Source organism: Chenopodium quinoa, unplaced genomic scaffold (genome assembly GCF_001683475.1).
Source record: "Chenopodium quinoa cultivar QQ74 unplaced genomic scaffold, ASM168347v1, whole genome shotgun sequence".
Lineage (NCBI taxonomy): Eukaryota > Viridiplantae > Streptophyta > Magnoliopsida > Caryophyllales > Amaranthaceae > Chenopodium > Chenopodium quinoa.
In genome coordinates this window covers 1,052,458-1,124,546 of record NW_018742381.1, presented here as the reverse complement: position 1 = coordinate 1,124,546, position 72,089 = coordinate 1,052,458, and the positions used below count along the sequence as shown (strand labels likewise).

The 72,089-nt window shown below is 34.7% G+C and overlaps 5 protein-coding genes across 5 annotated transcripts in view; 3 read left to right on the top strand and 2 right to left on the bottom strand.

Annotated features, from left to right (window-relative positions):
* LOC110698055 (WD repeat and HMG-box DNA-binding protein 1-like) overlaps positions 1–5,981 on the bottom strand; it is a 6,789-nt gene extending 808 nt beyond the window's left edge. Inside the window, exons 1-11 of the mRNA XM_021875461.1 lie at positions 4,469–5,981; positions 2,274–3,379; positions 2,013–2,189; positions 1,738–1,851; positions 1,328–1,432; positions 1,008–1,142; positions 871–926; positions 681–783; positions 482–598; positions 221–347; positions 1–106 (exon numbers count right to left, since the gene is read on the bottom strand). The exon at positions 1–106 is cut by the window's left edge and continues 25 nt beyond it. Coding sequence (XP_021731153.1) covers positions 1–106; positions 221–347; positions 482–598; positions 681–783; positions 871–926; positions 1,008–1,142; positions 1,328–1,432; positions 1,738–1,851; positions 2,013–2,189; positions 2,274–3,379; positions 4,469–4,751 — 2,429 coding nt within the window. The 5' untranslated portion in view covers positions 4,752–5,981. The remainder of the gene's footprint in view (positions 107–220; positions 348–481; positions 599–680; positions 784–870; positions 927–1,007; positions 1,143–1,327; positions 1,433–1,737; positions 1,852–2,012; positions 2,190–2,273; positions 3,380–4,468) is intronic.
* An 11,471-nt stretch (positions 5,982–17,452) lies between these two features.
* On the top strand, positions 17,453–19,765 carry LOC110697596. Its single transcript, XM_021874989.1, has 5 exons — positions 17,453–17,648; positions 17,746–17,819; positions 18,297–18,459; positions 19,040–19,089; positions 19,559–19,765. The coding sequence occupies exons 1-5, from the start codon at positions 17,549–17,551 to the stop codon at positions 19,763–19,765; spliced, it is 594 nt and encodes a 197-aa protein (XP_021730681.1). The 5' UTR covers positions 17,453–17,548.
* Positions 19,766–47,573: 27,808 nt separating this feature from the next.
* Positions 47,574–49,602, bottom strand: LOC110698045 (UDP-glycosyltransferase 89B2-like). Its single transcript, XM_021875454.1, has one exon. The coding sequence runs from the start codon at positions 49,213–49,215 to the stop codon at positions 47,731–47,733; it is 1,485 nt and encodes a 494-aa protein (XP_021731146.1). The 5' UTR covers positions 49,216–49,602; the 3' UTR covers positions 47,574–47,730.
* A 7,794-nt stretch (positions 49,603–57,396) lies between these two features.
* On the top strand, positions 57,397–58,918 carry LOC110697590 (probable serine/threonine-protein kinase WNK10). Its single transcript, XM_021874981.1, has 2 exons — positions 57,397–57,636; positions 57,767–58,918. Exons 1-2 carry the CDS (start codon positions 57,397–57,399, stop codon positions 58,916–58,918), a joined length of 1,392 nt encoding a protein of 463 aa, XP_021730673.1.
* Positions 58,919–60,297: 1,379 nt separating this feature from the next.
* On the top strand, positions 60,298–61,245 carry LOC110697584 (probable serine/threonine-protein kinase WNK4). The gene has a single exon (XM_021874967.1). The coding sequence runs from the start codon at positions 60,298–60,300 to the stop codon at positions 61,243–61,245; it is 948 nt and encodes a 315-aa protein (XP_021730659.1).
* The last annotated feature ends 10,844 nt before the right edge of the window (positions 61,246–72,089 follow it).

Here is a 72,089-nt window from a genome sequence, read left to right as displayed (position 1 = left end):
GCTAAGCTCGGAAGCTTTAAAGTGGTAACCAGCTTTATGGCTCCCCTAACTGATTTTTCCATTGACAGGAGCTTCACAAGTTCAGTAGCACGTACTAGCTTATCACCTGGAATTGAGAACAGTGACAATTAAATAATAATAATAATAATTAAATAAAGATAAAAAGATGCATACATTCAAAGGAGAGAATTTCAACTAGCATCAACTTCAGACATCATACCATTGCAACAAGATGCAATAAGCCTCAAAATACACCTATCAAGTGCTGCTTCCATATCAAAAGCTTCATCATCAAGTAGTGAGCAATCCATACCAGCAGCTTCAGTTTCTTCAATTGATTTTTGAATCTGAAACAAGCAAAAAAAAAAAAAAAAAAAACTTAGAAGTGCCTACAACTGCGGTTAAACAAATAAAAAGCTATCTCACGTAACACTAGCAAGGAATTACTTTGGATGACCAATGAAGGGGGAAATGGGCAAACCTGTGATAGTCGTGTGTTCCTGAAGATAAATTCCTTTTCAAGAGCCTCTGCTCCGAGATCAGAGGATGCAAGAGGATATGAAAGATCAAGAAGCGAGAGAACTGGTTTGGATGATACCTAAAAAATGATACAAATTACCATAAACTATAGAAAGAGGAACTAAGAGTGTCTTGAGTTGTAAGGGATAATTCAGCTTTACCTTAGGATATAAATCAGGAGACTTGCATATAATGCAAAACAACTTCTCAGCACTCAAACCAACCACCCATTGATTTTCATCTGGCTTCTTAACTTTGCTGGCACTGCCAAATCAGATTACCATTGTTAAAATTTAGGTTATGATGGACAGCAAGAACAAATAATCAAACAAAAGTCTAAAAGATATCAACCTGAATAGAGGAAGCCAATTCCCACCAAATTGATCTGAGTACACTCTCAGCATGCCCTAGACATTTATATATCATGAAATTTAGTAAACCATCACCAAAGAATTAGCACTAGAAAACCCTAGCTTTAGAGGACATACCTTCGAATCATAAGAAGCTAGGTGGCCTTCCTCACTAAATCCAATCCATGATAGGCTTGAACCAGGTGACAAAGGCAGGTGTCCTTTAAGGGGTTGGGTTCTATTGCTAATGTTAAATACTCTGAACTCTAACATCTGAAAAAGCACAGATTTTAGGAATCAGACATTGATTAATGCAGCAAGATGTCATCATACACATATGAGTTAATATATCTTGAATAAGCTGTTAGAGGAAGTACCAAATCAGCATTATAAATGATAGGTGCCATTTGGTACAGCTGTGATGCTAAGTAATAAAGCTTGGAGCATAAATAATTTACCTGATGATTCGAAGGAAGAGGTTGAGAGGAATGAGTGACAACGGCAAGTTTGTCCTTAAAGCCTGCTGCTGTCACAACTGGACCATCAAGGGAGAGAATGTGCCTCTGCAAGAATCATCAAAGCAATAAGTAAACACATAGCATTATATTTATGCTAGAACTCTAAATCAAGGTAGAACAGCTAATTCAGTTGCATATATGGAGTATATCTTTTCAGCAGCTTTTAATTTAAGCATACACTGACTTACAAAGAGTGGCACACATGTTATGTGGCTTTGAGTATTACATTTAATTTATTTGATGTTGTCTCTTCAAACATCCCTTACGCCGTGATGTTTTATGTTATTCCTGATCTATATAACCAAGTGAATTATGAAAAGATTGTTATATGATAAGTTATATAGACCAACCTGCAAGCCACCCTCTGTAAAGATGCGAAGAAAATTAGCACTAGTTGCAGCAGCCACCCACCCAGTACCAAGTGCCACAGCATTCACCTCTTCATCTTCAAATCGCATGGACCACTAATCATCAAGTACATAGATGAGCATTCAATAAAAGTTCAGAATAATCATTACAAAAAATGTTAGCATATTCAGATATTCTGAAGACTCAGTTACAAATCATGGCAATCAAAGCGAAAAAAGACTATATATGTTCATTGTTGAAGAGCTAATGGGCTAACCTCACTATTATTTGCCCAACTGCTAAATGGACGATACATAAGAGTGCTCATATTCTTGTCTCCCTTCCTTGGGTTTGCAAGAACACTTCCATTCTCATTTAGAGAAGCCATGGTAAATCCAAAATAATCAGTCATTGCTGGAACTCTTGGACCTTGACTTGTGTCATGAAAATCGATCTGCAAAGAAAGGTACAAGTTTGTGAGTCATACAGCAACAAAGACACCAGAGAAGTAAAAACAAAACATAGTTGATTGTTTAACCTCTATATGTGAGTATCCATCATGTTGCATAGTAGTTATGCTTCCAAGCATATTGTAACAGAGAAAGCTTTTGGTTCCTGGCTGCACAGGAGTTGCACCAGGCTGAAATGGCTCTTGTATTTTTGAACCATTTTGAGAAATCATGGATTTTGGCCTCCTATCACCATCCAAACGTTCCTCGCGAGCCTTAGCAGGCCTTTTATTTGACTCAAATCTTGAAGATGTATGTAATTCCTCATCAATCTCTTCTTCCAAAGTTTCTTCCATCATAGAAGATTTTCGCAATCTTTTCCTGGTCTGAGGCACTGATTCCCCAAAGTCGTCTTCACCCAAATCACTTAGACTGGCAGATGTGCTTTGCTCTTTCTCATCCTCATCAAAAAAGAGGATTCCATTGTTGTTCTTCGACTGTAAGTTGGGAACATCTTCTGTTGGAGATTTCATTGATGAAGGAATTACTGACTCCCAAACACCATATTTTCCCATGACATCAATAACAGCTAATGAATTGCCAGTTGGTTTCCATGCCATATGGCAAATCCTCTCATCAAACTTTTGTCTGTCAATGTCTTGTTTCTTTGCAAAATCCCATATCAGCACCTGGTTATCTAAACCAGATGTAGCCAGATATTTTCCATTAGGTGACCAAGACAAGAAACAAATAGGTTTCACATGATCACCTCTCAACGAAGATACCTTTTCAGCTGTATCTCTATCAAACATTACCACATCATTCTTTAGCCCTGGAACAGCTAACAGTTCGCCATCAGGACTCCAGCTAAGTCCATTCGTAATGGACATGTCTGAACCTGTATCAGGAGCTACTCCTTTCAGAGTATGTAGCATATTTCCTGATAGAAGTTCCCAAAATACTACCGTCCCCTTTGTATCAAGAGAAGCAAGGTATTCATTATTAGGATCAAAAGCCAAGCTGATGACAGGTCCTTTATGCCCTTTAAGAACTCTTGCAATTGTAGCATCAACTGTATTGATGAGTTTGATTCCTTCATCATCACCAGCAGCTGCCAGCAAGCTTCCTGATTTGTTAAAAGCAAGGGTGCGAATAGGCAACGTGAATCTGGTAATATTGTTCTGAAACTCCCCACCTGACATTAGAATAAAACTCAGATTAGGCAAGTAATTAAATATTTAATTTCCATACAAATGGCTCACATTCTGAATTAAGAAGCTTGATGCTTTACATACAGCTTAAATAATTCAATAATAGTAGTTCTCGAGCTATTTAAGAGTTAAAAGCCCTGACAAATTAAGCAAACTTGGAAGCAACACCTGTTACAATCAGACCACATTACATCTTTATGATCAATTACTCGAGACCCCTATATTGAATATCATAAGGCTTCAGTTTTAGTTTTTAATCATGTCCTCTTCCACACGAACATTCAAACTAATCATTTTCACCTTTTCAAACCACTATAGTCTTAGTATTGTCACGAATTTCAGTTTATTATATACCATGGCAATGTGTTACTTGCATTCTTACACCTATGGATGAACATACAGTGAGACAAAAAGCTTCTTGGTTTTACTTTGAACTTAATGCAAGTATGCAAAAACTTGTAACCTCAATCGAATGCAGTCATGTCCAACTAGTTGAACATCATTGCATTATAGACCCTTCAAAGTCCATCACTTATTATCATAAACAGAAAATAACTAATCTTCTGCACATGTCCTGCTCCATTAAGCAACAGCAAACTTTACCAATATAAATCAGATCTTAGTCAATGTCAATTCGATATATTCACAATACATCATCACAAACAGCTGCAATGTAAGAATTGCAACATGCACTCTAACAGATGAATCTGAAATAGCTCACAAATTTGGGAATAGTGTTTGAAACACAAATTACCAACTTATACCATTATCAAATTTTAATCATAAACATCAGATTTATGTTACATATATACTCAACATAGATAATAATCTTCCTAATTTTATCTACTAATAAAAAAATCAACCCAAAACCGAGCTTACAACAAATTGCAAATCAGCATACACATAAACAATGTTAAGTACCAAAAAAAAAAAAAAAAAAAAAAAAAAAAAAAAAAAAAAAAAACCAGATAAATTGAGCCCAGAATAAAGTAAATAAAACACACCCAGATGCAAAAACATACTGAAATGAAGAGTTGAAGAATAGAAAGGTAAAGAGGAGAGAGAAAACAAACTTGGGAATTTGTACAATTTGACGGTGCGATCGATAGATCCAGAGGCAAGGCAGGTGGAGTTAGGGCTAAGAGCTAAAGCGGTGACGCCGTCTCGATGGTGACGGAGATTCTTCATCGGGTTCGAAAGGAGGAGAGATTCATAGATAGAAATGGATGAATCTGATGAGGAAGAAGTAACAATGTGGGTAGAATACATGTCCCACAAAACTGAGCAAAATGAAGGTTTGCCATTGTTATTGGTATTTTTGTGGGATTCTCTAAGCTTAACTGGTTTCACCTTCATCTTGGATTTTCTCTCTCTCTAAAACTCTCTGAATCTGGTTTTCTGAAGTGGGGATTGATTGAATTGGGGAGTGATATGGTTAGGGTTTATGGGGTTGATTTTGGGGGATAAAAGGTTGAATTTTGGGGGTGATTTTCGCGGGAATTTTTGGGAGTTTTGGAATTGGTTTCCCGGGTTTTTTTCTTTTTTAAAAAAAAAAAAATTTGGAATTAGGAGAACATTTTTTTTCTATAACGGTGAAGTGCCAAAGCCCAAAAAGTACTGGACTGTAAGAGCACATATGTTCAATATTGTTGTTTTTTTTGTCTCCGTTCATTTTCGCTGGATTTGTGATAAATTTAGTGTTGATAAATTATTATCTTGTCTCGTTTGTATTTGGGTGGATTTGTTATACTTCCTCTGCCCACTATTATGTGCAACAAAAGGAGGAGTGTGCGAAATTCAATGCAAAATTTCTTAAACATGATTATTAAAAAGTAAGAGAGTGGATAATAATCCAATATAAAAAAAGTATCACAATTAAACAGAGGAGAAGCACCACCACTCGCGAACGCAGAACCACCACCCACAAGGCCACAGGCCCCTACCACGCCACCCAACGAACCCACGCCACCTCACGAACCACCAACACCACGCCCACGTACGCTACCCTCACAAAACCACCACCGAAACACACTACCCCACGAACCCAGACCCCAAAACCCACCACCCCACGAACCCAAACCACCGAAACCCACAAACCAACAAATCTAGACCACGAAACCCACAAACCCATATCTAGAATTGAATCACTAAAGGGTAGTCTTTTTCTTTAATTCGTGAGAATATGTTGAACAAGGAGAGAGAAAGATAATAGGAAGATAAATAAGATGATGATGGAGGAGGAGAAAGTACGTAATTGAGGAGATGTAGATGATGAGTGGAAAATTTTGAGGATTTTTTTTAAAATTATATGAGATTAATTATTATGTATGATTAGTTTTTAATTAATTTTATTTAAGTATGTAATTGAGGTTATTACTTTTTATGTAAGGGTATTTTCGTCATTCTGCTGGAATAAAGTTACTAAATATGGAAGAAAAACATTTGTTGTACAAAATAGGAAGCATCCATTTATAGTATATATTACACATAATAGTGGGTGGAGGAAGTAAATTTTATGGTTTGATTGAGTTTATATCATAGGCATATTGTTAAAAGTTCAAATTTCTTATATGCAATATTTAGCCTATAAAGAAAAGGATAAATTGATAAAAATAATCCCAACTTTTGTATGTTCGCTCAAAATAATCCCAACTATACAATCTAGTGACTATATGACTAAAGACTTATTTATAAATGCCTTTTAATAAACATCAAAATATTAATCAAACAACAAACTAAAATCTACAGTAAAACTATTGACACAACATTCATATATGTAAATATATAAATTACAAATTAAATAATATATCATCTTTATATCCAATAAAATAATTTCAATGGAAATAAATACTACTTAGATCATTAAAGGCAATAAAAATCAATAATTAGGCAACACTAACCTATATTATTAGTAGTACATTTTCTGTTTATGGATTGATGCTCTACATGATATCGTCGCTCTTTGTTATTATATAAAAATGTGTTTGAAAGCTAACCAATAATTCTAGTTTGATCATTGTTTGTTTATTACCTTAAAATTTTATTTGTCGATGATAGCTATTTATCCAAAAAAAAAAAAAAAAAAAAAAAAAAAAAAAAAAAACATACACACACACAAAAGAATATGTCACTTGTCACTATGTCCGACGTATTTTTTAAAATGCAACTTATTTATGAATGTCAAATGTGATAAAATTATTATCTCAATAAAGTGTTTCAGCAAAAGATAATAACTTTTTTGTATTTACTAAGATATTAACTTGTAATAACAAAAAATTGATTGATATTTTACATTTTCGAATTAGACATATAATATAGTTGTTGAACACAACATTTATTTTATGGTCATATCTAATACTCCATTAGTCTAATAAACAAAACAAAAAGGAATTTGAAAAAAAAAATAATAATAAATTAAAGTGATGTTCTAAAGTAATTTTTTTTAATATCAATTACTTCGATATGAGTCAATTTTATTATTATTTTTTCGGTAAAACTCAATAATTCTTGTTTAAAAGATAATTAAAAAAGAGTTGGAAACCTATTTTAGGTAAATGTGCATGGAAAATTTTAAACCACAATAAAAAGGAATACATTTTATATAGAGATAATACATAAGTTTGGAATAATATTATCGTAGTTTTATTATTAAAATTTTCCAAAAATAATTTTTTTTTGCTAAAAGGAGAGGGGGAGTTTTGGAAGGAAAAAACAGCATCAGGATGTGACACATGTCATTCCCGGTGTCTGTTTAAGTATTAAGTTATTGATTAACCATTATTGAAACATCATAAAATCATCACACACACCCAAAACAATAATTAATCAAAGCTAATTAAATTTTGAAATAAGTATTTTTGTTTTTTTTTTGTTCGAACCACACGCACAAGGAGGGGGAAGGGAGGACGACTGTCGTCGCCTCCCCACGGCTGCTGCTACCGGCAAGTGTTGGTGGTGGCAGCTGGCCACCTTGCGGTGGTTGTGTGTGTGTTGTGAATTGTGAGCAAGGGAGATAAAATAAGAGGAGAGAGAAAGTTTACCTGTCGTATTCTCCACCTTGGATAAAGTCTAAATTTGCTCATAGATGGGTATTTATACTCCCTTTTAAAACTGTCCTAACTTAACTTTTCCTTTTTGCCCTTAATGAGTCCCACGTTTATTCAAAATAGTCATTTGACTTTATTTAAAATTATTTTATAATTCAAATATGGCCCAAAGTTTCTATATAATAACATAAAATATTTTCAAAACCATATAAATAAATCATTATTGTATTTTCAATTAAAATACACATTTTTAAATATTAAAATGCTATAAATAATTCATTTTAAATTATTTAAATACGTCATAAAATAATAATTTAAATTGAGATACGTATAAAAACACAGGGTATTACAGAGAACCTCAATTGAAGAGGCATCTTCAATACAACAGCTATCAAATGACTTGGATGAAACACTAGTTGTTTACATTTATTTGACTTTATGATTTGCACGCTATTGCAATACCCATTAGTAGTGAGAGTAAATAATTAGCAATGGCCAAGCTTAAAATATTCACTCAAATTCACAAGAGATTAAGTTACAAAATTCATTTCCTTTTTCCTTTTATAAGCATAATCCCTTCAAAATTGGAGAGATTCGGAGAGAAAATAGAGCTCACGTCCCCTTTCCTTTCTTTTCCCTTCCCTCCTTATATGCTATCCAAACAAAGCATAACACATTGTTTGGATGGGAGGAAATGAAGAGAAAGGGAGGGGACAAATCACCTTGTTTGGATAGTGGATCGAGGGAAAGAAGGGGATAGAAAGAGATGGATTCATTTTCCCTCTTTTAATAAACACAATCCCTCCAAAATTGAAGAGATTTGAAGGGAAGATGAAGCTCCAATTTCCCCCTCCCTTTCTTTCCCCTTCTCTTCCTCCTATTTCCTTCCCCTTTTAAATTGTTTTCCAAAAATGCTATAAAGTGTAGAATAAATGACATGATAGAGGTATATGAGCAAGATTAATCGAAAGCCACTTCTCTGAGAAGTAGTTTGTAGCAGTATCATTTCCTTTTCTTCTGCCTCTAAATCTTGAAAAGAAGGGAATAATGGAGTTTGTTGAAGAATGGAGTTTCCTTGGCTGGAATCAGAAGACTTTTACATAATGATTTTTTTTTCGATTATTGTGGAATGTGTTGTGTTTTTCTGGCTTGGTGATATGTTGATAAATGGTCTTTCTGATATCTTATTGAAATCACTCACCTGTCTATCTTTCAGTGTAAGCATAATTAAAGATGGTGCAAAGCCTTAAAAATTCCTTATTCATTGGGTGAATGATGATAATATCTTATATTTTTAAGATTTCAAAATGTTTGAGACAGTCTACAGAAGAGTAAAAAGTCCAGCTTGGTTACCAAATTGAAGGATTTGAAAGTGAAGCATTAAAGCACAAGGAATTGGATGACAAGATGTAAAACGATATTTTCATAAAGAATTCAGAAAGGCCGGATGAGTATGAAATCAACAGAGCTGGACAGCTAGGAAATCTCTTCTGCAGATTGAGAAAGAAGCAGTCACAAAATAGTCTAAGGTTAAAAATACTGAATTGAATACATTATCATTATATACAATGAAGCCGAGCTTGCCCCGGTTATTCTTAGTGTTTGTTTATCACATAGTATTTTCGTAAATAAATCAATAACTTTATCCAATCACCATTTATTATGAAGCCCCCATTAATACAAAAGATTGATTTATTAACGAAAATGCCATGAAATAAATAATTTTTGTTTGTGTTTTTCGGTGAGAGTAACTTGTATTTTCTCCAATGAAGCCAATCTAACCAATGTCCTACCCAGAAGTAGTGTGTATATTGGAACACGGAAAGACAGATACAACACAAACCTAGATTAAGAATTGATTGATATTTCTCGGCTTCCCCAACTCTGGCAATCTGGCATTGATTCACCTTTTTATTAACTTCCAACTCTTCTTAATGCAATTTACCCAATAGATCATAATGAACGATTTTACTCAATTACTCCCTCTATTCCTTTATTTTTGCCCCATTGTCATTTGTTGGGTTAAATTTTATAAACTTTGACCGTAAACTATCATTAAAAATAATATAGTCATGAGTGATCTTGTTAGATTCGGCTAATTGCATATTTTATTATATCATATTTTTATAATTTTTACGTGTATGGAAATGAAAATATATACGTTTTAAGAAGCGTCTTGGAGACCGTGAAAAGTCAAATTAGGCAAAAAAAAAATAAGGACAGCCACAAAGAAGGAGTATCAAATTTAATTCTTCTTGGTTAACAATATAAATAGCAGGGTTCTAGCATCGTTATAATAGTAATAATCAATCCAACTTAAAAGAACCCTAAATTCACTCTACTGGCAATTAAATTAACGATAACAATTAAAAACATATTATTCTCAGTAGCTGTTTCCCAATAAACTAATGGCGCATCAGGAATTTGGGTATGGGGTACGGAACTACGTTTGTCAAAGAATAATTTACTATAAAACACAAAATTTGACATACTAATTTGAATTGTAGTATTATTTATAGTAGTTAAATAGGCGCGCAATCCCCTAATTTGCCGGAGTAAACTGATCGAATTTGTCTAAAAGGATGTTTTTAGCAATTACTCCATTAAGCGTCTTTAGTTTCCCTTTTCGCCAAACTCATTCAAGTATAGAACAAAAGTAAAGGTTAGACAAGAACAGGGGTGGTTTTGGGGTGGCCAGGTGGTTTTGGTCTGGCAGGCCAGGGCGAGGAAGGGGGTGGCCGTAGTGGTCATTCAGGGGACAGGGCTGGTGTTGGGGATTTTATTTATTTATTTATTTTTTCATTTTTTTAAAAACTTATTTTATTTTTTAGACCAATCTAAGCTTGACAGATGTTAAGTAATTTGTTATAATAGGTCGTTGATTTTTGTTGATCGGTCATTGCCCGTTAAAAGAAAACACTCCAAAAGTTGGTATTATTAAAAAATAATCAAAAGCTAGAATTATTTATAGTAGTAAATGGTCCAGAGTTTTTTTTTTTTTTTTTTTTTTCTTTAAACGCTTTCATTTGCCTACTCAATATTCTCCTTTTGTTTTTTGTGTGAACCTTTTGGACATTAAAATGCGAAAAGATAGTACAAATGTCTCATAAAAGAACTGTCAATTTCTGATCGGAATTGTTAAATCCGACTGTTTCGAACCGATTCGAAAAGCAACTGGACCGTTAAAAACCCATTTTTTGAAAACCAAAAACCGACCCAACCCAATTTGTTCCAACCCAAAACTAAACTGAATCGAATTTGTGCAAACCGTTAATGACTTGACTAGTTATCAAGTCAAACCATATAGCAGAAAACCGAAAGCAACCCGAATCAATATGTCCAAACCCGATAGTAACCCAACCCATTTTAAACCGAAAACTGTTTAAACCCGGAAAAAATCCGATTAACCTGAACTGTTCCAACCCGTAACTTGTTGTGATCGAACCGTTTATAACCTGTAGCCCGTTAGGATCGAACCGTTTACAACCCATAACCCGTTGAGACCGAACTATATTTACAAACCGTAATTCATTATGACTGGGCCGTTTACAACTCGTAACCTAATATGTTTATGATTTGATATGTTTCAACCCACTATTCGATAAACCCAACTTATTTAAGACTTAACTTGATTATAACCTAACCTGTTCCTACCCACTATCTGATTAACCAAACTCGATAATGATCCGACTCAATTTTAACTTGATATGATTTGAAGTGAAACACACTTCATATTGGTTAAAACTGTTTCCAAACAAACCCAATTCAATCCAAACCGATTATGACCTTAACCAATAATGACCTGATCCGACCCGATTTCACCCGAAACCCGTTTTCAAACTTAACCAGTTTAACCCAAACTGATTATGACCCAAACCGATTACACCCTGACCCGATTAGAACACGAACTATTTTGAACCAAAACCCGCTTTAAACTGGCTAAACCCATTTTTTAACCGACCCAGTTTAACCCTAACTGATTATGACCCGAACTAATTACAACCTGATCCGATTAGGACCCAACCCGAATAGAAACCGCCATAAAAAAACTAAACCGAACTGACCCAATAATTTTCAAAACCGACTCGCTAATTATATCAACCCGTTATAAACTGATTCATTATAACCCGAAACCGATAAACTCAACCCAAAACTGAACCGTTTACCCGAATTGACACACCTAATCATAAACCAATTTACTTGCCTTAGCCTCTTACAACTTGTTGGTATCTAAGTTTATGATGGTATAATCTATGGTCCTTATCAAAAAAAAATATTTATATATACCCTATGGTGTACTATGGATTTAGTGTATATACGTGTCTATCTTGGAAACTTATCATCCACATGCAGTAAAATTTAAGTAGTATTTTTAATTCAGGGTTAAATTTATTAGTAATTAGTATAATCATTTGACAATTAGTGTTAGAAATAAGACAAATAGAAACCGACTAATTTTGAACAGTTGTTTACACAATTCTCTAAAAGTATCCACTGCTTTCATGTTGGATTGCTCGTCCTCGTGTTCTTAGCTAACCTAATTTAGTTAATGCTAATTTAGTTAGTAACTGCAACTAAATTAGTACCCGGTTTTGATTATGCTTCTTTATAGTTTTGTACATATATAATATTTTATACAGTAATATTGACTTTTGACAATATTAGATTATGATTTTGTTATTCATTAGAGTTTTAGTTCTTGCATTGGTCTCCTCATCTGATATTTGCTGAAATTAAAGACGGAGTATAAATTTTTTATTTATTTTTTTTTTTTTTTTTGTAAGTATGATAAAATTTTAAGACTTTGACCACATGAATACAAATATTAAACCAAAAACCGGATTTACTACTACTTGTAGTAGTTTAATTTTGTTGCTCATAAAACTGCTGCTACTACTAATGATCTTGTATATGAAAAATTAGTTAAAGAACCGAGATAGTGGCAAATTATGAAAATTTCACTATACACCCGGGTGTACCATGAGCATGGTACACCCGGTCATAATACAAAGGTTATTAAAAAAAGGCGGAAAAAATATTGCATATAAATTAAAGTACATAAGCAAAAAAAAAAAAAAAAAAAAAAAAAATAAAAATAAAAATAAAAATAAAAAATTAATCAAAACGATTCCCTCCTTGATTTAAGGGATTGATTTGTTATTTATATTCCATGATTCATGAAATTGATTTATTATTTGCATTTTATATATTATTAGAATACTTTTGGTGAATAGAACTTCTTTTTTTTTGTTAAGAGAGGGAAATTGAATTTATATAGAGAGAGAAACCATGGTAAATTTTGAATTTTAAAGTGATTCAATGTTATAATAGAGTTGATTTTATCGTTTCAATATAATCTCTTAATGATGTAATTGATTAATTCATTGTTGAGAGAAAAGTTTTTTTTTTTTTTAATTTCTTTTTCCTGTTTTCGTGTTATTTCCCGAGGTTGAAGATGATGTTCTTCGTAGTATGATAATGTTCTTTTACAATTTCTTGGATATATGTTCTTCAATTCATACGTTAATATATGTAGATTAAAAATGTTCTTTGCTGGGTTTCAATAATACAAATCATGTTCTTTTAACTTAGATAATATGTTCTTCTATATTAATATGCGTTTGCTTTAAACCTTATATTATTTTGGGTATTATGTTTTTATCATTGTGCTCTCTTGTTTTATTTATATCCCTTATGGTTTTTTGGTAACGGTGAAAAAATATGTTTAATTTTTGTACATATTTAAAAAAAAAAATTGAAATAAAGTATGTTGAAAATGAAATTTTAAATTTTGAATTTTAAAATTCGAAAATGAAAGATTGAATTATTTTTGGTAAAAAATAATCTTAGATAGAGAAATTCTGGAAAACTCAATCTTTTGAAATGATTTGGCATTAAATGTGTGGTAAAAATCAATTAGTAACTATCTATTACCTTTTTTTAAAATTAGTTTCTCAGAACTTATCATGTTCTTTATACTTCAATGATGTATTCTTTTATAATTTAATGATATTTTTTACATTTATAAGCTAGGTTCTTTCCACTTTAATTCGGGTATACCATGTGCATGATACATCCGAAAGCGTGAACCAACCATTAGGCAAATTGACCAAACTAAGGTTTCAATTCTAATTTATGCTTATGCTTTTCATGTTTATTTTAATTTATTACATTACATGTTTTTTGCTGCCGCATCTTCCCCCTCCTTTCGCCAGAGAGGCAAATCCCCAAGTTTGTTTTTATTACGAGTACTTTATTTTTTCAGATATTCCTTTTTGTTTACGGCATACTTGTATGTAATTAATTACTTTAAATACGTATGTAGCAAATTAATTAGCAATTTAAATATCATTATGATAATTTGAGTATTTGAGACTATTGATACTTGGATAGTACTATAAGGTCTTGTAACCACATACGAGCTCATTGCTTTGGGTTTATCTATAACTAATTTATTGGTAATAGGTTGAATTGATACGACAAAAAGAAATGATTTGTGGCATGAACGATAAATTTTTACATGTGTCCATAGTAAATATATATACTTGCTAAAGACATGTGTCCATAGTAAATATATATACTTGTTAAAGACATATATATGTGATGAGTGATTTCCTGAAAAAAAAAAAATAAAAAAAATTAACACTTTGTATGTATATGTGATGAATGTGAAGTACTGTACTAAAATGTCGGTAAAGGTGTGTGTGTTAACTAGCTACAAACTTAATCTTGGAATGCATTATATATTATTGAATTTTTAATTTTTCATAAAATATCTAAAAATAAGGTGTTTAAAACACGAACTTGATATAGCCTTAAAGAATATATGTCAACAATTATTAATTAGGTCACACTTTCCTAAGCAAGTAACACACTACACACATTATGTTCTTGCATGATATCAAAATTCCTCTTGTGACATTATTGATTAGTTCCAACTAAGCAAATCATGTGCATACATGATATACCTAATTGTTAAGATATATTAGAATATATGATTTGATATATTAGAATATATATGATATTTTGAGATATTATATGGTTGGCATATCACAGTGCAGAATTCCTTCAAAAATATTTTGGGAATGACTCAGGTTATCCAATTAGAGTCACACTTGGAAGGGTATGTCTTTTCATTTTATGGTTGACAACATTAAGAAAAGGATTTCGGGAAAGAATGCGATTTAATTTGCCTATCACAGTTACAGAAGATAGTTCTTATCAACTCATTCCTAATATTCAGTGCGACCTTTGTGGGTCTCAGGAGGAGGATTTACAACACTAGTTCAGATTTTGCATTTCTGCTCAAGATGCTTGGAGGGGTGGAATTTTACAAATCCACTCACAATCTAATGCAGATTAATCTTTTGAAGATTGGATCTTGTATTATATATATCCGGCTTTTCATATGCCAGGATGGTTACCATGGTCATAGACACACCTTTTTATTGCAACTCTTTGGGGGTTGTGGATATCAAGGTATAATAGGGCCTTTAACGTCCCAGGTACGGTCGGTATTTCTATACCAGCCATTATTTGCGAGGGTCTTCACCAGCAGCGCATTTTTTCTATAGGGAAAGATAATATGCTGAGATCCTTACATCCACCAGAACAGATTGCTAACAAGCTATTTTACAAGACTCGGGTGAAGGGTTGAGGCCCACGGTTATTCTAGTCGATGGTTCTTGGAATAGGCACACTCATAGATCAAGGATGGGGTGGTGCCCGGAGTTTGGGGAGTACGGGGAACAGGGGTCTTTGGGTGGACTTCCCACGGGTTGGCACAATCAGCATTACACGCGGAAATGAATGCTTGCTTGGAGGGGCTTCAGTGGGCTGTCAAACGGATGATACGTGATGTTATTATTTATAACCGATTCAGCTTCTTTGGTTTACTCACTCAGGGACTTAAAGGGTTAGGATATTACTCTTAGATGGATGGTGGATCGTATCCGTCAGCTTAGTGGGGACTTTGATTGGTGCAGCGTTCACAAAGTGCAGCGAGACGTGGTCCAGAAGGCCCACAACCTCGCCACAATTGCAAACTCTAGTCTACTTCTTTTAATTATTTTATGTAGTGTGTTGTTTAAGCTTATGTCAAAAAAAAAAAAAAAAAAAAAAAGTTTTATTTGATCTTAGCCTAGATTATTTCCTAATGCCATCACAATATTTTACACTAATAAGTATATACATACTAAATTATAGAATTTGCCATGAAATATATTCATTACATATTTAATTACAATTTATTACCTACATAGATTGTACTTCTTAGACCTTATTAGAATTCATTTAAGTTATAAATTGAACTTGGTGACCCTTATATATAATTAATCTTGTTAGAACTTATTTTTCCTAATTAAAATACATGAAAATAAGGTGAACAAAATTGAGACTTATTACATACAAATATTCTAATATGCACTTCTCTAACGTGCTTTTTTTTAAGGTAGATAGTTAGATACCTCTAATGTATAATAATTAAACAAAATAATCACTTAATTATATAAGGGTGAATCATGGACCAATGATTATATGCCAAGATGATAATTGTCTCTTCCTTGAACACTAATCACAATATGCCAGGCGAGAATATTCAGCATTAATCAGATTTTAAACTGACCATTTTGCCAGATAATATATCAGGTTTTGTGCATGTATAATGTTATTTGTGATTTATGAATAAAGATTAAAGAGTCATATATATGCCAAACCTAATCTGATTTTTTTAGGTACTGTTCTCATTTCGGTAAATTGGTTTATAAATTTAGTAGATCTCTTTCACCAATAACTTTTTCTAAACTCGATCACTTGTAATTGTTGGTGTCACATGCTTTGAAGCATGTGGACATGTTACCCTTAGTCAAACTGTAAATGTTTTGGTAAATTAGTCAAATAACAGTGTTAAGTAAAGATGGTAAAAGAAGCAATTCCAAAGTTATTATTAGTACAACCTATAAGTGGGCTTCTAGTTTCACACTTTAAAAGTAAAACCCTTTTTACCATATGGTTTGATCTTCGAACTTAATTCATGCTTTCAAGTTTCCATACACTTTATGTTCACAAAGTCTGAACTTGTAGTTAGGCTTCTTTAATTAAGAAATAACAAATATTTGAGCTTGTAAGGGGTGATTTTTTAATCTCTCGTTGTAAGTATATTGTGCATTTCTTCAATAAAAAAAATTAAATTAAAATAAAATAAATGTATATTGAGCATGAATCTAGACACTTATAAACACGTTATATGTATAATTTTAAGTCTTTATTCAAACTAACAATGTCTTAATATTCATAGTACGGATTTTAACATAGAGGTTGGTAGAAGGGGAATAACATGGAACATGAAAAATGACAATTCAAAGTATGGACAACTCGAAGATATAACAAAGTATATTTACGAGACACGTTAGTTTAACATGTTACCATTATCAGTATGACAGTATCTCATTTTAAATTTAATAAATTCACGTTTTCTGAAATCACATATTACTTTAAAATACGTACAATTCCGCGCTCTAAATAATTTGTTGACCAATACAGGAGTATAGTTATATAGAATGTGAATGGAACTACAAAAGTGTACATCTATGGTCAAAGCTTGGCTACCCAAAAACATACCCTACGAACTCTTTCACCTCGGAGCATGCATGACGGCAAGCAAACAAGTGCAAAAGTGAAAACCACCCCGTATCTTCCGTTCCACGCTGTTATTAACCTTTTTTAAACCCCATTTTATTAATTCTAATTTCACCACCATTAGACAAAGCTTTGATTTCTGAGCTATACATGCATAAATTACTGATACGTGTTAAGCATATAATAACCATATAATTATTTTATAGTAACTTAGTAACAACTAGTTTATATAATTTATCAACTGAAACTGACCAATTATCCTTGGAATTGCAGCTTTGACTTACATTTTTTCTGTTTGATCGATCACTTTAAATAGTTTAATCATCCTATATGTATAAATTAAAGCCCTAAATACATAACTTCTTTCACTTGAAAGCTTATTACTTCCTCTTTCTTGTGTATTTTTCCCTATCAAATTTAAGCAAGAAAGAACAACTATTAACTCAAAGTAGAATACGTACAAGACAAATAATGGTTCCCATAAGGTTAAGTAGCTTTATATTTATGCTCATGTTTACTTTGCTTGAAGCTAGAGACTCCATTTTTAAGCACCGCCCTCTTTATCATCAAGGTATGTAGTTACACTTAATTTCTTTGTTTTGTCGAGGATCTTCGATCTTTAACTTCAAATTAAGATATTAATCATCAATTTATATTACATATTGCAGGGGTTTTGGAGGCGAAAATCACAAGAAATGAAATTATAGAAGCTAAAGGGATTCATCAAAACATAGTTGCCAAGGTAGAAATTTACCTCTCTATATATGTATACCCGTAATTAATAAATCTCCTATATCATCACATCATGAAGTAGTCATAGTTAACATCCGAGATTTGTGAATTGTTCAAATCATACTCCCACAAAAATCTCCCAAAACCCTTTTTCCAACCTCTCTAAATAAACCCCGTCAACTAAGAATATTTACACAAAATGCCACTGAAATATAACACTATAACGACTATATTGACAAAATTAATCAAGATTTCTTGTTTTTTCACTTGAATTTTTTGCAAGTAAGCTCTCTTAAATTAATAGCCAATTCTACATTTCTAAACCTCCCCTCTTTTTTTAAAAAAAAATTAAGAAAAAAATTAAACATTAGAAAACCCTCCTCACAAGAGGAAATCTATTGTTTTAGTATTACCTAATTTATGTCATTTGTAATTAGTGAAAACATCGTTTCATATATTTTGAACTACAATTATGTACAACTTCCAGGAAATCAAGCCCATACCTACTATTCCAGAGGAAGAAGGCAAGAAAATGATGTTAAATGGAAGGAAATTGGCGTCGAAAGATGAGTTCAAGAAAGAGAAGCCAAACACGAAAGAAAAGGAGCTAGCTAAGATGCAAATGGATAGTAGGAGTTCAAAGACCTCAGGTGCAACATCTTCATGGAAATCATGTAACAATAGAGGGAAGAAGAGAAGAAAAATGGGTGTAATATGTAATAAAAGTGTTAGAAGTATTCCTAAGAAGAAGATTAAAATTCCTGCTGGTTTTGTAGCACTAAGTGCTGATTATCACTATCCAAATTCCCATCCACCTAGACATAATTGAGATTATTATTACTATCATTAAGAAGTTGGCAAAAATATATATTTGCTACTTCAAGTTTTGTCCAAAAAAACAAATATTTCATAGGCTTTGGTAGAAAAAATGTTAGTTAGAGCAGATTCTCATACAAATTGTATTTATTCAATTACAATATAGAGATTCATTAATGTTTAAAGATAAATTTCATTTTTTTTTTCTCATATATATATATATATATATGATATTGGAGCAAATATTATAATTACTACTTGCAAAATTTCATTATTTCGAGTGTTATGACTTGTGTTTGCTTATTCTTAATCCATTTGTTACTTATTCGCTTGAAATTTACATGCAAACTAAGGTAAGTAAGAAATGAAGAAATGTTTAATGGATCAATTAAATTTCTCATTGTTTTGGTGCAGGAAGGAACAGCAGTCCATCTAGAATGCAGAGCTCAAAACCAAAACTTGAGGTACATAACTTTCCTCTTTTTTGTTAATATATGTGGACTTTCACAATTATTAATGGTCACGTAACCAGGCCATAGATTCTATTATACACCCGATTATACTTGGAAAGAGCGCATGGTACACCCCTAACCTATTTTTTTGCTCATTTCAACTAATGCCAAAGTATATTGGGTGTACCACGTGTGTAGAATGGACACTATATGATAAGTTGATAATGCAGAAGTCATTTTCCCATGATTTTTAAGGCTTAAGTATAGTACAATTACAAGGTTACTATAAATAGTTTCCATTAAACATTTGAACCTTTTTTTTTTTTTTTATTTATTTATTTATTTTTTTTTTTTTTTTTTTTTTGTAGAACTCAATCAACCTAGTGCAAATAATTAAGTTTCATAAATTTTATTACTGCTTTCTGCATAAAGATGAACAAGAAAAATTAATAAATATTCTTGCATATTTGGGTTGAAACAGGACAAAAAAACCAAGGAGGTAACAGATGAGCAGACAAGCAATGCCAGAAAACAGAAAGGGAAAAGTGTAGGAACAACAAATGAAAGCTTCCAGAAGCTAAAATCCCATGAACTTGAAGCTGCTAATGAGAAGTGGACGACTTTGATGAACAGAGACTACCCCGGAAACGGTGGTGGTCGCCGTAACCCTCCCACCAACAATCGTTAGTTTCTGAGTTTTGCTACTGAGAATAGAAAAAATGGGACTAGGGACTAGGAAGTATATGAAGATATACGTATATGTACCATAATTTTTCAGTTTTATTTTTATCTAGGCAGTTTTGAGTTTAATGTCTGCCTTTTTGGCTCAAATTTTGTTCTTCTTGTATAAGTATGGTCTGGAAAATTGAAAGTGACACACACACAATGGAGAGTGTTTAAGGTTGAATGTTATATCACTTATATGCTATGTTATACTAGTATAGTAGTATGTATGCTCTTTACAACGTACTTCCTCCGTTCAGATAATACATTTCTATTATCACGTTTGTTACATTTAGTCCCTCCGTAGATAGTTGCTTACTAGGTAGTTCTTTCTTTGCTTTGTTTTCTCTTTCTTGGTTGGTGCTATTGCCTCTTATGAATTATAAAATAAAATAAAATCATGTTTATTAATGCATAAATTCAACCGTAATATCTTAAATTATCTTAAGTCCCGTGCCATGCACGGTTTTACTTTATAGTGAATTATACTAAAACAATTATGTACCAAAAAAAAAAGAAGTATATTTTTAAAGGAAACAAAATAACTAGAATTTTAATTTATACCCATGCTAAAGACGTCAAAATTATTGATGCAAAAGACTTAACAAATAAAATGAAATGAAATAATTTATGGACTATAAGGTTTTATACTACTCCTTATAAAAAATCAAAATTTTTGATTAGTACCCATATGATATACACACATACTCGGATATCTACCCTTCGTCCATAATTTGTTAACATACTTTGTTCGACACAATGTTTTATGCAAATTTATTTTATTTTATTTTATTTTGTGATAATTAAAACCCTTTTTTTTTAATTATTTAGAGTTATTGAATTGTCAGAGATTTTTACACAATATATGAATAGTATATAAAAGTATTTATTAATATAATAACTTTTGTTTAAGTAATTTTTATAATGTTATTGCAAACATTATTATGTTGAAGTAGGGAAGGAAAAATTGTATTCTAGACAAATTATATATATATTTTTTATTGATTAGCTAAGATTGTGTATATATTACATTATTATAAATTTCTTAGTTGAAAATAGTTTTGCACAAAATTTTTGACACATGATATTAATAATAGGAAGAGTAGAAAGTAAAGAATATACATTTATATATGTTATTTAAATATTTTCTTCTCTAATTGAAATATACTTTATTGCCAAAAATATAAAAGTTGGAGAAAAAAAAAAGAATGATTAAACATAGTCATTGACTAAAAATTCTATTCTAATAATATAGTACATTCCCGTTGTCAAAAAAATATAAAAAAATATATAGTACCTTAAATATGGAAAGAAAATATTATATTTATTGAGGTTTGATAAAAAAAAAAACAAAAAAGAAAGAAAAATAAGCGGAAAAATATTTAATAAAGCGATGACACGTGTTATTCCAGATTCGCCTTTAGTATATAGTTATAGGTTCCCATTGTCAAAAAAAAAAAAAAAAATATATATAGTACCTTAAATATGAAAAGAAAATATTATAGTTATTGAGGTTTTACCAAAAGAAAAATCAAAAAAAGAATGAAAAAATAGGTGGAAAATATTTAATAAGTCGATATCATGTGTTATTCCAGATTCACCTTTAATATATAATTATTATAGATTATTAATAAGTAAAAATAATAAATAATATCTTCTAAAGAGGTCATCTAGCGCTTGGCCCCTGGTATAAGTAGGGGTGTCAACGGGGCGGGGCGGGGCGGATTTTGGCATTCCCATCCCCATCCCCGCCTCACATTTTCATCCCCATCCCCATCCCCATCCCCATGTCGGGTCTGAAAATAATCCCCGTCCCCGCCCCGGCGGGTCCAACTCTAAAACCACCCCCGCCCCATCCCCGTCCCCGCCCCATACCCGCCAAACCCCCACCCCATACCCGCCAAACCCCCGCCTCATCCCCGCCAATTCCCCGCCCCATCAGTGTTCTAGCAAATTAATCACCTCCATATAGATCAAAGCAAACCACTAATTAAAACCCAAAAAGGGCTACAAATCCTAATTCATGCAGTCTTTAAACAGCATTAAACCATTAATCATTCTTATCTTTGTAATTGTACATTATTCAGTCAAAATCATATTTTCCAGGACCAATTAATGACTCTTTTAGCTAAATTGAAAACTAATGAAAAGTACTAATAATGCGAATACTTTTTCTGAATCAAAATTTGACCAGCACATACGAATTGAAACAAGAAACTCAGCTTACAATCACAACAACACCACACAAATGCAACAATTAGGAGTGTTTCAAGAATGAACCAAACCAAATTACAAATTAAAGTCACACCGAACAGAAATCAACGGCGACAAATGTTCTAATTTATAGCAAAGTACTAATGTAAAATTGTTAGAATGGTAATTGAAAAAAAAAAGTTCAATAATTGCATTAGATTGAAAGTATCATACAAATATAACACGAAACCCTAGCTCAATCAAATGAAATATTGAAAACCGCAATCGAACAAATCATAAATAAAAGACGAATCACATACTTTCAATTGAAAACCCAATTAAGAAATTCTTAATTGAACATATTGAATTAAGAAAATTCTTATATAATAATGCGAAAACGTTTACCTAAATTGAATGAGTTGCAGCCTTGCAAGATCGAGGTTGAAGAAGAAGGATCGAAGATATTTGATTGCAGACGAGGACCACGAGGTTGAAGAAGAAGGATCGAAGAGAGGGGTTTGAGACAGTGAGGCAGTGAGAGGAGAGAGTGAGGCTAGGGTTTTTGTTTTGAGAATGAGTGAATGACTGAATGAGGGTGGGTATTGGGTAAGTGGGTTACTGGGTTAGATTTCATTAGGTGTAGTAATTTTTTTTTTTTTTAATCGTATTATGCTATGGCTAGTCGGGTCTTATGCGGGTATGGGGTGGGTATAAAGCGGGTATGGGTCGGGTATGGAGTGGGTCAGGCGGGGCGGGGCGGGTACGGGGTGGGTCAGGCGGGGCAGGGCGGGGCGGGTATGGGGCGGGTCTGGGCGGGGCGGGTATTACATAACAACCATCCCCGCCCCATCACCCATGGCGGGTATGGATTTTAGACCCATCCCCGCCCCGCGACCCGCCAAAGCTAGACCCATCCCCGCCCCATCGGGGCGGGGATGGGGCGGGTCTCCTACTAGACCCGCCCCAGTGACATCCCTAGGTATAAGCCCAAAATTTTACATTTACCCAGTAAATTTAGCCAAAAAAAAAAAATGAAATAAAAAGAATATTCTAGCCCAGATGAGTTGGCAACAGGCAACAGGCAACATCTTTTACTTTATTTTTTTTTCTTTCATCTGATTTTTTGGCATAACTTAGGGCCCGCATCGTACCATCAATATTTATTTTATTTTTTTAGAAGCTTCATGACATCAAGCTACTGAAAACGTAATTTTTTTGATTTTTAAGATGAGGAGAAGCAATTCGATCAGACCTTAAACCTTACTTTGAAAGTCAGGGTAAGGAGAAGGAATCCTTACCCGCACTGTGCGTAATGGAGATTGAACCCCTAATTTTAAGGTTGAAAAACGTAATCTTTTTCACTAGATTAAGCTTAGTTTGGTATGAAATATAATTTATTACCCATTGACATTTGTGTATGAAATATTGATTTTTTACAATGAGAAAGTTGTCACAGCTTTGTTATCTATTGTGTATTTGGTTAAGTTTCATATACTCTCTCAGTATCAATCTAATTAATATTTTTCATGAATTGTATTTAAAACAAAAAAAAAAAAAAAAAGTCTTAAAAGAAAATGTACTTTGAAATTTCAGAAAATTTGACGTTGTAAGTAAAATTTCATTTGACGTTACATACATTTGACGTTTCATGAAAACGGGTTAAATTTAATAAAAAATTTCATTACTGTTTATCCATTAGAATAAATTTTTTGGAAAGGTAATTTATATGTTGGTGACTTAAATTTTAATTTTTTCTGCCCCAAGTAAAATTCTCCAAGATTCGCCACTGGTTTAATCAATTAGTTTAATTAATTTATGCTTCATCATATAAAGCCTATACATAAAGCCCTATATATACATACATACATACATACAGTATACCATTACATCTCTAAAACTTACTTCCTCTTTCTTGTAATCAACAAAATATTAATAGCTAATTATCCCAAAGTACGTAGAATAATACAAGACAAAAAATGATTTCCATGAGGCTAAGCGGTTTTATCTTTGTGGTCATGTTTACTTTGCTTGAAGCTAGAGACACCATTTTTAAGCACCACCCTCTTTATCATCAAGGTATGTACACTTAATTATATTGCTTTGTTTTAATTTCTCAATCTTCGATCTTTAATCTCAAATTATGATATTGATTTATGAATTTCCTTACCTACTGCAGGGACTTTGGAGGCGAAATTCAATCCGCGATATGAGACTATGGAAGCTAAGGGCATTCATCAAACCATAACTGCCAAGGTAGAAATTTACTTCTAATACGCTCACTAAAACTCTTATAATAACATCATGAAAGTCTTAGTTAATCTTGGAGACTGAATCATACCCCACACATATCTCCTAATTCCTCTATTAAGTTAGAAAATTTAACCAAAATGCCACTTAAGTATGACAATATAATGACTATATTGACAAATCTAACTTCTCATTTTTTTACTTCTTCACAGAGTTTAAAACATAACATAAAAAAAAAAAAAAAAAATGATAATTTTAAGACAGTTGATTCAGTTTTTTTGGAGTATGGTTATGTTCACTGATCCGATTTGAAAATCTGAAATAGTTTTGTTTAATCAGATTTGATCAGTTTTTAAGATTGGACTAATTTTGACGGTGCATTATTTTTTGTATTTTTTTTGAAAAAAAAAAAAAAAATTCTCCGTAAAAGTTATCAAATGAAAATGTCATTAGGTTTGTATTAATTTATACTTGTAAATTTCCATATGAAGATCATCTTTGGCTGAAACGATGAAAGAATAACTAAGTTGAAAGTCATAGAAGTTTTTCCCTGTATATTTTTGTTGCAGGATAAAAAAGGCAAGGATATGACATGGTTAAGCAACGCCAAAAAACAAAAAGGAAAGAGTGTAGGAACACCGACTGATAGCTTTCATAACCAAAAATCCTATGACAATGAAGCTGCTAATAATGAGGATTGGTTTACTTTAATGCACAAGGACTACACCGGATACAGTAGGCTTCGTCCCCCTAACCCTCCTGTTTAAGTGAAAGTGAAGCCTGGCCGATTGAGCGCGCAATGTCACGCTCAATGGCTCGAGGCTTGCCTGCTGGACTGGGCGCGGTGGAGCCCTATAGGAGCTATATTATGGCCTTATCGGGGTTTCGAGCCTCTTCATCAACTCCATCACAATTTCTTTATTGATGTATTTATTCTATATATCTTTTGATTATTGCTAAGTTGTTACATCTTCTCTTTCGGTTCTGCAATATATTACTTATGACTTTCGATCTTTGGGTTGATTGTTCGATTAATGTTTGATATATGAACAGCAGTTGTCTCCATGTTTTCTCTAACCAACCCTATATTTTAGGGGTGTTAGTTTTTTTTTTTTAGGATGCCCATCCGGTTCACCGGAACTTAGTTACGACTACATTCGGATTTGACTCGGGTAGCACATCTGGCTTATGGTGGATGAGTCTTCCAACAAGACTTTCTGCATACGGTGAGGCTTGAACCCAAGACCTCCCTGAAGCAACATCACCACTTGAGCCAACTCTTGTTGGTATTTGAGGGGTGTTTTGCAAATGGCTATTCGGTGACTTTTTCATTAGTTTTGGCTTTTTATCTTGGTTAAATAACCGAAAAAAATGTTTTAGTAACTGACTTTTTTGCTAATTAAGAAACCATCTTGGCTTTTCCACCTAAAGTAAAAAATTTGTTTTTGGCTTCTCACCTTAAAATTATTTTTCAATTCTTATTTTTCAATAATATTCAATAATCAATATAGAGTAATTGAAAATTAATAATTAACAATCAATAATCAATAATTAATAATTAATAATTAATAATCAATAGTTCATAATTAATAATTAATAATTTTTTTACAATTTACATGATCTAGTTTAATTAATTGATCAATAATGTTGGTGATTTATACATATATGAGAAAAAAATTAGTCACGTGGCAATTGTTATAGTTTATAAATATTTGGAGTTCAATGAAAGGTTTTAATGTATATTTGCATTATGCTTGTAAAGATTAAGGATGTAAAAGTATATTATATATATATATATATATATATATATATATATATATATATATATATATATATATATATATATATATCCCTTGTTTTTCTAAACATGATGGAAATAATAATAATAAATAATCAATAATCAATAATTAATAATTAAAAATCAATATTCAATAATTCATAATTAATAATTTTAAATTTTTTTGTACAATTTAGATGATCTAGTATAATTGATCAATAATGTTGGTGATTTATACATAACAAAAAATATAGTTATGTGGGCAATTGTTATAGTTTATACTTATTTAGAGTTCAATGAAAGGTTTCAATGTATATTTGCATTATGCTTGTAAAGATTAAGGATGTTAAAGTATACATAAAACCCATCAATATGTTTATAAGAAAGCCCTTCAAGAGCTAACAGTCAAAAAACCAACATAAAAAGTCAATACAATTAACTCTCAGACCCGTTAAGAGAAACTCTTGTTAGAGCAAGTATAATTGTTTTTAAGTCAATGGTCCTTCATTGTATGATGATTTATTCAATTTCTCGTCCATATTTCTTCGTTTAGTTAATTTTGTATCCTTGTGAGAATGTGAGTTGTGAACACACTATTTTTCTAAAACCTTTCACCAACATGTTGGTTTTTGTGTAGGGGTGAAAGTTCGGTTTTCGATTTGATTTATTGCCCAAACCAAAACCAAACCACAATATTTCGGTTTTTGGATTTTGCAAACCACACTGCACCATATTAGTTTTGAAACCGAACCAAACCAAACCACCTAAATTTTGATTTTCTTAAAAAATACCAAATCACACCGAATTTTCCCATCAAGCATCATAAACATAAAATATTGCACATAAACTGAACCAAACCACACCAAACATAAACCGAACCAAACCAAACCAAACCAATCCATACAAACATAATAAAACAAGTTTTAACTTAGAAGTTACAAGTCCTTGCTTTAAATTGGCTAGAAAATTCAACACTTCACCAAAAAAAAATAATAAAAAATTGTTTTATAGCATTACTAAAAAACATAGCAAACCAACAATAGCATAGACCAAGCACGCACTCCACGCAATTAGCAGCAGCATAGCAAGCAGTTTGCGGTAGCCGCAAAAGTGCAGAACAGCAGTGGTCGGTGGGCGGTCGTTAGTGGAGTGAGGAAGTGAGTGGAGTATGAGAGATTAAGAGTCAGAGAGTGAGATGCTGAGAGGAGGAAGTTAGATTAGGGTTTTTTATTTTTTTACTTTATATACTTAGGCTAAAACTAGAGTTGGGCTAGGGTGTATTTGGGGTTTGGGCCGAAAATTCGGTTTGTTCGGGTTTTCAATTTCTCAAACTGAAACCAATGCAAACCGAAAATTGATTTTTTTTTTTTTAAAAAAAAAAAAAACCACACCGAACCACATTAGGAAAAAAAATCGCACCGTATTTCTAATTTGGTTAGGTTTGCGGTTCAATTTGGTTTTAAACCGAATTAGTTTCACCCCTATTTCTGTGAGTTTCAAGAATAGAGAAACTAGGAATATGAAGTATACGACTAATACGAGATACATAAATTATTAACATTAAATTTCAATTTAGGGTGCATTCTCTTCATCTTATTGAACCTGAGCTTATCTGAATATAATTGAACTTATCTTAACTTATTAGATGTTATTATAATTATTAGACCTTATTGAACTTGTTATACCTACCCTGATTGAACTATTAGAACTTATTGAATCTTATTGAAACTTATTAGACTTTATTTTTAGACTTGATTAGAACTTATTAGACCTTAGCTTATTTAACTTATTGGAACTTATTACACTTTAGCTTATTTAACTTATTGGAACTTATTGGAACTTATTACACCTTAGCTTGTTTAACTTATAGAAACTTATTAGATCTTATTGAACTTATTTGACCTTTGTAAACTTATTAGGCCTTATTAAACTTGTTGGACCTTATTCTAATTAATCTGAACTGATTTGAATTTATAAGACCTAAAACTTATTTTTATAAGGTAAAGAGAATAATCCTTAATTATTAACTTAGTTCAGGTTACTCTCTGGCTCAATTTTTGGTCTTGTCTCTTGTGTTAGCATGCATGGGCTCAAAATTGAAAGTAACAAATACGGAGTAGTGGAGAATTATCGAGGTTGAACCTTACATACGAAGTACTTTGTAGCTTATAAGTTTTTTTATTACAATGTATGTACTACCTGATCCCATATTCCTCGACTCGTCTCTTTTGAGTATTGAGTCGCAACATTAGCTTAATTAGCTCGTTATATTGCTTGAGAAATTAGCTTAGCTCGTTAAGGTATTGCTCGAGATAACAGTTGTTGATTATGGTAACATTCAAAATACGTAGTATATGAAACTCTAAGGGCTAACTATAAGTCTATAACCATTAATTTCTTGTTAAAAAACAAAAAAGAGTATATTCTTTAATTATTATATTTCCTAAAGATACTTATAAAGGATGCACAATAAAATAGCACCTTGATCACTATATTTAATGTTTGGTTTATGAATTACTTGTATTTGTAATATTTTTATTTATTTATTTATTTTTTTTTTCCATTTTTTAGTTCTTACTCTGCATATAAAAGTACGGAATAGCTTTTTTCAAAAAGACATGAAGTTAGAAGAATGTCTTCTCAAGGGAAAAAAAATGTGGACGTAAAAAGAGTTAATGTTTGGTAGAATGAAAATTCAAAACCATTGAATGTTGATTGTTCAATAAATTGAATTTCTTGGATGTTGACTGTACTGTTTAGTGCCCAACTGCCCAACGGAGTAGTATGGTCCAACGACAAAATCTACCAACAACTACCATTTTCAAGCACATTGCAATATTAGAGATTTATTAACGTATTAAAGGTTGCTAAGGTTGATATATATTAATGACTTTTCCCACTAAAAAAAGACTTTGTATCATTACAATATAAAATTAAATAAAGACCAAATGAATGGTCTAAAACAGACTAATACATACTTGTACCTTATTAAAATATATAATCAACTGTTATTGTACTCGGTACATAAGATATTTGCTAAAATTATAACGCCAACGGCGTTGTGATATTAAGGGAATATAAGAGGAATTGAGGAGATAATAGATCAGTTTGTATTATTTCATAGAATGAGGATATATATACATACAATATAACTAGGGTTTGCTTAGATAACAATAAATCCTAAATCTAGAACATTATGAAATGATAAAGGAGGATAATGGATATCCACACAATATTTCATAACACTCCCCATTGGATGTCAATTATCGAAGAGTGTGCCTCATTAAAACCTTATTAGGAAAAACCCTGTAGGATAAAAACCTAATGAAGGAAAAAGAGTACAACATTCTTCGTAATACGCTCGAGATGCTGCATCATAAAAAACCTTACCAGGAAAACCCAATGTGGGTTAAACCCATGGTCAAGGGAAAAAGAATGTAGCACGTATTTTCTCACCCCGATGAATACATAATTTGAGATTTTCTAGTACCGCAACAATGAATCCAATATGGTTGGATATCTTCACTTATGACGCAGAATAATATCATTCCTTGATCTTCGATCCTCCCAAATCTTCAAATCTTCAAATCTTCATGCGAACAAGTGAGTCTTCATATCACCATACCTATGATAATAATACATGTGTTTGTCCACACTTCATTCAAAATCTCTGTTTAAAGTTATCTTAACCATTATACTTATGCCTTCTTCTGGAGGCCGTGAATAATATAAATTGATGATTATTATCCTATCAAACATTCCTTAATAATTATATGGCAACACATGATATTATTAATGTTGTTCTTCAATCTCATGTGAATTATAATATAATAAAACACATTTAATTATATACATTGATCATAGTTCTTCTAGACCATAAGAAAACAGTCTCACGCATAATTATCCCGTTAATATTCTTTAGAAGTTTCATAATTGACACGATAATTTTTTCTATGAGTACAAATAGTAAATCTCATTAAGTCATATACTCAAATTTCAGGTTCAGATGTCAATGATGTAGTCAAATAAAATTTTCAAGTGTTCGATAATAATTGCAATATTCAAAATATGAAATTTGTAGGGCTGGGTATTTAATACGTCGTATATAAATTGTTTAGGAACTCTTCTTACATGATTCATAACATGCTATTAAATCGACGTCATCAATAATTTCATCACAACTGTAAGCCCATTGGAATATTTCTTTGTAAGTTCCCATCAATGTTGTAAATACGCCTTACTATACTTTGGACAAACATTTACACATACCACAATTATTATATAGAAACTAGTGTATGTAATATGAGATATAGAAATCATGATAAGATATTGAGCAAAATATACAATGATTAATGCATCTAACAACTTCCTACATATGAGATAAGTAATTCATTAACCTATGACTCACAATGAACATAGACATAAGACTCAAAATAATGCAAGACACTGTACAGTGTGGATTTAGAAATCACTATTTCATTGGACATCTGGTCCATAATAAATTTTTGATCATTATCATTATGTCGACAACAAAATGGACATATATTTCAGATCCCTTATTCATTAGTCCAATCTATCATGCACATGCATATTATTCAATGTTTCGGGGTTTTTTGATGTCATGCGGGAGAGTTACAATTCCAAGATTGACCGGGACGCCTGTACCTGCAAAACAATGGAGACTCCGGTGGATGGGAGTTCCGCCTCCGACGATCAAGTTAGAACGTGTATGAGGAGTACAAGTGCGGAAAGGTAAAAGATTTCTCTTGGTGTACAAGAGAGTATCTGCAATGTAGAATTGCTTAGTTTGAGGTGTCAGGAGTCTGACTTTCTCTTGATTGAGAGTTAATGTGAATATTTCTGAATAGATGTTCCTCAGAGGGAAGCATCCCTATTATATAGCAATGGGAAACGTGCCCAGTACTAGGTTTCAGTAGACCTAGGTCTGACTGGGCTTTGCATAGGAGTTTGGCCGTAGAAGGCCTATTCCTGCTGGGCTATCTGTTTGCCACGTGTTGTGGCCTGATTGGTCCAACCAGGACCTCTCACGAGGTGACACGTGGCAGACTCGGATTGGTACACGTGGACGACACGTGGCAAGAAATGAGTGGTCCACGTGGCGGGGAAAAATCCCCTAATCATTTGCCCCTCATAAGGGTGACGTGGCATGCCACGTGGCGCCTGTGACAGGTGTCACGCCATGATTGGCTGAATGGTTTTTACGGACCGCCTGATTTACAGACCGCCTGATTGTACGGACCGCCTGATCTACAGACCCCCAGCTCTTTGAAAAGTTTCAGACTTCTTCTAAGGTAAACACCTATTCCCTTGTACTTTTTTCTTTACTTTTCTTTTTCCAAATATGGTATCCCAAAAGCACGCGACACGGCCTAGGTTAGTGATCAGCCGGTCACCGGGGATGGCTAAATCTAGAACTAGGAGTGTCGGCTGTTCCTTGCTGGACCACCCTTTGCGAAACGCCCAAAGTCCGACTGTCTATGTGTCTGTGCAGGACACTATGGCTAGAACAAAGAGAACCAAAAGAATAACAAATTCAGACGGCTCCTCCTTCTACGTTCCAATCAGCGAGCTCTCGGACGTGCTGCCTGGTGCCCCTAGCACTCCCAGTGATTCCATTCTGGCGGAAATAGGGGAGGAGGTACAAAATGAGCCGTCAATTATTGATCTTTCTGGGCAGGCGACTGCCCCAGCCGAGAGCTCAAGCAGCGACTCTGAGCCCAACACCTCCAGTCGGCACTCTGACGACTCTGAGGAGAAGCACTCTAGGCTTCATGCGGCCAGGGAGAGCCACTCAGTTGAGAAGGGCGAAGGATGGGCAGAGCCGTCTGCTTCTAAGAGGGAGTTGTATACTCCATTTTTCTGCCATGTCCCCAAGGGCAGGCGCAAGGCCATGTTCAAAAGAATAGGCGGCTTCAGGGCCGACCATATGATGGGGCATGGCTATATTCTAACAGTGCCGGATGCCGAGGACACGGTAGTCTGGCCTGAAATGTCCAGTTATAGGGAAGAGTGCTTTGGCTGCTACGAGGCGGCCATCAAAGTTGGGCTAAGGTTTCCTCTACATCCGGCTGTAGAGAGGATATTGGATGGGTACCAGCTGGGCCTATGGTAGTTGGCTCCAAACTCCTGGTTCAACATCCTCGGCTACGTGGCCTCCTGTGAAATGTACGGGGTGGATCCAAGCTTTGAGGCTTTCGCCCACATGAACTACCTCAGCCGGACCCCAAAAACAAGCGGGACCGGCTGGTATCAGCTGTCTAGCCTCAAGGGCTATATGATGACCATGGGCAAGGAGAATAAGTGGAAGGATTGGAGGAACACCTTTTACATTGTCTCCTGCATAGACAAACTTAAAAACAAAAAATATAACAGGTGGAACAGGGATCCACCTTACCTAACAGACGGCTCTGATCTGCCGCCTGTTCCTAGAAGAGCCAAGGAGGAGATCCTAGACAAAGGGCTCTTCCAGGTTTATATACAGGCGCACCCGGAAACTGGGTTAAGGGAGTTCATCCCCAAATATTACATCCCCAAGTATAGCTGGCTATACGATGGGGTGTACTTGGCCGCCTGTGGACTGAGCATGGAGATGCCGAGAGGTAGCTAGCCGACTGTTTTAATTGTCTTTTTAGACTTGGTTAATTTTTGTCTAATTCTTGGATTGATCTTTTGTAGATAAAGCAATGGAGAAAATCCCGGCCTCCAAAAAAGCAGCCGCCCTGATCCGCGCAGCCATCATAGGCAAGCGGTCTACCGAGGAATCGCCTGCCAAGCAGGCGCCTAGGGTGAGTTACTCATTAACAAGTCCTTTTTATGCATGCGTCTGTTTGTGGCTAACTGTCTTACATTGCAGGGCAACGTTGCCAGACCTTCCTCTTCTTCCCAGCCGGACCCAAAGGTCTGAAAACAGACGGCTGGGGATGTGTCGACTTCTGGAAACACCAGACATCCTGTTGAGAGGAAAGGGAGGACTCCAACTACTCCTGGAAGCAGCCAACCCCCCCAGGGATAAGGAGGCGGCTAGAGGTATCATGTTTAAAGTTTTTCCAACTTTCTTCAAGTAACCGCCTGTTTTAAGCAGGCGGCTTGTCTTCTATTTAATTGTAATGTATTAACCCAAGTCTTGTTTTGCAGACGCCCCTGAAGAGCCGGACTTGGTTCAAATGGATAAGGCCATGTTGAAGGCCATCCCTGTTGAGGACAGGTACTCTGTTAAGGGAGTCGGCACCCTTAACCTCGAAGCCATCCTCGCCCTCATCGCCGAGGTATACTTAGTAATCTTTCCTCCTTTATTTTTGAACATTCGTTGCCGCCTGTTTTCTGACGACTGTTTTTGGCCGACTGTAGTCTATGCTGTGGGTGTATGGTCTCAGCAAGCCCATCAACGAAAAGAACAAAGAGATAAAAGTTGCGAAAGCCATGACTGCCTTTGATTCTGATAAGGCTATGTTCCAAATAGCTCAAAATGAGATTCTGACCACTGACATACTGTATTACCAGGCGTCAGCCAATTTGCAGGTCAAAAAGGATTTAGAGGCGGCGAAGAAGAAAATCTCGGAGCTTGAGAAGTCGATCAAAGACCTCAAAGAGGAGATGACGCCTCTAAAGCAGGCGGACAAGGAAGCCGAGGGCCTTCGCAGGCGGGTAACCAAGCTTAAGGGCCGCCTGGAGAGCCAAGAGGCAGACCTCGCTCAGAAGTTCAATGAGAAAGCCAAGGAGGAGAAGACGACGCTTGTTCAGGACATGATGGACGACTACACCGCCATCATGAAGATGACATGTGCAGCCCTCTTCCCCGAATCTGGCTATGATAAATGGGAGAGCCAGTTCGCCGTCTGTTCTGATCAATATAACAAGCAGATCATAGAGCATGCAGGCGGTGACGAGGATGCCGAGGGTGAGGAGTCCGACTCCACTTCCGGGGAGTCGGACCAAGAGGAGGCGGCTGTTGAGGAGGAGCCAGCGCAGGAGGAGGCGAACGCCGAAAAAGAACAAGCGCCCGTTGAGGCTGTAAACACTGAGCGCCCTCCAATTGCTTGATTTTAATTTCTAAGTCTTCTTTGGCCTGCGTGCCGCTTGCTTATGTATCATTACCCGGCCATGGGGTTAGGGTTTATTAACAATTAACACTTTTGTGTTCAACTCTTCTGTCGGCCATAAGGCCGACTGTTAATATTGCTATATCCGCCAGTTTTGCCGGTTCTTCTCAATTATTTGAAGTTTTTGAGCTTTTTGTTTTTCGTGAAATTTTCCAAGTATAGGTAGCCTCATTTTTGTTTTTCATGAATGCTTTATATACCGACTGTTTTTGCCCCTGGGTGACTGGCGCCTGGTTTTCAAGGGAGAATTGATTTACTTGGAATTTTCGATACTTAGAGTAATTAATTCTAAGTCAGTCAAATCACTATGGTGATTGCCCCAAACCAGGCGTCCAGTCAGCCAGTAAACAGGCAAACCTTTAGCTTAACTCGGCTCTCGGCCTTATAATTAAACGCATTGCACCAAGTTCGTACTTGGATAATTTTATTGATCAATAGTCCGTCGTCTTGGCGCCTGTATAGAACAGGCATGAATCTGGATATTAAAATCAATTAATTGATATTGCAGATCACATAGGAATAATGGTCGATAGTCGCCTGTTGTTTCAAGAATAGGCGGCTTCAATCATACCAATTTAGGTTCCCATGTAGGTTGACTAGAACCTTTTGAAGGGTAAATCAGTCACTTGATCTGTGCAAATTATAAGAGTGCCGCCTGTTCCTTAAGAACCGGCCGCGAGTTATTTGCTTGCACTCTCTTGCATGGAAACATGCAGTGTCCAAAAAATAGTCGCTTATTGCTTTGCAAACGGTTAACCTTTAGGGGATAGTGGTCGGATACCGTCTGTTTTCCATTGAACAGGCGGCTTGATTGGCACTTTTTAGGTTCCCTTTAAGGTTGTTAATGTGACTAAGTTATCCCCTTGGGTTAACCTCTCGGTGACTTAGTTTTAAGCTAGTAGAAGAAACAGGCGGCGTAGACCGTATGTACCTCTTTATTCGCTAAGTTTTGCTTAGCTTTTTACTCAAATTATGCCGACTATATTGTCCCAAGCAATAACAGGCGGTTTCTGACCTAGATTTTAACTGTCTACCGCGTGTTTTCAGTGTAGCAGTACGTTTATCTTTGTCTCTGGTCAAACGACTGTGAGTCTGTTTATAAGACACTCGGTTGGGCCGCTTGTTTTTTGTTTGTAGAGCAATGTGCCACCCAAATGGGAGATGCTCTCTGCGACAAATTCACTCGGATGGATGTCGCCGGACGTCTGCTCTGTTTTGGGACAGACGTATTGTTTTAATTTACAAGGATCATCCGGCCTGTGGCCTCATTAGGTTTAGAGAACATTGATAAGTAGACTTGTTCATGTTCATGCAAAAGTAATTAAAAGGTTATGCCCACTGTGTACAAGCGGCTTGCCCCACTGAGGAGACATGTATAAATTTGAAATAAGTTGCAAATTTTATTAATATGTATATATACAAACAATTTACAATTCTCAGAAGTAGTACTTTTTCAAGTTGTCTACGTTCCAAGTTCTGGCTAGCTGCCTGCCGTCTAGTGTTTCCAGGCGGTAGGTGCCGCCTCTAACTTCCTCATAGATTCTGTAGGGGTCATCCCAGTTAAGAGTCAGCTTTCCTTGTTCGTTGGCCCTACCGACTGCTTCCATTTTTCGTAGCACAAAGTCCCCTACTTTTAGGGGGCGCTTGTGCACTCTTTTATTGTAAGCTCTCATCATTCTTAGACGGTAGATCTCATGGCGCAAGGCTGCATTGCCTCTGCGTTCTGGAAGTTCATCCAATACTAGCCGCATGGCTTCCCAGCTGGCCTCTTCGTCATAAAGCATGACTCGAAGAGTCGGCTCATAGTGCTCAATAGGCAGGACAACCTCTGCCCCATAAACCATGAGAAATGGGGTTTCACTAGTCGCCCCTTTTTCAGTTGTCATGATGGCCCATAGAACATGCGGTAGCTCGTCAGCCCATAGGCCGCCAGCTTTGTCAATTTTCTTCTTGATGCCATCAGAGATTAACTTGTTGAAGGCCTCAACTTGGCCGTTTGCTTGGTGGCGGCCGACTGATGCAAAACAGTGAGAGATTCCTTGGTCTCCCAGCCAGTTTGTGAGAGCAGGTGTCTCAAATTGAGGTCCATTGTCAAAGACCATTGACATGGGAACCCTAAACCGAGTAATGACATTTCTCCAAATGAAGGAGATTACATCTTTGGTTTTTATGCCTTTGACTGCCTCTGCTTCTACCCACTTGGTGACGTAGTCGACTGCTACCAAAATATATCTCCGTCCGCCTGTAGCAGGCGTATAGGGGCCAGAATGTCCATGCCCCATTTGGCGAATGGTACTTGGCTATGGATAGCCGTCCGGTCAGTGGCTGGACGATGGATGAGCTTGCCAAACCTTTGACACTTCTCACCTTTTTTAACCATCTCCATGGCGTCTGCTTCCAGGGTAGGCCAGAAGTAACCTTGCCGCCTGACTCTCTTTGCTAGCGTCCTGCCGCCTACATGGGAGGCGCAGAATCCAGAATGCAAGTCTTCTAAGACCTCTCGGCCCTTTTGTGGGGTAACGCACTTCAAGAGAGGTTGTAGATAGCCTTTCTTGAAAAGTTCCCCTTGATGAATCTCAAAGTTAGACGCACGCTTCTTCATTATAATCATCTCTGGGTAAGTATCCGGCAGGGTGCCGTCTGTTAAATATGCATGGATGCCATCCATCCAGGTGGAGCTTCGATCAAGAACACCAATGGGTTCTTCCTCAATGCTCCTTTTTTCCATTACTTCCCAGAAAACGGATCTTGGTGTGTCACAAGAGGCGGAGGATGCCAATTTGGAGAGGGCATCCGCCTGGTTATTCTCTGACCTAGGCACTTGACTGAGATAGAACTCTTCAAGTGTCCCGGCCTCTTCTTTGACTGCCTGTAAATATTTGATCATAGCCAGATGTGTGGCTTCATAATCACCATGATATTGGCTAACAATCAATTGTGAATCAGAACAGGCATCGACCTTCTTTGCCCCTTCTGCCTTACACATACGGATGCCAGCAAGTAGGGCTTCATATTCAGCCTCATTGTTTGAAGCTTGGAACTTAAAACGAACGTAGTGCATACTCATACTTGTCTCCCTTAGGAGACTGACATATGACGCCTGCACCACAACCGTTCATTGTGGAGCTCCCGTCCAAATATACCTTCCAGACTTGATCAGGATTGTCTGGACCAGCCGGCCTAGTCATCTCAACAATGAAGTCGGCAAGTGCGTGCCTGCCCCTTCACTCCTTTCCTTGGCTCAAAAGTGATTTCTTGGCTTTGCATCTCAATTGCCCACTTAATCATTCGGCCAGACGATTCCATGGTTGTTAATGGCCGCTTGATTGGTTGATTAGTGTAGACCACGACCGGATGTGCCAAGAAGTAAGGTTTCAACTTCTTTACTGCCATATAGAAGGCCAGGCTAAAATTTTCAACCATGGGGTACCGTAACTCGACATTTTTTAGAACATGGCTGATGAAATAAACAGGGAGTTGACAGCCGTCTCTTTCAGCAAGGAGGACGGCGCTGAGAGCATGATCGGAGATAGCCAAGTACATATACAACACTTCCTTTGTCAGAGGGATGACAAGTCTTGGCAAAGAGTGCAAGTGTTCTTTCGACTTTTGGAAGGCTGCCTCTGCATCTGCCCCCCATTCAAACATAGTCTTCTTCTTAATTGCTTGGAAGAAATAGAGGCACTTGGCGCCTGACCGACTGAGGAATCTCCCCAATGCCGCCAGACAACCTGTTAACTTTTGAACTTCCTTAACAGTACGGGGCGACTGCATGTCTATGACCGCCTATATTTTTTTTCAGAATTTGACCGACTATCATATCATCAATGTATGCTTCCAAATTCCTTCCGATTTGATTAACGAAGACTGTATTAATCATTCCCTGGAAGGTAGCAGGCTTATTTTTTAAACCAAACGACATCACAGTATAGCAAAATAACCCTTGATCAGTGACGAATGCTGTCTTTTCTTGATCCTTCTTCCACAAGGGTATCTGGTGAAAGCCTGAATAGGCGTCCATGAAGCTCATCAAGGCATGGCCGGCTATAGAGTCGACCAGACTGTCGATCTTTGGGAGAGGATAACTATCCTTGGGACATGCCCTTTTTAAATCTGTGTAGTCAACACACATGTGCCAAGTTCCATTCGGCTTCTTTACTAGCACAACATTAGCAACCCAATCAGGGAAGTAGCATTGCCGAATGAACTTAGCATCTAACAATTTTTTCACCTCGGCGGCAGCCGCCTGGCTTCTTTCTTCACCATGGTTCCTCTTCTTCTGCCTTACACGCTTCCTTTTAGGATCCACGGCGAGTTTATGGACGGCCAGGTCCGGGCTGATTCTCGGCATCTCATCCATTTCAAAGGCAAAGATGTCTTTAAATTCTTTTTACAAGTGATGCAAGCCTACACCGAGTTCAACAAAAGCAGTCGTCCCAACCTTAACAGTCCGGTCGGGACGAGAGTCGTCTAGGATGACTTCCATGTGCTCACCAGCTGGCTGGGGACGGAGTTCGTCTGGCCTTTGACCGGTCAGTGATTGCTATCGCTTGTCTTTTTTCTCGGCCACCATCTGGTTGGACTTTCTTTTCTTACCGGCTACTGTTGCAGCAGGCACGACTTCCTTGATTTTATCAAGGTCAGTAGTCTCTCCACTAGGGCCGGCTGCGACCACAGTGGGCTTGACATCAGAGAGGTAACACTCCCTGGCCATCTTTTGGTCTCCTCATAGGGAGCCGACTGTTCCATCATCCCTCTCAAACTTGAGAAGCATGAGAGAAAGAATGGTGACATCTTTAGATTCATTCAAGGTGAGACGCCCCAAAATCATGTTGTAGGCCGTCAGTTCTTCAACAACCAAGAACCGGACCACCATGTGTTGTCCCTTCACTTTCTCGCCCAGTCGAATAGGTAAGTCTATTCGACCTACCGGATGTACCACACCACCCCCAAATCCTATTAAGGGATGAGAGACCTGGTGCATACTCTCGGGCTTGTACCTGAGCTTGGTCAGTCACTTGTGACTGATGAGGTCCGAAGAACTCCCAGTGTCAATGAGGATTCGACCAACTCTTTGGTTGGCCACTTTGCATTCAATTACAACAAGGTTATCGTGCGGCCTCCTGACCCTGCCCCTGTCCTCTTCAGTGATGATGACTTCGGGGAAGGGATCCTTGGACGCTTGTCCCTCATCGACTGAATTAATATCAAGGCCCCTGATGTAGTCCTTGTTACCCCGTATGGTAGGGCCACCTCCTGCGAAGCCGCCTGCTATTATATAGATCGGAGTTTCATCGGTATCCGAACTATTTGCAGAGTGGGACTTCTTTTTGGACGGCTGCCCATTGTTAGTTTATAGGGTAACCTTGGACCTTAGAATATAGGACTTGAGTACCCCTTTTTTGGCCAGACGGTCCAACAGGCGCTTGAGGCTGTAGCACTCGTTGGTATCATGGCCAATATTCTCATGGTAATGGCAGTATTTGTTCTTGTTCCGATTCTTGGCGGAACCTTTCATGGGAGCCGGCTTCTCAATGGAGACCCGGTCTTTAATCTCCATGAGGATGGAGTAATAGTCTTTATTGAATTCGTATTTTGGGGAGTACGTCTTCGCTTCTCTCTTTTTCTTTTGGGACGGCTGTTCAGAAGTTTCAGCCACCCAGACTTGTTTTCTTTTCTTCTCTTCTTTTTAGCCGGCTGTGATGGCCGACTCTCTTTTTTGTCGGACCTCCTTGAGTCCGACTGTTTTCCGACATTACAGAGTTCGGTCGCCTGTATATAGGCATCCGCCTCCATCAATGCCTCTTAGAGGGTAGACACCCTCTTTCTGACGAGGTCGAACTTGAAGGCCGACCCGTCCTTCAGACCTTTGAAAAAGTCTGTGTAGGCTACTTCATCAGACAGCCATTGAATCTGAATTTTCATCAGATTGAAGTGCCTGACATAAGAGCGTAGCCCTTCCTTCTCCCCCTCCTGTATGGATCCCAAGTCGAGACTTGTCTTCTTTGTAGGGATATTCATAGAGAAGTTTGACACAAACAAGTATGCAAGTGTCTTGAAATTATTTATGCAGCCGCTGGAAGGTTTCCGAACCATTGCTGGGCGACTCCCTTCAACGTGGCTGGGAAGCATTTACACCATGTAGCATCGTCCAACCCTTGAAGATACATAAGGTTGGTATACGCCATCAGGTGGTCTTCTGGGTTGGAGGTACCGTCATACGTACCTACCAATACATTCTTCACCTTGGCCGGTTGTGCGGCCTTAGTTATTTCCTTGGAGAAAGCTGAAGGCTGTTCTCCAAGTCTTAGCAGTCAGGGCTGACAGTCCATGGGCTGGACATTAAGGGCCGCCTGCCTTCCAAAGAGAGTAGGCTGGATAAAAGGTTGTCCATAAGGCATGTATGGCTGTTGAGGCGCATACGGGGCCGTTTGGAACATTTGAGGACCGGAGTGAGCGGACATGCCGCCTGCCTGATCCTCTCGGTTGGATTGAGAATACCTCATTGAGGTATTCTGAAAAGTGTCATTGAAATTAGATGTTGAGGCCGACTCTGACAGTTGCATATTCTTCTTTTACTGGATTATCATCCGAGCATCGGAATATGTTTTCTTGGAACCATCTGGCTGCACATGCCGGATGCCCTTTCTTTTCCCTGTCTCAGGGAAACGAAGTCCGACCAAGTTTATCAAGGGCTTCGGCCCTTCCCTTGGTTTAGGGTAAGGAGTCGGCTCTCGATCCTTGATCGGCTTATTCCTCCCAGAATGAGAGGGATTTTTGGCCGACTGTTCCTTGGTAGGAACAGCTGTCCGTTTATCAATGAGATCCTTAATCTCCCTTTTGAAACTTGTCATGAGAGTCATGAGCTCGTTTCTAGTGATAGAAGTGGATCCTTCGACCACCTGAGGATGACCAGCCGGCTGGGCGACTATTTCACTGGGCCCGGCCAGGTCAGTGTTCCGTTCCCTCATTTCGGTGGGACGGATACGCCGTGTCTTGAGGGACCCGTCAGGGGCCGTATGAGTGGCGACTTCATAGTCGTCATCTGTGTCCTGGTCTGAGTAGACCTGGACTTCAGCCATAGGCCGTTTCTCACTTAGGGACGGTACAGGTTCGTGTGAAGTCATCTCAAAAGTACTCTCCCCATTGACGGCGCCAAATATTTCGGGGTTTTTTGATGTCTTGCGGGAGAGTTACAATTCCAAGATTGACTGGGACGCTTGTACCTGAAAAACAACGGAGACTCCGGTGGATGGGAGTTCTGCCTCCGACGATCAAATTAGAACGTGTATGAGGAGTAAAAGTGCGGAAAGGTAAAAGGTTTCTCTTGGTGTACAAGAGAGTATCTGCAATGTAGAATTTCTCAGTTTGACGTGTCAGGAGTCTGACTTTCTCTTGATTGAGAGTCAATGTGAATATTTCTGAATAGATGTTCCTCAGAGGGAAGCATCTCTATTATATAGCATTGGGAAACGTGCCCAGTACTAGGTTTCAGTAAACCTAGGTCTAACTTGGCTTTGCATAGGAGTTTGGGCCGTAGAAGGCCTATTCCTGTCGGGCTATCTGTCTGCCACGTGTTGTGGCCTGATTGGTCCAACCAGGACCTCTCATGAGGTGACACGTGGCGGACTCGGATTGGTACACGTGGACGACACGTGGCAAGACGTGAGTGGTCCACGTGGCGGGGAAATATCCCCTAATCATTCATCGGTTCCATTGTGTACCGGCATCATAAAATTTCTTTAATGTACATTCCGCATGCTATTTTGCAATGATACCTGAATACATTTTCAATTGGTACGTACCATTATGACTTTCTCATGTCATAGGCCATCTATTATAGTTCATATATCTATATCACTTTTATATGGGGTATTTCTCACACTATGGTATCAATTTGTTATTATTACACTTTAAAAGTACCAACTGCACTATCTTGCCTCATATCACATATCTATATTGGAACCGATCATACAATCTACCCCCTAAGTTGGTAAAATGTCTTAAATATTGGGACAATTCTTCACCAACTAAGAATATAATTTCATGTGCAACAAATTTCATCTCGCAGATAATCATATTCAACAAATTTCTATCTCTTCTGAAGAATAATGAAATTTTGTTCTCTTCTAGAGATCAATGTTAATAGGGGGTATGAATTGTGCACGCAGTTGTATATTTTCTTATTCTATTTCTAATGTGCTGACACAAAATAGCCCCAATCAAGAGATTAACCACTTGCATGTAAATTGTAAAGCCACTGTATGGAGATCTTCTAATTCTCCAAATATTTTAATAATGAGCATCTAGTTACTCAAAATCTCTCTACACACACAACTTGTTTTAGTGAGCATCTGACCACTTATTATTACTTAGCTTGTTTACATGCAAAATTGTTCAAAACTAGCATATAATCTCTTGAAATTTCTTCAAAACAAACTATTAAATCACAATCTAAATATAGCTCAATCTCAACGTTATGTCTTGCCATTCAATTCATTTTATATATCTAACATGAGAGAGCGTCAGCACACAATTTCTTTCATATCAAGTGAAACTTCAAGTTTTCATGACGGGTAATTATTAAACCCGGATGGCCTAATTTAATTATCACATCCAGTCACTTCTCTTATTTTGAACTCTGGTCAGTTTTCCAACACTAGTGATCATTTTATTAAAATTACTTTATGCATGGCCATGAATATGATGTGATATTAGAACACCAATATGTGTTTCTTTATACAATTGGCAAGACAATCAACTAATATTTTATCCAATAATTACTCATACTCTGCTGGAATTTTGACTATAACTTGATGCATGTTAATCTTGTTGGATATTTCATACTCTTCTAGAGTCTTTTATATAATCATGGAACATAAGAATTTTACTGAAAAATATTTCTTCTAGATATGTAATGGAATTTATCACTTCCTTAAATTTGTTATTGTCAATAGTGGCTCCTTTTCTTTTCGAAGATACTTAATTATCTGTAGAACTTATTGATCTATCATGCTTCAAGCGTGCTATAGGTTCATCAGTAATTGATGTTGTCCTTCTGGGACATTAATTTTAATTGGAGCATTTACAACTAGTATATGTATATGATCTGACATTTATTTATATCCATCTTCAGGATGGTATCATTTTGAAATATATTAATTAACATGTTGTCACTTCTATTACATAAAACGTTAATATATATTTAAGTTAATGTATGTACCAAACTGACCATCAATATATTTTATTATTTATGTGCAAGGATTACATAAAATAATGAAATAAATACAATATCCTCCTAATCCTTGCATGTGGGGCATGAAATGAATCCAACAACCTTTAAATCTCTTTCACCTTTAAGGCATAAATTCTTTTAGCAATGCATGTATTAAGCATAATAAAATTATTCTTATAAACTCTTACTCGTAGCTCTTGCCCAATTATATAATCTCTATAAGTATGGGCATAATAAATATATTTCTACAAGTAAGTTTCCCACAATGTCATCTATCTCTTGCTCAAATAAATATTGTGCAATCATGTTTAATTTGCAGATCGTATAATTTTGCATGAATTATATTCATCATGAAAACATGCATGTATCATCTTAATCAAGAATCTAGTAATCTATGAATCATTAATACTCACCCAAAGTGTAATATCTAAAATAACCACCAAATTAAAAGACATTATGTCAACTTTTCTAAACTTTTGTATTATTCTTAAGGGTTTTGGGCTTTATAAGTTCAAGAAACTTTAAGTCTATGTGTGTGAGTACTCTTTATAAATCTAGGGAATTTTAGGTCCGCACATCATGTTTTTGCAATTCTTATTTAATGAATCATAATTAAGAAAACATCATGCAAACATGTTTGTTATCCTTTCAATCCCAATTTCTCATTTACTTCAGGGAGTGAGTAAATCTAGTAATTTATGATTTACCAACTCACATCCACCCAGGGTTCGGTGTCGTCTAGAATACTATTCAAAGTCTAGCCTTTTATATATTCTTTCTCATGGCTTTAAGGAGAGAATAAATTTATAATAATAGTCTTGCTCATATGTAACAAATATTAGTCTTGCTCATATGTATAGACTCTCATCTCATTTATTAAATCAAACCAAATGAATGTATGAGCATCAAACAAGTTATGACAATAGCATTTAAATAATAAGTATTAGTCACTCCAAATATATGGGTCCAAACGAGAAGGTTAAACAAGTTTCATGCATGTCTTATATTTTGCAAAATTGTAACAAATATCTTTATCTATACTTGGATATAATTTGAATATTAAAAGGTGAAGAAAATATAGAAATGTTCCAATCCAAGACTATTATCACATGTCAGCTTGTATATGCTAGTATATAAAAGCATATATACATAGATCACAAGAATATATGAGAAGTAGTAAACAAAACTTTAACTACAATAACGAATGGATCCCAACTCACAAGGAAGCATCATGTTATATGGTGAGGGTTATAGTAGAGTACATACTATATATACTACCACACATAATACAAGAAGTAGATGTAGAATATCCTAGCTCTTCATTTTACAATCTTAATAATTATAAGGAAAAATTACCACCCTAAAATGTATCCATTTTCAAAATAACAACCCATTTAATTTTTTTTTTTGTAAATTACCACCCATTTCAAAATTCCGGTGGATTTCTCTAATGTGGGCCCTACCTACCTTATTTCCCTCCTTTTTTGTTCATTTATCTCGACTTCACTCTCTCTATATACTATTGAACTCAACCAAACCCCTTCCTCATTCAATTTCTTCTTTAATTTTCTGAAAAATCCACCTTTTTCTCCCTCTTTCTTCATAAATTCTCAACAACTCTTTAAATTAGTAAACTAAAACTCCAATTTTTTGTTTGTTTTGCAAAGGAGTAATTGTTGGGTAATTGATTGCAAATGAGTCACTTTCTCTCTCCTCCTTCTTACCTGAAACCACCATGGGAGGCAGAGGAAGGAGCCGCACTCAACGAAAACACTTCAAGCAAAGAGGAAAGAGGAAGGAACCCTAATTTCATAACAACCCCAATTTAATTGAAGTAGGCACCCTAATTTCAGAAAACCCCCAATTCAATTAAAATAGGAACCGTAATTTAAGAAAATCCCCAAATCAATTGAAGCATGAACCCTTTCTCTCTCCTCAAAACCCCTCTTTCAATTGTCGTTGCGACCGCAATCTTCTTCTCTAGGTTGGGTTACAGGCCGTTGATTGCAAGAGCTGAGCCAGCTGCACCGCCTATAGTTGAGACGTCGGAGAAAGGAGAAGATGTAAGTTTTAGCATGGAGAGAGAAAAAAAGCTCGAGTAATCTATTGCGGCGAACCCGAATGATGTCAAAGCATTGAAATCGTTAATGGAAGCGAGAATCAAGAACAAGAAGCTTCCAGAAGTAGTGGAGGTGTTAAACAGGTTCATTAGCAACAGGAATCCTAATTATTGAAAATGCCCAATTGAATTGTCCCAAGTACCCTAATTTCATAAAACCCCCAATTCTACCTATTTACCCCAATTATAGTGGAATTTGGTGAAGGAAATGCGAATGGAAGTTGGGAGAGCTATTTTAAAGAGAAAAATCGGGGGGAAATCAGTCAAAAGGGTCAAAATAGTAGTCAGTAGCCGTTAGGTGGGGCTCACAGACGGAAAACTCACCGGAATTTTGAAATGGGTGGTAATCTGAGCGATTATTTATTTTAAGGGGTGGTAATTTTTTAAAAAAATTAAACGGGTGGTTATTTTGAAAGTGGATACATTTTTGGGTGGTAATTTAAAAATTTTCCTAATTATAATACTGGCGGCTAATTAGAAACAAAACCTAATGCAAAAAAAAGTTCCAATATCTAAAATGTAACCAATTTTGGGATAATGATAATCATCAAATAAACATTTATATTATCAATGTGATAAAATATTGTAATCCTAATAAGCATCGATAAGCAAACAGTTACCTTAATGGCGGATTGGGGAAACATAAGGTATAAGAGGGAGACATAAGGTATACTTGTATCCTATATTAATTAGATATCATATTATTGTACGTTCTAGGATTTATAAAAAGCTACATAGTAGATAAATCACAAAGTGAATATAGCTACGACTACTCAAACAAAACTAGAATTTAAAGTTTCAAGATTAAAATATAATTAGACCAAAGCATATAAAGTCCCTCTTGGTAGAGAGTAGTACTCTGTATAACATGTAATTATTTGAGATTATTGCAAAACAAAATACCTTTAACAATATATCACCAAATATATATAAATATATATATATATATATTGTTCATCACAAGAAACACAATCACATAAAATTGAAGTAATAGATGCAGCAGTATATAATATCAAGTTAATAGCAAACTGTTGACGAATTATCGTAGAAACATAATAAACAAACAAAATAAACATCTTCATGCCTGGATGGAATATTAAAATGAGCTAGATAAAATTACCACAACATGAACATTGGCAGTACTAATACTAAAAGGGTGGACTAATTATTCTCGTTTCCAATTCAGAGCGTGGAAACTTTAATGACTTCAAAAGCAGAATCATGAACTCAACGAACAAAACTTGCCAAACGAGTTATAAAAGTACTCTCTAATATGTTAGAAATTAATTCACATATCCATAAACGAGTAAACATAACTAGCCGAAATAAGCATAAAATAATTTAGAGTATTCGAAGTCTAAACAACAAAACCTCTATCACAATCTCCTTGTATAACAAATCATACAATGCATCAAATTAAAGAAATCAAAATACATGTGCTCTTGAATAACCCAATGAAATAAAGGCCCATGAAAAGAAAAACCACCAACAATCTATCAATTAGAATTGGCGAGTATCGGAAGAGTAGGAAAAAAAAAACTAAACCTAACTTTCCAAAACTCATTATAGCTATGTGACAACCACAAATAAATTACATCACCAATTTTAACAACATCGATCATATAAACAACATAAATTTGCTTTAAATAAAAAACATGCTAAAATCAACATATCAAGAATTAAATATTTGAAATCAATAAATCGTATTAGATTGTTACCGAAAAAGCAAATAAAACGATAAATACTTATCTCGATGTTGCGTAGACCAAACTTGCCGCGTCATGGTGAATCACTAACCTAAAACACGATTCCTAGCTAGAGGTAGAGTTTGGTGTTGATAACGTTTTGTGAAATAAAGGGAATATGAAATGAATATATTGAGGAGAGAATAGATCAATCTATATTATAATAACAATAAATCCTAGATCTAGAACATTCCCAAATGATAAAAGAGGATAATGGATATCCACACAATATTTCATAACAAACGGATTTTTTTTTTTTATTTTGAAAAACTTAATGCCCACGATTTTGAACAAATAAAATTATCTCATAATAAAAATCAATGCCGATAAAAAATTATTACCATAAAGTAATTTATTATTAATTTATTACATAATGAATTAATGATGTAACCAATTACAGATTTATATTATCCGTCCTCAAAAAATTCATAACTTTAACCAACTAACTTACATTATCACATAAATACATAATAGTCTTACATTAAGCATTCAAATCATTCAACGTGATTGTTATGAGAAATGATGTGACTTTTAGGCCTACTAGTCTTTAGCTCACATAACTCGTTAACAAACCTAGATAGGGCTTTGGAAGAACTTCCAGTCTCACTTAAAGCCTCTAATGCATTACTTTGTAATTTGATGATCTTTTGTCTACTAGCTTCGTCTTGATAAGCCAAATCGGCTAAGATTCGAGCCAAGTCACATGGATTAGGAACCATGTTAGATCCCTCACAAACTCTAACTCCAACTTTCAAGTAGTCCACCAGCAATGTTGCATTTGAAAATTGATCGGCACCAAATGGCCAAGCAAGCAATCTTACACTAGCCATAATCCCTTCAAGAATCGAGTTCCACCCACAATGAGTCAAGAATGTGCCAACGGCCCGATGCCTTAAAATCACAACTTGTGGAGCCCACCCTCTAATGACAATCCCTCGACCTGCCATACGATCCTCAAAACCGTTCATGACCGTCTCACGGTCTCCTTCCATTTGCCTAGTCGTGACATGGTCCCTTATTGGCCAAATAAATCGAACACCACTTCTTTCTAGTCCTTCAGCGATCACCTCAATTTGTTGACTTGTTAATATAGCCTGGGTTCCAAACGACACATACACCACTTCATTGTCTCGACACGTGTCAAGCCAAGCCAACATCTTATCCACCTCAATCGAACTAGCTCCACCTCGATCCTTGTACCCCTTACCGGGAACCAACGGGCCCACATCCCAAACCCGATCATCATAACCCATACTACCTCTCAAGTGGTCCAAATAAACTCTTTCCAACCCATCAAAAGAGTTAACCACAAGCCCCCAACTAGCCATGTCATCCCAAAACCCTTCCTTAATCAACTCTGAATCCGGGTCCCCTTCCACGTAAGACCTATAAACCGGGGACAGCTGCCACCAAGGGTATTTCGGACAATTCGGCACATCCTCGAACAAAACGTCACCGTTTTGATCCCCTCCTTGAGGCATACCCTTCCAAAGGGAGTAAATCACAGATAAAGCCATACCCCCAGAAGGAGAAAAAACGACGCGTTTAACCCCCAACTCAACCGCAAAACGATGCGTCCAACCAAGAAACATATCTGAAATAATCGCAACAGGAGGACTCGGATGAGATTCGAACCAGTGACTTAACGGATCCCGCAATTTCGCCAGAGCAGGTATAATCTGCCGGAAACTCGCCGGCGGTAAGTCCTTGGTATTCTCTTTTCCGGCGGGAATTCCGGGAGCCCAAGGAAAGGGTAATACAAGAGGGGTAATATTGGAAGGAAAAAGAGTAAGCAGAGGAGATAAAAGAGGAAGGTTCATAGGGGTGGTTACGACGGTGATGGTAAGGCGGCGCGTGGAGAGCAAGTGGTGCGTGAGATCTAATAATGGTATCATATGACCTTGTGCTGGGTATGGGATCACTAAGATATGAGTTGTTTCGGTGTCGATGTCGGTTCCGGTTTCGATTTCGGGTGCCATTTGTGTACGTAATAGATGAAAATGAGAAAATGAGAGATGAATGAATAATAATGGTGGAAATAAAATGGGAGGTCCTTAGATTATGGAGTAGGTGATTGAGTGAATGAATGAATGAATGAATGGTGGGTATTTTTTAAGGGTTGCAGAAGAATAATAATGGAGGAATGGATGAATATAAAGCGTTTCAATAATGGTTGGAAAGTTTGATATAAATGATGAATTATTGGTTGAAATAGATCCTGATTCATGAATGTGTTTAATAGTCAGTGGTTAGTCCAAATAAAATAAAGTGAATGATGTACTAAAGTTAGTACTGTAGTTGACGTCTTTATATACGCGGGAACCGTTGATTATGGTCGTCTATGAAAATCTTAGTCTTATTTAGAAAGTTTGGATTTTGTTGAACGGTATATTTGGATAATTTAGATTATATTCATAGATTAACATACCACCACTCTTACTTACCAAGCAATTTGATGGAGTTGGTGATGTGATGGTTTAGTGTATTTTTTTTATCTTATCACTTTTTTTCGTATTTAAATACTATAATAAAGTTTTACGTAATATTTATCTTTTATAGGAGTACAATTTTAATAAAGTTTGGAAAAAAGGAATTTGATTGATTAAATAATACTTCGTATAAAATGAATTAGTATGAGTCCATGCTAATTTACAAAATTATCAATTATATTGTCAGTTTTATCACCTTTGACGTGAATAATGAAGAATTGGATTTTCTATAATTTTATTTTTTCTATTAATGATCCAATAAAAAGGATAAAAATACGACAATTTCATTTTGATTTTATTGTATCCATTCTAATCAAGGAAATCGACATCATAGTCAACATCATACGAAGTATCATTTTAGATAAGAAAAGCTATATTATGAATAGAAATATACTTTGTTGTTCGTTAGACTTGGTTAAAATTTGGAGTGGTTAACCTATATTTTTGTAGGTCCATTTAATATTGCTTGACTTGTTTCACTATATTGTGCTTAATGTTAATAAGTTGTAAATTAAACCCTTTGAATATAATAATTATTTTCTAAATGTTCACAATTTTTAGCATCTACTGATAAGGTCTTGGTTTAGTTTAAAACTAAGGGCCTACTTACGATGTGTTGCAGATTCAAATTTGCTAGGCTTCTTTGTAATTTGTATTGTCCTTGTGTTTTAATCGGCCCAAACAATTATAAACATCTATTATTATTAGTACTGTCAAAAACCGAACCGAACCGGGGAAACCGAACCGATTCAAACCGATCCGAATGAGAACCGAACCGTTTAGAAACCGCTTTTTTTAAACCGAAAACCGACCCGAACCGCATTTTAGTGAACCCGAAACCGAACCGATTCGAGTAACGTTAAACCGTTTAAGAACCGAACCAAAATCTAAACCGAACTGAAAGGAAACCGAACCGAAAATGAACCGAACCGTTTCTAACCCGAAACCGTTTGAACTGCCATAAAAACCGTTATAAACCGAACCGTTTATAAACCGAACCGTTTATAAACCGAACTGATTATAAACCGAACTGTTTATAAACCGAACCGTTTATAAACCGAACTGATTATTAACCGAACCGTTTATAAACCGAACCGCTTATAAACCAAAATGTTTATGAACCGAATCGCTTATAAATCAAACCATTTACAAACCACTTACTACTAGGAGTGGTTATTGGGCGGGTCAATGCGGGTCATTAGCGGGGCGAGTACGTTGCGGGTAAAGGTCAAGTCAGGGTCAAGATAAAAGTGAAACGGGCTATTAACTTCTACTTTCTTTTATCAGTTCCTGTGTTGCCAGTGAGAATGCTCTTAATATTTGTCAAGCAAATCGTTACTACTTTTTTTTAGTTTGATGACTCTCATTACAGTAGAATTATATAACTACAACAAAAATAATAACCAATAATTCAAGACAAATAAGGAACAAAATATCAATAATGTAATGTGATTAAAACTATTAATATTTGTTCTATGAGATTAAAACATTTTAGCAAAAGCCTGAACCACAATTCCATATCTTAACTAGATGCAAAACTTTCATCTATCACTTCTTTACCAATGTCAAGGACGTCTTCTTCAATATCACAATCATAACCACGTAACCAATTTTGTGTTGTAACCAACGCCTCAACATTCTTAGGCAAAAGCGCACTCCTATACTTGTTTAAAATACGACCACCCATGCTAAAAGAAGACTCAGAGGCTACCGATGTAATAGGAATGGCCAAAACATCCCTAGCCATAACAGCTAATATGGGGTACACACTAATTTGAGATTCCCAATACTTGAGAACATCATATTTCTGCCCTTCATAAATTGGTTGCCGAGGAGTACACAAATAAGAATCAATCTCCATCGATGGCCGATTTGATGGGCCATCCTCATCATCATCATCATCAACATACTAGAAAAGTTCAAACAAAATGCTTTATTAAATAATAAAAATTAAAACATACAATTATTAATTTTGTAAACCACAATAAACAGAAATTGATTACCTTGAATATGTCATCATCCAAGTGACTATTTGATTTATCGATAACAGCTGGGATGGAGGGTGGAACAATTGTACTTGATGTAACACCGAAAGACATAGAATAATAAAAGTTGTACAACTCCAAAAGAGCATCTTTAATTACCTTCGCCTTTTCAACACATGCCTCATCAACATAAAGCACTTTTAACATCTTCGTCACTCGAACAAGCTTATAGCGTGGATCAAGAACAATAGCAATTGAAAGGATCAAACTATATTCATCCCAATAGCCCTCAAACTTTTCAAGCATAACTTTTGCCATGGGTGCAAGTTTAGGGTCTATATGCGCTTTACTTATTGTGTGCTCAATTTTTAAAACACTAGCGAAATACAAATTTGCAGTAGGATATTCTGAACCAGAAAATAACACAGTGATTTCATAAAATGGCTTTAAGAAATTACATATTTTAGTAAGGGTATCCCATTCATCATCCGAAAGTTTGAATTCATAACCCATAAACCTATCGATAACCAATTTCAAGGCTTCCTTTGCTTCTAAAGCTTTTCGGAGCATCGTATAGGTGGCATTCCAACGAGTCACAACATCAAGACGTAACTTTCCATTAAACACACAGTTAACCTCATGAAGAGCATGCTCAAATTGAGTGAGTCTAGAGTCTGAAGAATCAATATATTTACAAACCTCACGCAATTTTTGAACACTACTATCAACTTCTTTTAAACCTCTTTGAACAATAATGTTCAAGACATGAGCTGAACATCGAATATGAAAAAATTTACCATTACAAGGAAGAGGAGAAGTCAACATTAAATCTTTCTTCAAAAGGTTAACCATAACATCCATGGATCGAGCATTATCAACAGTCATTGCAAAAGCTTTACCCTGAAGGTTCCACTCCCCAATAAGTTTTAACACAAATTTTTCTACCTCAACACCAGTATGAGGAGGACCACAATAACGAAAATTCAGAATTTTAGACCTAAGACACCAATCTTTATCAACATAATGTGCCGTTAAAGTGAGATAACCTCGATTAGTGCATGCTGTCCACAAGTCACAAGTGAAGCTAACTCTACCTTCAATTCCAGATAAAGATTGCAACAACAAAGACTTAAACTTATCATGCTCAGCAATACAATATTTCAAAATAGTGTTTCTACACACATGGTTCACGTTGGGATTCAGATTCGTAAAAACTTCCCTAAGGCCATGATGCTCCACAATACTTAAAGGATAAGAATGCAAAATTATAGCTCTAGCAAGCAATTGTAAATGACGAGTTTGATTAAACGGGAGCTCAACACCAATTTCATGATTTCCTGGATGGTGTGGATTTTTATCCATGCATGTCTTAGTATGAGCTTTACAAGTTGAAGTACCAGCCTTACCTGGTGTTTTATATTCATTACCGCAAACATTGCATCGAGCATATTTTATCGGCGCAAGACCAACCATCTTATCAAAAAAGGTGTAATACCTCCAAACATCTGATGTTCGTCCACGCTTACTACCACTAGTGGTATGTTGAGTAGAATCTTGATTCTGAATAGTAGAATCCTCATCAAAACCGATAAACTCTTGCTCCATTGCTGAAAAAACAGAAACACAACAACCTAAATCCAAATATGCCCCAAGAAGACAAAGTACAACTGTTAAGTTAGCCAATAAGGCACTATTACTAAAATCAATTGGCAAGCAAATTACTTTCACATATACTGTAACTTAAAATAACTCTATTAATTAACCATTAATATTTAATACCATGCACCCAAAACTAAACCAGCTAATCTGAACCAAATTAGTGTTGACTATTTCACACTAAAATTTCCAACCAATCATACTATTTAGTAGTGATACACTACCAGATTTATAAATTACTAAAATTAGTAGTAGTTGCTTTATCTAATTTACTTCAATAAGTCAAAACAATGGATTAAAATGACAAGATTCTCTTTCTATTGGAAACAAACCAACTTGCATTAAACTATAATTAGCACACAAAAATTCTTTAGTGTTTATACCTGATCATAACATTAGAATGATATTTTAAACTGAAATAGTGTAATGATTTATTGGGTTCCCTACCATACAAAAATTCTAATGCTTTTATAACCACAAGATTTGTCTCCCACTGTCCCTTAGATATTCATAATAGAGGGTGATTAGTATATGCCATCCTGGTCTATAGTTCAGGAATTATATGAACAACAAAAAACAAAAACAAAACAATTAAGTGAAAATTACCTGGAGCTGTGACGGCTTGAAGGAGAAGAAGAATTGAAGATGGAGAACTGGAGATCGAACAAAAAAAACGACAATAGAGAACTCGAGATCGAAAATAAACCGAAATAAAAAAAAAAAAATTTAACTGAAAAATTACCTTGAGCTGTGACGGCTTGAAGGAGAAGAAGAATTGAAGATGGAGAACTGGAAATCGAAAAAAAAACTAATTACATTTGGAGAAATTGAGATCGAACAAAAAACCGAAATAAAAACAAAAAAAAATTAAGTGAAAATTACCTGGAGCTGTGACGGCTTGAAGGAGAAGAAGAATTGAAGATGGAGAACTGGAGATCGAACAAAAAAAACGACAATGGAGAACTCGAGATCGAAAAAAAAACCGAAAAAAAAAAAAAATTAACTGAAAATTACCTTGAGCTGTGACGGCTTGAAGGAGAGGAAGAATTGAAGATGGAGAACTGGAGAACTTCAGAGTGAGTAAGGATTCAGCGCTTGAGGATGAAGAAGAAGAACCGAAGAATCAGTGTTTGATGTGGAGCAAAACGGCGAATTGAAGATGATGAATGAAGAGGAGATGACCTAACCAGGCTAATTCAATTCACGTTTCACCACTGTTTTTTTTTTTTTTTTTCCTCTTTTGCAATATATTATTTAATTATTTAACAACCAAAATATCTAAATTCTAAATTTAAAATTTGTTTTTCCTTTTAGTTTTGGAGGGAAATTTCCCACCTTTCATATTTTGATGAAATTGTCAACCAAAAAAATGAAATCAATTTTCCACTTTGTAAAAATCAAAATTTTTAATTTTATTTTAATAACATTAAACGAAATTTTATACAATTAATTAATTACATGGCTTCAAAAAAAACTAATTACATTTCTCGAATCCCGATAAAACGAAATATGCCTTCATAATATCAGCTTTTATAATTTTTTTTAACACACACATTAAAATATTAAGTTCTTTAAATTATAAAATGTGAATCGGTTAGCGTGTAAATGTCTAGCGTTGCGATTAATAAAAAATCGAACACTGTTTAATAATATAATGACGTCATATATCTTAGAGAGTAAGAAGTACTACGGATTAGTTATATGGTTATTTTATATCAGTTTAGTTGTACCTATAAGCAAATACACTTGTAATCGTGTAAACTTATAAATTGTATAATTGACTAGTAGATTAGTACATAAATACAAATTACTTATTTAGATATGAGTTATGACTACATGAGTGATTGACTAATATGACTATATCAGCAATTGTCAATTTAGCATAGTTGCATAACAGATTAGCAGTGTACTAGACTATCCTACTAGGTAATATACTAATACCATTTCAGTATTTGATCTATTAGACTCAAGTTAAACGCTACTCTTTCTTATTAACTTGTTAGTCTAATTAAGTAATTACTAATTACTAATTAGTAATTAGTGACATAAGCCTTAGGGGTAAACCAATAAAGGATATAGAAAAATATAATAATCTTATGATTCTCATCCCTTTATACTAATAATATTTAACTATGAGAATATGAGATGGTTATATGTTATTTATATGTTAATATGTATAATCGGTTGAAAGAGTCAATATTACCTTCTTCTTCATTAATGTGTTATTTGATTATACAAATCAAACTACTTTGTAATATATAACTTTATGCAAATATATAATGATAAACAAGTCTTAATTATCAGTCTTGTTGACTAATTAAGTATCGAATACCAAATTGAAAATTTCGATGTCACAATTACTCATCAAATCATGATTATGACATTATTAATTAACTAAATGATCAAATAAGAAGCAGATAATAATCTGATAGTAAAACAATAATACATTAATGCACTAAACTTTTATAATCTACTTCCTAATAAACTAGTAAGATCAGTATGGCTAAACTAAATACATAACATGATATGTATTTATAAAATTAATGAGAATTTGCATATAATATGATGCCTCAATATGAAGTGATGAAGTCTCGACTTGATATAAAACTTGTTAACTAGCAAAAAGTTAGAAAGTAGTATAAAATTTCAAACCAAAACTGTTTGATTGCCCAAATCCAAACGACTCGATAAAAAACCGGTTTTTTGAATCAAAACCAGACTCGAACTGTAATTTAGTAAAGCTGAAATAAAACCTATCCAAGTAATGTTAAATCGTAGAAGAACCGAACCCGTTAACGAACCGAACCAGTTATAAACCGAACTAAAATGAAACTGAACCAAAAAAGAACCGAATCGTTTCTAAACCGAAACTGTTTGAACCGGGATAAAAACCGTTTACACCGAACCGTTAACAAACCGCAACCTGTCTGCACCGAACCGTTTACTACCCGGACTGTTTACAACCCGGACCGTTTACAACCCGAACCGAATTTAAACCGGGATAAAAACCGTTTACACCGAACCGTTATCAAACCGCAACCCGTCTGCACCGAACCGTTTACTACCCGGACCGTTTACAACCCGGACCGTTTACAACCCGAACCGAATTTAAACCGGGTTAAAAACCGTTTACACCGAACCGTTAACAAACCGCAACCCGTTTGCACCGAACCGTTTACTAACCGAACCGTTTAGAACCCGAACCGAATTTAAACCGTTCAAGAATAAACCGAAACCGAACCGAACCGATAATTATTTAAACCGAACCGAAACCGACCCGTAAGACATTTGAACCGATTTCAAACCGACCCGATTTCAAACCGAACCGATTTCAAACCGAACCAAAACCGAACTGTCAAACCGTTTTGACAGTGTCAATTATTATTATACGTCCTTCATGTTTTTTTAATTGTAACACTTTGACTTTTACATTTGTCAATACATAATATTAACCCATTATATTTAGGAATGTTCACGGTCCGATTTGGGACATAACCCAAACCAAGTCGTAAAAATATGGTTTGACATTTCTCGAACCAAACCAAACCGTATTGATGTCAAACCGGACAATCTTCTCTCTAAAGAGCATCTCAACTTGTTGGATAGTACGTACTCAAAGAAAAAAGAAATAGAATAATTATAGGCTTCAATAAAACAAAGTAGAGGCATCATAATAAAAATTCATTTCATCATAATTAAAAAATAAAAATCAAGAAAAGGCATTTTCTATTTCTTGATCTTGATAACTGACTTAACTAACTACAACAAATGGATAAATCAAACATTAATCGGTTTGTATATATTATGGTTTGTATACAAGTAACAACCCAAACACTTACCATTATAAATACCCTTCTACATTTCTACACTACCATTCTAATTCATTTCATCATCAACTCATTCAATTTCCACGTACTACTCCAAAATTTCCTTCTGTTTTTTCCTTCAAGCACAATAAAAAAATTTCATCCATTAGAATCAACTTGATTCCTCAACTTTAGTTCTGTTTTGCTGTTGTTATTAACTAGTAATGGCGGCTTCGAGTTCACATGGAGACGATGGTACGATAAGGCAATACACAAAGTACAATGACATCATTGATCAAGATGTATCGAAAGTAGTTTACAAGGGATTAGACAGGGTTAATAACAGAGTCATTGCTTGGATTAAGAAGAATATAACAGAGGAAAATTTTGATGGTTTGAATGATGAAGTCCAAGATTTGATGGACTCTGACCATGCTAGTATACTGAAATGCTACGATTCTTGGGTTGATTCAAATTCGAACACGTATGACATGATTACTGAGTTATATTCTTGTAATTTGAGAGATTTTACCAGGAATCACTTGATTTTAGATGCTACTGCATTGCCTATAATCAAGATTTGGTGTCTGACAGATTCTTGAAGGGTTACATTATCTTCACGAACGAGATCCGGCGATTATTCATCATAATATTAGGTGTGAAAACATTGTTGTTGGAGAAACAGGTGTAGTTAAGCTAGGAGATCTGAATGAAGCTGCATTTATGGGTTGGAGTGCACCACTTACTCCTGAAACTAGTGCTGATCTTTTTGATGTTTCGCGGTCTGAGATATACTATTTTGGGATGTGCGTATTACAGATGGTGACTAAGGAAGATGTGGAGAGGAGGCCGGTTGGGTCACGTGTAATGCCTGCTGAACTAAAAAGAGTGAAAGATCAACAGCTTAAGAAGTTCATTCGGAGGTGTCTGATTCCTACAACTGTTGTAACTACTGCAACTGATCTCTTGAATGATCCATTTCTTGCACCGAGTGATCCGAATGTGAGTGTTCCTGTGAGTGATCAGAGGGATGTATTGCTACTGCCGTCTGCTAGGGAAATCGACAGAGGGCGTGTGAGATTCACATTAGGAGGACAAATGATTGGACTAATGAGGGGCGGTGCAATGATAATCGGTTTCGTTAGGATAAGGTATATCAGTGATGATTTTGTGTTTACAGTCAATCATGATACAGTTCAGCAAGTCATGGAGGTTTTAAGACCAACACTTGATCTGTCTGATGTAGAGGCCGCATCGATTTCTGAGAGTATTGAGCTACTGACAGCAAAACTTGTGGCTGAATATGATGGCAATGACAGTAACATGGTTTATATCTTTGACAGTGCTTCATCTCTTCGGATTTCATCTACTGAGAGAATTGTTGTGAATCATCAGGCAGGTGCTCCCCCATTCATTATGCAACACAACCAAGACGCGCAACAGTATCAGCAACAGCATGGAATGCCTGACGACAATAATGTAGCTGCATCTGATGAAGAGGTCCAACAGAACCAAGACGCGCAGCAGGATCAGCAACAGCAGCAGCAGCATGGAATGCCTGTGTTGCCTGACATCAATGCATCTGATGATGTTGAAGAGGGAATGCCCGTCTTGCCTGACATCAATACATCTGCTGAAGAAGAGGGAATGCTTGTCTTGCCTAACATCGGCACATCTGCTGATGAAGAGGCCCGACTGACAGCTAATACAATGGGTCTGGCGAATCAAGAAACACTTGCAAGGTGAATCGTCTGATCGGAGTAGATACAATGAGGGAAGTGGCAACAGGAAGACACAATATGTAGTTGCATCAGAAGGCTGTTATTTCTTGGCAGTAGCTTATTCTAGGCTCATCAGTTTAATTCTTTAGTACAAAATTAGACTTTGGTTTATGTCATAGTACAGGAATTTTCTGAATAATTCTAGGCATGTTAATAGTGATACTGAAGTGTGTCAAGAAGTATGATTTCTCAATTTTAGGTCCAACTGTGATTTAAATCTTTCGTATGTTCATTGTCATTTGTTAGCGGTGTGTGATTTATATATATGAATATTGGTGTGTTAGTTATAAGATTTTAATGAAATGTGAGACTATGCAATTTGATTTTCTTACTGTGTAATTAGTGTCTTTCCACATATAATTTCTATACTTTTGAATACTCTCGTCTCGTTACTTTATAACTTAATTACTATTAAGCGTCTTAAGCACGGGCAATAATTTTCCATCACTAGAGATCTCAAATAAAGTGTTCAATTCTTGAGCCGAATCAAGTTAGTATGACAATTATTAGAGCTAGCTAGTGTGTGGTATTATCGTGTCATCTGTACTAAAGGGTCTTTCAATATTACCAGTACTTCAAATAAAATAAGATAAATAGGACTAATGACCAATATGTAAACGGTGAACCGCTAATAATATTTTTACCTCCATCACTTTAAACTACTACTACGGGTAGATCGTAGATCCACTTTAACTTAAAACAAATGTGTTTAACTAGACCTACCAATAGTTTAGTTGACCGGTTTAAGCCATCAACAAAATATGGAATTATGAACACCAAAAAATTTCTTAATTAATAATGGACAAATGTAAGAAATTTATATTATATTTGAAAATAATTGAATGTTTTATAAGCTTCTCTATAATGATTATGATTAAAAAATAAAAATCATAACAGTAAATTTTTTTTGACGGGAAAATCATAACAGTAGTATAATTGTTCAGAAAAAAGACGATTTTTATTAGTTACTAATCACCTTTAAGAAATATCTCTTAAATAAAAAAATAAAAAAAAAATCTTTATTGAATTAAGGGTAAATTAAAAATCAAGAAAAGGGTATATTCTAATTCTTGATCTTGATAAGTGACTTAACTGACTACAACAAATGGATAAATTGAATATTAATTGGTTTATATATAAAATAGTTTGATTATAAGTAACAACCAAACACTAACTATTATAAATACCCTTGTACACTACCATTCTAAATCATTTCATCTTCAACCCATTATTTCAAACAACATTCTGTTTTTTCTTCTAATAACTCAACAAAATTTAGCTTGATTCCATTGCAAATCTTTCTTTAGTTCTGTTTTTCTGTTGTTCAGTTGTTCTTAACTAGTAATGGCGGGTTCGAGTTCAAGCGGAGGAGACGATTATACGGTTGAGGAGACAGATCCGACAGGGCAATACACAAGGTACAGTAAGCTGATTGATGAGGACGATCTTAAAGAAGTTTATTTGGGATATGATGAGACTAATGGCAGAGAAGTTGCTTGGTGTAAGAAATTTCTAAAACTTAATAATCTTGTTCATTTGCTGAGAGAAGCTAGGTCTTTAAACAGATTTGATCATGAAAATGTAATCAAATGCTACCATTATTGGGTTTTTGAATCAGAAACCAAAGTTGAGTTTAACATGATTACTGAGCTTTATTCTGGGAATTTGAAGGATTACACTCAGAAACATCAGGTTAAAGAAAACAGTCCAGTAATCAAGAAATGGTGTCAACAGATTCTGACAGGACTCGATTTTCTTCACAGTCAAGATGAACCGATTATTCATGGTAATCTCAAGTGCAAAAACATCTTTGTTGTTGGTAACTCAGGCATGATTAAGCTAGGAGATTTGAGTGTGGCGAAGACTCTTGATAGTCCTGAGTATGATGCTGTTATTACTCGAATGATAGAGCGGTCTGAGATATACTGTGTTGGGTTGTGCGCGCTGCAGATGGTGAATAAGGATGCTGCAGACAGCACATCGCGAATAATGGATATGAGCCTATTGAAAAAGGTACAAGACCTAGGGCTTAAGAGCTTCATTCAGGTGTGTGTGTTTCCTGCAGATGTCGGAACTACAATAACTCAACTCCTGAAACACCCTTTTCTTGCGCCGAGGAATGCGCCTTCTGGCAGCACATCAGTACCATCTGCCTGGCCCTGGCCTACATTTCAACTGCAGCCTGCTATCATCACTAGTGCAGCTGCAGAGTCTGAGGGTGATATCGACGACAGTAACACAGCTGCTGCTTCTGAAAATGCCCGACTGATGGCAGAAAGACTCGCAGGGTGAAACGTCTGATCAGAGTGATTAAGATGAGGGAAGTGGCAACAGGAAGACAGAATATAGTTGCTTCAGAAATCTGTTATTTCTTGGCATGTCAGTAGCTTATTTCTAGAGTCATCAGTTTGATTGTTAGTACAAAATTAGAGTTTGGTTTATGTCATAGTACAGAAATGTTCTGAATAATTCTAGGTATGTTAGCGATACTTAGTGTGTCAATAAGTATGATTTCTCAGTTTTAGGTCCAACTGAGATTTATTCTTTCGTTTCTTGATTAATTTTCAGTGTAAATGTGTGATTTAGACATACGAACATTGGTGTGTTAGTTATAAGATTTTAATAAAAACGGAGACTGCAATTTGTTTTGCTTACTTTATAAATATTAAATAGTATCTTTTATGTCCTTTTCTTTTTCTTTTTTTTTTTTTTCTCACTTTTCAATCCTTAGCTTTCATCTCTTTACTATAATTAAGCACGGGCTATAAATTTATGTCACTAAAATTCTTTAAATAAAGTGTTCAATTAAAGCGGATCAAGTTAGTATGACCAATATGAGTAAGTTGACTAGAATTCTTCGATTAAAGTGTTCAACTTGAGCTAGTCGAGTCAAGTTTATATGACTAATTAGAGTTAGCCGTATCGTGTCATCTTGAGTATAATTAGGTAAATTAATATGTATGATGCATCTTAACTTGCAACTCACATACTACAAATAAATTGGATAGTATATCAACTGAATTGATTGGACTTAATGGTGCTTTTAGGTTTGGTTTTTATACATAAATATTTTAAACTAGATTAAACCCCGTGCATTGCTTAGTTGTTAAATTATTACAGTGACTATAAATTTTATCAAAAAGAACTGATATAAAATATTATGAACAAACTCAGTATTAAAAAGTATGAAATATATGTGAAAGAAAATAATTAAACGTGTAATAGTTATAACGGACAATTTAATATTTAAGGAAGTTTATTTTAGATTTTGTACAAAATAAAAACAACTTTGATTTTCAGATTTTTAATGCATTAAATTTGAATAAAAACAACTTTAGTTATTGTCGGTAAAATAAAAACTAATAAACTACTTGTATATTTTATACATGTTGAAAGAATTTTAACAACATTCCACTTAATTATGTCTTTTCTTTTTAAATAGATGTTTTTTCTTATATATAATTAAGTAAATTGGTGAACTGATATTAGGTCATTAGTACGAGAACTAAAGGTAAATTGGATTTATAATAAATTAAACATAACGACGAACAAGGAACATAACACTACAGTAATCTCGTATTACAAAACCGTTTAAAGTAAAGATGAAAAACAAGCAACATACATAACACTTGCTAGTTCGTTCACACTCTAAAGAACATCTCAATAAGTACCCTATTCCAATTTCCAAATGATGAAAAACATATAAATTTCCATCACTAGAGATCTCAAATAAAGTGTTCACTTCTTGGTACGTTAGTGATTCTTAGTGTGGCAACAAGCAACATAACACTTCAAACTAAATGGTGAAGTAACATTAGTATGAAAACTAAGGGTGAAATAGATTTAAACCATGTTAAACATACATCAATTTCGTATAAGTATTACAGAACCATTATTTAAAGTAAAGATGAAGAATAAGCAACATAACACTCACATGAAGCCTCTTCAAGAAGACATGAAGAAAATTTAACGATCTTCTTCTAGATTCAACCGTCCTGCCAAAAACCTTGGTTTCGATCGTTTATTCAGTACTCAACTCCTCTTAAAAATGTCTAAACCATCATCTCTTCTTTAGGCGTTGTTTTATCAAAGGAATGTATCAAAATTAATCCATAACAGTTCCTTGCTTATACAACACAATTATCAGGAGTTTTGAAAAGTACATTATTTTTTAATGTGTCGATACTATAAACGGTAGATTTATATAATCCCATGGCCTTCACATACAAACACACCAGCTTGTGATATAAAATATAAATTTGATGATGCAAAAATATAATAAAATCACAAGAATCAATTACTGAACACCAGCTTTTACAAACACCCTCAATCTTATTAAGCTTTTCACCGTCACCCTCGCTAAGATCTGCGTCCACAAATCCGTCGGTAATTCGTCCGCCATTGTATAAGAACAGGATTTTAAGGGGAGAAATTGGAACTTAAAAACGTTTACTCCATACTTTGTTAGCTAGACTCCTATGAATCCTAACTATAGTAGTTGCACTAGATTTAAGGATCTTCATGTATATTATACCGTATTCAATATTTATTGGTTTATCTTATAAATCAACGTTATTACGAAGTAGATCATTTACAAATATTTATGGGTTTATCTTATAATTCAATATTTATTTGATTGGAAATTTAAAAGGGAAAAAAAAATGATTTTAAGTAGTCACGTGAAACTCATGCGACTTTTTATGGCCGGAAAAAAAAAGTATATGGCCGGAATTTGATCAAATGACTCTCGTCACAATTTAAGTGTGATAAAAGGACTTTTGGTGTTCCTTTTTTTTTTTATATAAAAGGACATTTACCACAAAGTGGCCTAGCTACTTAAAAGCCCCTTTTTGACAAATTTTCGTTTTCAATTTTAAGTGTTTGATTTGGATTAGTATTGTAAAAACGGTTTGACAGTTCGGTTTCGATTCGGTTTGAAAAAGGGTCGGTTTGAAATCGGTTCAAGTGTCTTACGGGTTGGTTTCGGTTCGGTTCAAATTATTATCGATTTGATTCGGTTTCGGTTTATTCTTGAGCGGTTTTAATTCAGTCTGGGTTGTAAACAATTCAAATGTTAAACGGTTCGGTGCAGACGGGTTGCGGTTTACTAACGATTCGTGGTACACGGTTTTTATCCCGGTTCAAACAGTTTTGGGTTAGAAACGGTTCAGTTCTTTTTCGGTTCGGTTTTATTTCGATTCGGTTCGTTAACGAGTTCGGTTCTTATAGGGTTTAACATTATTCGGATCGGTTCGGTTTTAGGTTTAATAAAATACGGTTCGAGTTAATTTTCCTTTTTTAATCAATTCGGTTCTCCTTTGGGTCGGTTGGTTTCAAGTAGTTAAACGGTTTTGATTTCATAAAAAAAAAAAGAGACAAAAAGTTAAGAAGAAGAGCAGGGCTGTTGAGAAAATACGAGTAGAGGTGTCAATTCGAATTATCGGATGGAGTTTGGGTTGACCAATGACGAATCGGGTCTATTTGGGTCGGATATGTTCGGGACTAATTAAATTAGCCTTTTAACTCAAATCGGGTCAGATCGGCTTACTTTCGGGTCTGATCTAGCAAACTTGTTACTCTGTATTACTACCTATTTATTAAAAAAGGTGAACTTATTAATAATCAATTCCTCCGTCTCTTAACGATGAGTCAGTTTCTCAAATTTCACGCGAAGTAAGGAATTGAGAGTTTTTAGTACAAACAATGATTGGAAGTACTTTACTATTTTACCAGCCAAACTAATAAGAAAAAATATAAACTTTTCAACTAGAATATCACTGTCACCAAACTAATATTTACCAGCCAATCAAAATAAAGCAAGATAAACATTTAACCAATGAGAATGCATTATTCTCATGTACACGGATTAAGGCCTTTGACGCCAAAAAATTTGAATGAATTCAATTCCCGGCAGAGTTCAAGAGAAACAAAAACGTAAAATTAATGGCGCCAAATCAAAAAATTATTAAAAGAGACAAAAATTATTTTTGCTTAATTCATAATTACATAAAAAAATCAGGGAAAATAATGTATTATGTAGTATACATGTATGCATAATTAGTTTTCATTTCAAATTTCTTTTAACATGATTTTAATCTTCCTTTTATAGTAAACGGTTTGTATACGGTTCGATGCAAACGGGTTGCGGTTTATTAACGGTTCGGTGTAAACAGTTTTTATCTCTGGTCAAGCAGTTTCGGGTTGGAAACGGTTTCGGATTAGAAACAGTAGGTTCTTTTTCGGTTCGGTTTCATTTCAGTTCGGTTTAGAACTGGTTCTGTTCGTTAACGGGTTTGGTTCTTGTACGGTTTAACGTTATTCGGATCGGTTTGGTTTCGGGTTTCCTAAAATACGGTTTGGGTCGGTTTTCGGTTTCAAAAATCGGTTTTTAATTGGTTCGGTTTTCATTTAAGTCGGTTGATTTCAGGCAGTCAAACGATTTCAGTTTGAAATTTGACAGTGCTAATTTGGATATATGAACATTATATTGGTGTGTGTTACTGTGTTAGTTATAAGATTTTAATAAAACTTGAGACTTTAAGTCGTTTGTTTTATTTTCTTTACTAGAATCTTCCATTTACAATCTCTTTACTTTTCAATCCTGTTATCTTGTTACTCTATAACTTATTAAGCATCTTAAGTAAGGGCTATAAATTCATTTCACCAGAGTTATTAATGTGTTCAACTTGAGGTCATCTCTAATAACTAATAGGGCATTAGTGATTAGTTGAGAGTCTTGAGACTAACTTTGACAGAGCAAGAAAGAAGGGCAGGGCGAACCCATTGGTTTTTTAACTAGCAATTAGGCTATCCGAACCGAAATTGACCCGACATACACACGATTTAATCCGATCAATTTTTGATCTAAATTGATATTAACCTGACCTACTTTTAACCCGAGCTGGATTTTGACTTGCCATGATTTCAAACCAACCATAATTTTAAACCCAACCTTTTATTTACCTTTTTTTACTTTTTTTTTTTTTTGACGGAACCTTTTTTTTTAGTTAAACATATATTAATGACACGATGTGAAAAATGACACATGAATGACTTCATATTGACCTAATAACAAGATTAAAAAAAAATAATAATAATAATTACTCTAGTTTTAAAAATATACTTATTTGAATGTTAAATTTGGTCAACTCAACCAAAATTCAGCCGAATACGAAAAGTATCTGAATTAAAATTGATCGAATACTGAATGAACCTTAGTCATTAAACCGAACTTAAGAGAACCGAAATTAACCGAACCGGAACCAACCCGATCCGAGGTCATCTAACCTAAAATTACCCCGGTCAAACCCGTTTTGAATTTGATCTAAATTTATCCGTATTGAATATGAACCGATTTGAGGTTGACCTGACCCAAACCCTATCTGTACTTGACAGATCTCTACTCGAATTTAACCTGAACCGAAAGTGGCCCAATCTGATCTAAAGCGGGTTAAAAAGGTTATATATTTTGCACCAAAAGTATTTCTACCCCCATCACTTTAGACTACTATTACTGGTGGTAGAGTGTAGAGCCACCTTACTTAAAACAAATGTGTTTAACTAGATTACTAGACCCACCAATAGTTTACTTGAACCAGGTTACTTGGAGTAAAATATTAAAATCATTCCTATTACGTTAACGCTTCAATACTTTGACAGAATAAAAATTCATTTAATATTATTTCTGCCCGTCATCAACAAAATGTGGAATTATGAACACCACTTTTATTACATAATAATATAAATAAAAAAGAAAAAAAATCGGTCCATCGGCTCATCTCAGCCATTTCCATCTTGATTAATGGACAAACTAAAGAAATTTTATATCATAATTTGAATATAAATTGAGTGTTTAATAGGATTTCTCTCTAATGATTCTGATTAAACAATAATTATCATTGTATAAGTGTTCACCAAAAAACCATTTTTGTTACTTGTAGTTACTAATCACTATAAAGAAATAGGATAAGAAATATCTCTTAAATCTAATATATATATATATATATATATAAATAAAGTAGGCATTTTTGGAGAGCATTCGGAGCGCCACGTAAGAAATATACTTATTCGACCAATAAGAAGAAAGATTTGTATTTTATTTTTAAATTAAAAAATTATGTCGCCACCTAGATAAAAGTAACGAATTAGATTTGATATATCTAAAATTTTAATGCCACGTAGATTATAATCCACGAATTAAATTATTTTAATAAAAGAAATAAAGTAAAAATAAATAACATAATTTTTGATTATTATATATAAAGTACGTCACGTAGGATTATGTTTATTAAATAAGAAAAAAAAACTTAATAAAATTAATCCTTTAAAAAACAAAAAAAAACTTAATAGTTAAATATTAATAAGAAAATAACTTAATAAAATTATCATATTAAAAACTCACGTGCAATATGCCAATATGATAAGGACTAACTTGGTAAAAAAAAAAAAAAAAAAAAAAAAAAAAAAAAAAAAAAAAACACTTAATACTTAAATATTAATAAGAAAAAAACTTAATAAAATTATCATATTAAAAACTCACGTAGCAATATGATAAGAATGCACTAACTTGGGAGTTGGACCAAGTTTATACCAGCCATACGTATATATTTCAATAGTTAATATTAAGAAAAAATAATTAACGTTGTTTTAGCCTTTGACGATAATTTGAAAAATGATAAAATTTAAGTTGGGAAAAAGATATAAATTGATTTAATTAGCTTACGATTTGTAATTATTATAAATAGGCATTAATATAATTCACGCACCACCAAAGAATCACACAATACCTCATACAAAACAAATTAGGATTTCATAGTTACGCGTAATATTATTTTTAACTATTTTTTTCATTGCATTGTTTTCTTAGGTCTACTTCGTCGATTTGAGAACTTAATTCTTCCAAAAATGATTGGAAAATTAAAGTACGCGTATCAAGGCTTTTTGATGTTTTGAATTTTCGGAAACATAATAGTTTGATTAGTTTGGACATGGTTTTATTGACGAAGAGGTTTGCCTTTAATTTTATTTTTTTTATTTGATAATACTTATCGTTCTAAATTCATTGAATAATATATCATATTTTTTTAAATTCATTGTGTAACTTACAATATTATTTTAACATACAATATATGTAGGGTGATTATGTCTATGCTTCAATCAAAGGAAAATTTGTCCAACAATTTCGTTCAAAACTAATTGAAAGCAAAATTTACACAATTCGATATTTTTCTGTTGTACCTAACAAGAATGAATATCGTGTTGTGAGCGAACAAGATAATGATACAATTTTTTCAAAATACAACTATCAAGGGCCTTGCTGATAATAAAAAATTCTGTTGTATAGATTTGATTTTATTCAATTGCAACATTTAGATCAGTTTCGTAGTAATGCAACACTCCCTGGTATATATTTTACATATTTTCAATTTTTATTTTTAGTAAAAAATTCTATAGTGTTATCATTCGTTTTACCCTCTTTTATTTTTTATTTTTTATTTTTATTTTTTTTTTGTATATTACTTTGTCTTACAAGATGTGGTTGGTATGGTTGTAAACGAAATTGGAGATTCAACTGAAATAGAAGATAAATGGTAATTATTATTTTAATATATTTTTATATATTATTATTATCAATTATGATAAACTAAGATTTATTATTGTAAGATAATTTATATTTGATTTATTTTAGATTTATTAGTAAATTATTTGTATTTTGATATCATGGTTAGGGGACAATGAATCCAATTAAAAATTTGAGATAATATATTTCCTGATTATTCAAGACAAAAAGACCTACTTGCTGATTCTACTAAGCCTTTTGGTATAGTTGTTACTTCAACAATGGTCAAATATTTTAATGGTAAGTATCATATATTAGTCATTATAATAACTTTTTTTTTTAATATTTACAACGAATAACCTAATTTGCCATTGTCATTTTGTTTACAGGGAAAATTAATCTAACTACTTCTACATCAACCAAAATTTATATTGATCTTCGAATTTCTGAGGTTGATGAATTGAAATCTTTAAGGAGGTATGTTATTGCAATAATTTTAATATTTATGCTATTCTTTCTACATAAATATATCTCTTATATATGATCATTATATTGCAGTGAGAACAGCTACCATTGGAAAATTTGAAATTCAGCATATCAACATTGGACTGGAAGAAATCAACTCTAAAAAAGTTGATATTTTAACGCTTATGAATCATGTACAAAAAACTTTAGAAAAGGTATTTTTATACATCACTTTATTATACTTAATACGAAGTATATGATAAATCTTAAATTCAAACCTAATTTTATTTTTAAAATCATATAGGATTTGATCTTCTATTACATGGCTAAAGTGGATACAATTATGAGTGAAAATAGTTGGTATTATATCTCATGCCCAGCATGTAAAAGACGTATCATTCCAAGAAAAACAGATTTTTGGTGCATTCCTTGTGAGAAACAAATTGAAAGGCGCATCCCAAGGTTTGTTTCAATTTTCTTCTTTATCCACATTACAATAATAGATTAAACGACTAATAAATTATATAATGCCTAATTTCTTCATGCATTATTTTTTTTTCTCAATCTGATATCGATTGGAGCTTAGTGTTATCGATCATAATGGGTCAACAATATTTGTAGATTTTGATGAAGAAGCTAAGAAACTAATAGGAAGATGCAAGTACTCTTTTTGAGGCTCATACTTATGAAAAAGTTTTAATAATTGCTTTTTAACAATAGTTAAATGATTTAATTGTTCTACAAATACTTTTATCACTTATTTCAATTAAAATTTATAGATCAATGATCATAATGATGATGATAAATGAAGATGATGATACACAATTTCCAAAGATGATTGCAAATATCATTGGAAGTGAGTTAGTGTTCAAAGTTAAAATCACCGCTTATAATCGTACATCAATTTGACAAACTTTTACGGTGATGAGAATTTTTGACAAAAGTGTCATTGAGGTACTAAATAATTGTTACAAGTATTTAATGTTTATTTAGAAGTCGTGAATTTAAAATTTTAAATTCTTAAAACTTTACATAAATAATTTTGATGTAGAATAAAGATGTCGTAAAAGATAATGAAGATACTTCAAAAGATGAAGTTACAGTTATTAAAGAAAACGCAAAACGCCCTTTTAATAATATCGATTCAACGGAAAAGGATCATGATTCATCTGACCAAATCACATCAAAGAAGATAAAGGTATATATATTTTAGAATATATATAATTCATTTAGATATTTCTTACTATTTCTAATTTTATCTTATAGATTATTTAATATTATGCTAATATTAACACCTTAATTTGTGTACTTTGTGTATGATACAGTTTAGTTTTATAAATCAAGGATTCTCTCGAAACATAATAAACCTTCATGTTCAAGAAATAGAGATTTAGATGATAGTAACAAATAATACTTATGTTAGCTTTTTAATTTTTTTTATTATGTAACAAATTTCGAGATTCTAGATGATAGTTTTTCTTTTATATATGTCTTATTATTAATAGCAAATCATATACTTAATACTTTTGTTTACCTTTATTTTTGAATTGTTATATTAGTTTTAATAGTTTACCAATAATAATAATAATAAATTATTATTATATAATAAGATACAAATCTTAAATAATCATAAAAACTAAGCTGTGCATCGCACGGACTTCACACCTAGTAAAATATAAAAGAATAATTATTGAATAGAGGGCAAATTAAATAATTTTTTTAAAATAAAAAAAATCAAGAAAGGGCATTTTCTAATTCTTGATCTTGACAACTGACTTAACTAACTACAACCCAATGGATAAATTGAAGATTAATCGGTTTATATATAAATATGGTTTGATTATAAGTAACAACCCAAACACTAACCATTATAAATACCCTTGTACACTACCATTCTAATTTATTTCGTCTTCAACCCATTATTTCAAACAACATTCTGTTTTTTCTTCTAATAACCCAACAAAAATCAGCTTGATTCCATTGCAAATCTTTCTTTAGTCCTGTTTTGCTGTTGTTATTAACTAGTAGTGGCGGCTTTGAGCTCACGAGGAGGACACGATTATACGGTTACGGAGACAGATCCGACAGGGCAATACTCAAGGTACAGTAAGCGCAATGATGAGGGCGATCTTATAGAAGTTTATTTGGGATATGATAACACTAATGGCAGAGAAGTTGCTTGGTGTAAGAAATTTCTAAGAACTAATAATCTTGATACTTTGATTACAGAAGCTGAGTTGTTGAGGAATTCTGACCATGATAATATAATCAAATGCTTCCATTATTTTTGGGTCGAATTAGATACCAAAAAAGTTGAGTTTAACATGATTACTGAGCTTTACTCTGGGAATTTGAGGGGTTACACCCAGAAAAATCAGGTTAAAGAAAATAGTCCAGCAATCAAGAAATGGTGTCGACAGATTCTGACAGGGCTCGATTTTCTTCACAGTCAAAATCAACCGATTATTATTCACAATGATCTCAAGTGCGAAAACATCTTTGTTGTTGGTAAATCTGGCACGATTAAGCTAGGAGATTTGAGTGCCACGAAGACTCTTGTACTGACTAGTCCTGAGAATGATGATGCTCGTATGATAGCGCGATCTGAGGTATACTGTCTTGGGTTGTGCGTACTACAGATGTTGAGAGACGAAAGATTGCGTACAATGGATTTTAGCCTATTAAACAGAATACAAGACCGACAGCTTAGGAACTTCATTCAGAAGTGTGTGTATCCTGCAGATATCAGACCTACAATAACTCAACTCCTGAATGATCCGTTTCTGTTACCGAGGACTGCGCCTTCTGGCTATACACCAGTACCGCTAGTACCAGCTACTAGCCCCCCGAGAGGTCAGCCTGTATTACAACCGCGGTCTGCTACAGAAGTCGATACAGAACATAGGAGATTCATATTACTGGGAGAGAGGATAGACAGAGAACTGATGGCAGTGACCTTGAGGACTACTGAAGTTAAGAATACTAATTTTGTGTTCTCACTCAGAACTGATACAGTTTCTTACTGAGGGCAAGCTGCGCTGTTTAGCCCTACTCCTTCTGGGCAACCTAATCCCCCTGAACCGAGTTCACCTAAGGCAGCTAGTGAAATAGA

What these genes read in the sequence shown, in the direction of transcription:
- LOC110697596 (XM_021874989.1), top strand. Translation starts at nt 17,549, where the DNA reads ATGGTTCCCATAAGGTTAAGTAGCTTTATATTTATGCTCATGTTTACT. An exon ending in CCGCCCTCTTTATCATCAAG is followed by an intron (nt 17,649 to 17,745) that starts GTATGTAGTTAC and finishes TACATATTGCAG; the next exon opens with GGGTTTTGGAGGCGAAAATC. An exon ending in ATCAAAACATAGTTGCCAAG is followed by an intron (nt 17,820 to 18,296) that starts GTAGAAATTTAC and finishes TACAACTTCCAG; the next exon opens with GAAATCAAGCCCATACCTAC.
- LOC110698045 (XM_021875454.1), bottom strand. Translation starts at nt 49,215, where the DNA reads ATGGCACCCGAAATCGAAACCGGAACCGACATCGACACCGAAACAACT.
- LOC110697590 (XM_021874981.1), top strand. Translation starts at nt 57,397, where the DNA reads ATGGCGGCTTCGAGTTCACATGGAGACGATGGTACGATAAGGCAATAC. An exon ending in TGAAATGCTACGATTCTTGG is followed by an intron (nt 57,637 to 57,766) that starts GTTGATTCAAAT and finishes GGTGTCTGACAG; the next exon opens with ATTCTTGAAGGGTTACATTA.
- LOC110697584 (XM_021874967.1), top strand. Translation starts at nt 60,298, where the DNA reads ATGGCGGGTTCGAGTTCAAGCGGAGGAGACGATTATACGGTTGAGGAG.